The sequence below is a fragment of the Squalius cephalus genome, assembly GCF_949319135.1.
Source record: "Squalius cephalus genome assembly, chromosome: 21".
NCBI classification, from domain to species: Eukaryota; Metazoa; Chordata; class Actinopteri; order Cypriniformes; family Leuciscidae; genus Squalius; species Squalius cephalus.
The window spans coordinates 2,641,065-2,713,153 of NC_137142.1; the positions used below are offsets into that span (position 1 = coordinate 2,641,065).

A 72,089-nucleotide genomic window follows, 5' to 3' on the forward strand; every position below is an offset into this window, starting at 1 on the left:
GTGTGCCCAGCCCGACAACGCCTGCAATTTTTTCAGCCCGAACCCGACCCGACCCGAGACCAACATCAATCACTTTTAAGCTCTCTCTGACGCGCGCGCTCTTTGCGCTCTCTCTCTCTCTGACGCGCACTCTCTGATGTGCGCTGTCTCTGCTACACACGCAAACACAAACACGTCACACGCTACTAAGAGGTAAACTTTTATTATAGGCCTGAAACAAACTGTCCATTACACAGAAGCATAAACATGAAGGGAGAATAATGCTACGGGATCAAACCGCAAAAATAAGTAAATAAACGGCCTACCTTTCTTTGCTTTTCAGTAACTGAACTGAAGAACAATGTTCAAAACAATGTCCAAAAATAACTCTTCGCCAACTGGCTAATGTTAAATAAAATTAATAAAATAAATAAAAATCCGTTGAACTGTGTGTGTAGGGTAGGCTGCTACATATGGTGGTCATCATTCAGTTTATTCACGAGTGCTGTGAAGAAAAAGAACAGCATCCACTGTTGAAGGCTTCAGAGATGTCCTCCTCTCCTCCAGCGTCCTCCCTGCTGTGCTGAAAACGCGTTCGCTGCTACTGCTGCTTGCAGGTATGCTCAACACATGACGGGCGAGTCTTGACAACAAAGGAATGGTCTTCGCGTGTTGACTTCACCAACCCAGCAAATCTCGATCGTCATATTCCTCCTTGTCCTTGCTAGGCTTAAGGTTGAGGTATATGTGGATCTCATCCTCAACAGCTGTGTCATCACCCCCCTTGGCGACATTCTCCCACTCCAATTCAAAGTCTGACAGGGCTCTCTTTTTTGCTGCAGGTGGCGGAGTATCTGACGTCACCTCTGTAGCTGGCGGCTCCTCCTCAGTCGCATTTCCACCGGTTGCTCGATAGTTTGCAATCCAATTCTTTGCATCTCGCAGGATAGCATTTCTCTCAGTTTCACAAAACATCCGCAGCTGGTTGTATTTTGGCCACAGGAATATTGCCAGTTTATGGAGTGACTGAATCTGGACTTTCCTACCAATCCATTCCAAGTGGCGCGCGCGAATTGTAGCTTGATAAGGCATGTCAGTGCTTACTGGCTGGCAATGACGCTTCAGCTTCTCGTGCCACAACACAACAAGGCTCAAAGTTGGATATTGATTACCTTCCAACTCCCGCTGGGCTTCGTAGAAGGGGTGGAGAAAACCGACCAGAAAATCCAGAACATCTGGGGACACATCAGCCATTCTTTGGACCTCTCCACGACTCTCCAGCTTTTCATGTAGTTCAGCATACACGTCTTTCATAGACTTGAGCGTGAGAAATACAGTGCTGTAACGTGTTTCACCCATCTGCAGAACGGTCTTGGATAACTGGCTTGCCAGACCGCTTTGTTTTATGAAGCGGACTACTTTCTTAACAGCCAGCAACGTTCCACCAACCTCTGGGACTGTTACTGACAGCTCATTGATGTCCAAGGCATGTCGGAGGACCGTGTTGTAGATGTGGTCCTGACAGTCCAAGCGCCGGTAAGGTCATAATGCAGCAACAATATTCGAACCTTGGTCTGTTACCCACACCACCTTACTCATTACAGAGGGATCAAACTTGAGAACTGACACAAGCTGCTTCTGCAATTCCTTGCGGATATTTTCAGCTGTTTTAGCATCATCGTGAGGGAACATGGCAGTGGTGAGTACATTACTCTTCAACTTGAAATCTCACGTTATGAAGTGACATGTGATCGCCATGTAACTGACCTTGCGATAATCATCAGTCCACATGTCTGTAGTCATCCCAACATTAACTGAACACATCACCTCTTTTATCTCAGCAACAATCACTTCTCTTTTTGTTGTTGCCTTTTCCTGGCATCTGCGAGAGATAGTCGTGGGGTCAGGCAGCAACTTTTCTGCAGACAGGCGACCATAGGCTGCTCCGACGTTTATTAGTTCCTGGGCTAACTTTATAAATCCCCCACAAGCCACCGTTTGTGTTACCGGTCTCAAACAGGGAAGGATGAGATATAGTAACTGTATAAAATGATGAGAAACACACATTAGTGTCTGCAGCGTTCTGGTGCTTTCTTTTAATGACTTTGCCCTTTTTTTTTTAACCTTTTCAGGTAACAGGTAAGTATAACTCATTCAGAACAGGTCATGCATACATAATTCAACTCACAGCATTTAAATGTATGTCCATTGAGTCAGCTAATGTAATATATTTGACCATTTCTCTTCTATATTAGACTTTTAAGCAACTTCAATAAACATCTGGATACCACTTTACATGTGTTTTGTCTTGTACCATCACACTGTGTTTCCACTCAACACTTTCAAGTTTTGCTTTATCTATTTTATATATATATTGAAGTTCTGAACAAAGAGAATTAGAATACATTCTATGAAACAAACAGAATAACTTCGATGGAATAACCAATCATTAATGATTAACAGTCTCACTTTATGTAAATATGTTTTTGTACACTTACTAGTGTACGTTTTTAAAGAAAACATAATTTTGAATTTCCCTTTTCCACATAAACAAAATGGTGTGACTAACTCAATATAGCACATTATACAGCTCAACCTGGAAAATCTATCAAGATTACACAGGAAATATAGTTGTTGTTGTATAATTGCTTCAATTCTCTTACTTACACATCACATTTTCTACGAGCATCGTGAATTTGGACTGTTTACTCAGCTGGAGATTGCATCGACGGAATCACACATAAAATAATCATCTGAACACTCACAATCAGTTAAACTGAACAAACAGAGTCTAAAAGCATTTATGAATGTCTCAGGTATCATTACTGGTCGATATTGATCCATACAAACATTTTACAAACCTGTATAAAATGATGAGAAACACACATTAGTGTCTGCAGCGTTCTGGCGCTTTCTTTTAATGACTTTGCCCTTTGACCAGAACGTCATTTCTCATCGCTCTAGTGCAATGCGCCACCTACAGGCCTATTTCAGAATAAACTTAAATCTACATAACATCAGAATAACTTTTTTAGACTCTTGTGAAAACTTAACTGAAGAAATAGAGAAAAAAATAATAATTTTGGGGTACCTATTTTAACTCAATACTCTTATCTTTCACTGTAATATTTTCAGTCCGTCACATTTGGAATGGCCGTATGTCTTCGCAGCAGAAATCCACACACTTATCAATAATTTGGGATCTGGCATTAGTTGGCACTGGCTTTGAAAAGAACTCTGACATTGATAACTATCTGCTTGTGCTAGCAGAGTTACTAGCTGCAGCGCAGCCGCGCTCGACATGCCGTTGTAGATGTGATGTCCCAGTTTTTTTGCTGTCATATGAAAGTATATGATTGCAGATTCTGCACTGCACATTACCAATTGGTTTATTCTCTCTCGTCATAATCAAATCGAAATTTTTCCAAAATGCAGCTTTTCCCGAGGTATTCTGAACTTTTATCAATTCCCCACGATCCAACCTCTCCTTGATGCCCTGCATGGTCAACTGTCAGTGTCTCCTGTTTAATGCACGTGAGTGACGCGCGTTGCGCGTGCGTGTAATGTATGCGTGTTGCGTTTGTGTTACTTTCTTAGGCGATGTATAATATTTATAATATAATCAATATAACAATATTTCATACACACTTTGTGACATGTGCTCTGCTGCACGTTAATTATATGCACGAAGAGGAGAGAAGCTAAAATAAGCCCGAGTCCGACCCGAGCCCGATCTGTAAAAAAAAAAAAAGGGCTTAACCCGACTGGGCTTGCAGGGCTCTACTTTGGAGGCCCTGCCCCCAAACGCTGTGTTCTTCATCAAGTCACCTATGTTCCTGCAGGCGACATTTGCAATGTTTGTGTGAATGGATATGTGACATATCCGGGTATGTTTAAGGGTAAGTAAGCGAATAACCTCAACTTTTGGTTCCAAAATGGAGGTTTGGAATTACAGTGTTTGTGTGATAGAGATCATTAAAGATACCATTAATATAAATCATATATATATAGCTGAATAGGAGTTTATGAGTTATGACTAGGCTGCTATATGAATAAACACAGACACCCATTAGGCATAATTGTCAGATATTAATTCATTAGTAAATGGTCAGTTATGCGTTTAACCTTCAGCAAAAAACTCATTTGTATTTCTAATAAAATGTTTATTTAAAAAATATATTATTAATACAGGGGTCCAAGCTGCACCGAAGGTCTTGGATTTTGCAGGCTATATGAACCAACCATAATCTACTTGTTTTTGTGTAAGTGTCACAGGTCGGGGTGGAGCGCCAGCGGGCCGCCCACCCCTCCGCTTGCGTGCCGCCCCTGAGGAGCTGACCGTGGACACGAAGGAGACGGACACAGAATTCAAAATAAATGTTCTTTATTAAATAAATAAGTTTCTTAAAAGTCTCTTCAGCATTCTCTTCTTTTGGAGGGCAGGTTCTTCACTGGACTCAGAAGCTGTGTCCCAATGTGAAGGCTGCATCCTTCGAAGGACTGAAGACTTCAAGGATGCAGCCTATTCCTCCTCCGAAGGACGCACCATGTAGCCTCCGTAGGATTTCCTAATTGCGCAGCCAGGTGTTCCCGATTACCGCTCCAGGCGTCAAGCAACGGTGCGAGAGTATGCTGCCATCCTGACAATTCATTTGATATGCTATGGAGCCAGAACTGGCTATTGTCATTTTTATGTTTTATATTTTACTGGAGGAAATGGTATTAAAGATGTTTCAGGTCATACTTTCGGCTTAGCCAAAGATTCAAATGTTTATTTATATCTTACCTTGATGCGATTTTGTAGGCTAGTGTATTCTTTTTATTATGCACATAAATGGACCATGGTAAATATATTTAAACATATTTTTAACCCCATTTGAATATAAAACCCATTTGAATATAAACAGTTGAGTGCGGATGTTACTCCCGCTCTTCATCGGCAGCTGTCAGTCACTGTTGCTAGGCGACAAGAACAATCCTCCGTAGGCTAGACCGGTCCGAGCGCTTCAGATGCGCCCTTTGAAATGGGACGGAGCTGTAGTTAGCATTTGTTAATATTGTGACAATAGGCCTACATTTTGTTACTTTAATTTTCAAAATAACCAGTGGTGGCATGTAAGGAACTACATACTTCGTTAATACTCGAAGTAATTTTCCCACACGGGACAGCAACACTATAAAACTGTTATTTTACAATATGATGCATTGTTTTACATTAAACTACACAAAAGTATATAGTTTAAATGTATCAACCTTGAAAATATTCTGAAGTAAAATGCAACATGCAGTAATAGAAATGCAGAATTCCTTTACTTTTACTCTTGATGCCTTAAGTACATTAGAGTATGCAAGATAATGAAAAAATATTGCTTAACTAAGGTTTAAAATATATGACTTGTAGTTTTTCGCCAATTTGGTATTAGTGGTTATTAAAAGTACTTTAGTGTAATAAAGTATCTCAATATTTATTCCATGAGTCAGCCCAGCAAACCTGTTGGTAGACAACTTAGTGGATAGTGTAAATATGCAGTCAAACACTCTGGAGCCCATCCCAGATGATGTCCCACCAGCCTCCTTACCAGGGTCTCTATTGTGGAGCCCATCTCGGTCCAGCAGCACCAGGGTCTCCCACTCAGCTGAATAAAAGTCTACATCATTTTTCTTATTTTATGTACTGTAAATTTAAATGTTTATGTTGAATTTGATATGTTTAACGTATGTTGTAAATAGTTGGGGGGAAAAAAGGTATAGAAGAATTTGTTTCATGTAGAAATTATGACTATCATTACAAAAATAAACAATGTCCAGAGCAATGAATTCTCTTTTATTTACACATTTAAAGTTGCATAAAAATAAATGTACAGATTTTTTTTTCCTTTTAAAAAATATAGGTGAAAATAAAGTTAAACAAGAATATATTTCTCAATCATTCTTTCAAGAAGAGAAAACAGCCTGTCCATCCTCTCCCTACTCTCCAGTGCTCTCCTCGCCTCTGCAGTCCCATGTCTTCTCTAATCAAGTCCAAAAACTCGTCCTCTCCGTCTCGCCTTCTTCATGGTGCTGGTGCGGGTGCTGGTGCGGGTGGTGCTGGTGCTGCCCCTGGCTCCTCCTCTTCTTGTCACACACTGCTGAACTCGGCCCTGGTGTGTCCTCAGGGATTGAGGCCATGAGGACAGCGGGGTTGGTGCAATGCCTCTGTCCCAACACCTCATCCATGAGGACAAACCAGGGCCAAGTTTCAGCAGTGGGTTTCCCACTCACACCCTCTCCTGTCCCAGGACACGTGCAATCTAAGGCAGAGCAAATTAACCACGGCTTGTTAACAACAACAGCACAATACAACAGCACAATAGATTTCAGCAAAGATGTGTGTATTAATTTTCTTATATATATAAAACTATATACCCATATAAAAATGGGTCTGGGGAATGTAACTCCCATACAGGCACAAAATAATATATATATATATTATTTTGTGCCTGTATGGGAGTTAGATTCCCCAGACCCATTTTTCACTGAACTGTTCTAAAAAAGCAGAAAAGTGTACTTAACACAGGGGTGCAATCTTAAGTGCATTGTTAACACTGCAAATTATGACACATCAATACCAATTTAGACCAACAGTAAAAAACAAATTTGGGGGTTGGTTGTTTTAGGCTTTATAGGGTGAGTGATATTTCTTATAATACACAAGTGAGATAGACTAGTGCAAATATTACAAATAGGTCGTTAACTTTATTACCACAAGTTTTGCCTAAAACTACCTGACAAATGAAGCCATGCAATGATGACGAAGGAGTTAAGATGAAGTTTATAATAAACTTTAACTGTGGTTTCGCTAGCTATTTGAGTAAATGAAAACATAATACTTACATTTAAATGTGAATTTGCTGTCCACCACCGATCTCTAGTCTCGGCCGCCGGCCTGTCGTCAACGGCGCGCAATGACTTATGGGGTAGAATAGGCCGCTAAGTGTCCATTTATGTATCCTTCTTTTCACGGGGAAACGAAGGGCGCATTTGGCGTCGCTTTTGAATCAGGGTAGCCTTCGTCGCGGCGCGATGACGCAACCGTCCTTCGAATACGGCCTTCGCAGGAATTGGGACAGCCTTCATCGAGCCGCGGTGACGCAATCGGCCTTCAAATGCGACCTTCCAAGGATGCAGCCTTTGAATTGGGACGTCCTTCGTCGCGCCGCTGTGACGTTTTGTCTCGCCGCGGTGACGCAATCGGCCTTCAAATACGGCCATCCGGCCTTCAAATACGGCCTTCGAAGGACGCAGCCTTCACTTTGGGACACAGCTAGAGAGTGGAGGAAACGCATAACTCACAGCATTAGCAGGCTCTTCACTAGCCTCAGACAGAGAGTGGAGAATACGTATAACTCACAGCATTAGCAGGCTCTTCACTAGCATTAGCAGGCCCTTCCAGCATTAGCAGGCTCTTCACTAGCCTCAGACAGAGAGTGGAGAATACGTATAACTCACAGCATTAGCAGGCTCTTCACTAGCATTAGCAGGCCCTTCCAGCATTAGCAGGCTCTTCACTAGCCTCAGACAGAGAGTGGAGAATACGTATAACTCACAGCATTAGCAGGCTCTTCACTAGCATTAGCATGCCCTTCCAGCATTAGCAGGCTCTTCACTAGCCTCAGACAGAGAGAGGAGAATACGTATAACTCACAGCATTAGCAGGCTCTTCACTAGCATTAGCAGGCCCTTCCAGCATTAGCAGGCTCTTCACTAGCCTCAGACAGAGAGTGGAGAATACGTATAACTCACAGCATTAGCAGGCTCTTCACTAGCATTAGCAGGCCCTTCCAGCATTAGCAGGCTCTTCACTAGCCTCAGACAGAGAGAGGAGAATACGTATAACTCACAGCATTAGCAGGCTCTTCACTAGCATTAGCAGGCCCTTCCAGCATTAGCAGGCTCTTCACTAGCCTCAGACAGAGAGTGGAGAATACGTATAACTCACAGCATTAGCAGGCTCTTCACTAGCATTAGCAGGCCCTTCCAGCATTAGCAGGCTCTTCCAGCATTAGCAGGCTCTTCACTGGACTCAGGCAGAGAGAGGGAAGGATAAGGGTAACTCACAGCATTAGCAGGTTCTTCACTGGACTCAGGCAGAGAGAGGGATGGATACGGGTAACTCACAGCGTTAGCAGGTTCTTCGCTGGACCCAGGCAGAGAGAAGGATGGATACGGGTAACTCACAGCGTTAGCAGGTTCTTCGCTGGACCCAGGCAGAGAGAGGAATGGACAGCTGTGACTGCGAGTGAACAGCAGAAATAATTCCCACACTCACATTTCCACCACACACTGTAAGGTTTCACTCGTGCTCATTTCCACAATAAAACTGCAATTCAGCAGACTCACAGTGTAACCAAGGCTTCCGCCCGCAATCCAGCCGAAGTTTTCTCTGTCTCTCTCGTCTGTCTCTCTCGTCTGTCTCTCTCGTCTGTCTCTCTCGTCTGTCTCTCTCGTTCTCTCTCTCTCGCGGCCGCGGCCGCTCACGTGCTGCGTGCCTCACATCTCGAACTGTGCTCGACCTCTCGTGCCTCGTACTCCCTGCCTTTTATCCTCCCCCAATGGCAACGCGCTTCACAGTGCACAGCTGGCGGCAATCTCGGCTAACCATCCCGTTCACAGGGATCCCGCACCCGCCCGGAACTAAGCCGGTGTTCTCTTATTTTGGGTCCAGCGGGAAGCAAAACCCGGCGGACATTAGATCCGCCTTGACTCGTCCTAGAATTTTCGTCACCCCGTGACATAAGCCTACACCAGAAAGTAGTTATGTCCATTTCAACAAATAGTCCAGGTAATATGTGCAAAATTTGAGGTGAAATGTTCACTTTTTCATAAAAGCATTAAACTTGGTACACTTGTACAGTTTGGTGCCCTGAACATTTTCAGAAATGGAGCCAAAAACGCCTCGTTGCGGCTCTCCGTTGCGGAGATCATATCTGCTGAACCAAACATGATAACATGTCAAATGTGATGTCTATCCCTATGTTCTGATGGTCAAGGATTACAACGAAACCATATACAACATCATAAACTATTCAGGAGAATAGTTAATGGTTAATTCAGTGACACGAGAAGCCAATCGCAGTATTTGAGAACCTAGGCTAGACTTTAAAATATCATGTTTGTTGCATGCATGTTGTGTAGAGTTTAAAATCTTAATACATTTGTTCATTAACCCTGAAAATACAGTGACTGTAAAGAGTAGAATATTCAATATGACCTAGCAACATAGCTTAAAAAGAATGTGTCAAACACAAATATTTTTTGTTTTGGTTGAACCTATTCTTTACTGTCTCCTTCACAGTCTCCTCCACATTAACACAGTTGTGTGATGTTTAAGGACGCTTTTTTTGCATTTGCATTTGCATTTGCAATGCCCTCGGCAGCCTTTCTTGCAGCCACAACTTCAGAGTTCAAGGATGGACTGGCTTGTCTGTGAAAGAGTTGACCATAATGGTCTCCAATCGCTTGGGTCCATCCAACCCTGGTCTGTTGGAGATGGCATATTTGGTGCCACCTCAAGTGCTTGTCCCCAACAGTGTCCTCCTTGGTACACTGCTCTTTTGAGGTGCTGCACCAGTGCGTCCTTATTTCATCTTCCTTTCTTTATGAACAACTCAAGATGAGCTTGATCAGTGTTGAGTTGGCTGCTGGTGTGATCGTAGAGAATTGTGAAGCTCCACACTGTTGCCATGTCATCTGGATTCCAGGTATCCCATGCCCCTGGTTGCAAATGCAGATACTGTGTCACAGCCAGTGAAGGTATCGAACACAGGATGGGCCTTTGACTTGTCAGGACCCAGAGACTTGGCAATCTCATGGGCAGGTATGTATCTAAAGTTCTTGCCAGTCCGAAATGCCACGCGCAACTCCTCATCGTCCAGCATCGTCTTTGCAATGGCTAGGACGCCCAACATCTGTGTCCACAGTGCGCAGGGTAATCTTTTTAAATCCTTTTTTGCAGCGTCCGCCACATGGAGTAGCATCAACCGCAAGTTGAACCAACTTTGAACCAGCACCAGTTCCGAACCAGTTCTTTTTTGGTGGAAAAGGGGTAATCGATATTATGTATGAAGTTCTTGCTGGAAAAGTCATTGAAAGTTTTAGCTATGCCTTGTTTCAGCATGTTGATGACCGCTGACCCATCTAGTATTTGGACCTCACTGTCTGGGGCACTGTTTCGTGAGGCACCAGGGCTCCAGACGTTGACTAAAACGGTCGCATTTGCAACCAAAAATATTAATTTGCGAGAGATATTTTTGCTGAGATCTCCACTGGCAACAATATAAATTTACATGTTATGATTAAAAATTCCGTGCCTTTTATACCTGCATGTTCTGTGATGAGTAGCCCATCAAATCTTTTGTTGTGTTGACGAAAATAAAATGTGACAACACGCAGAAAAGTTACAGTGGAAAAAGACCTCACTCAGTTCGAGCGCCAAAATATGCACAGGGACAGCGAGGATCAGCTTTCCGCGTCAGAAACGCATGTCAAAGGCTTTTTCAAAGCCCTCATCTCTATCAACAACGCTGACGGCTGTGCCAGCATGAGAAAGATAGAAAACAACGGAGACGTGTCAATGAATGAACATGCAAGTACTGTAAAAGTGCTTGAAGGCAGTGTCTATTTCGTGTACACAACGTGGATAAACTACAACAGGTAAATATGTCAGCTGTGTGGACGTGAAATAAGTAAGGTTTAATGCCCGACGAGTTGTCCTTGTCAGGTATTAATGGACGACGGCGAGGCGTGAACGCGCGTCGGACGGTTGCCTCCGCCGAAGTCCATTAATACCTGACAATGGACACCTCGAAGGGCATTAACCCGCTTATACCATGGTCACTTGCCAAATAACACATTTTTAAAACATTAGTTTATATTTTAATTAGTTTTACAATCGAATTCTAAAGTTTTTACAAACAATAACTTGGTTTCCCTGGTTACGCCTGACGGTTTATTTACTAGGTGTCCTCTATCACTTTTTAATGGACACCCTGCAGCCAATCAGAATCGAGTATTCACCCAGACCATGGTATAATTGTTAACAATTCTCGTTTTTAAGTGATACTGATTTGGATTCTTATTCTCAATCGTTTAATCTTTGCTGTTTTCTGTTATTGCCTGAACTTCACGTTATTTGTAGCGCATCTCCTCATTTTGTTTTAGTCTCCTACAACAGGTTTACACGAATCAAAGGTCAAAAAACACTTTAATTTTCTCATAATATTCATTGCACATCCCCACATTTTTCAATGATTCCCAAATGACTCATCAGATTAATCAGTCTCTCTTAAATCCCTCGTTTCCATGAGCTTACTCTGCTCTGATTGGCCAGATGGCTCAGTCTGTGGTGATTGGTCTACTGCGTACCGTGTGTGTCGGAAGCTATATGCCCATTGCCATACAGTAGCTGAATTATAGCTCTGTCCGGAGGCTTCCTAAAGCTCAGCGATTGTACACACTGTAAAGACCATAGAGATGACATCCATTTTACCATATAAGTCTGAGCGCAAGTCCGATGATGATACATTGGAGGAACGAGTTATTCAACCCGAACCTCCACTGCAAGGACAACTTGAGCAGGACGTTTCTCAGTTATGGAACATTATGAGATGTTGCAGCTGTAATTCCTCACCATCAAAATTAACAAGTGTATGTCCATCAACAAACCCATGTTTATATTTCTAATTTATTGCAGTGCATATGCAGGAACAGTATCAATAACGGTGCCCAGCACTAATGTGAATCTTGAATCCGGTAGAAAATATATACATCAATAATTATTCATACTTACAGGTTGTGATTCTGAAGAGCAAGCTGGTCCAAATAAACTTGGTACTGACCCATATTTCAAGAGCAAGCGTTTTGCAAATCCCGTGTCAAAATCAGTAAAGTGAAGTTTGAGGGCTGGTCAAGTTGTTCGTGGCCGGACAACATACAACATAGGTGGGAATTATGCAAATGTTTTTTTCTAGTGACATACTGTAGAACCGTAAAGCAGTAGGATTCGAAATACAAACAACTTGTTTAGTCGGTTCAGAGTCGATTCTTTTTTTTGGGGAGACAACTTTATTTATCGTGCACTTTCGACTTTACAACTTTGCAGAATGTTTACATTCACAAACAGCAACACACTGCATGAAGGGGAATATTTAAAAAACCATAATAGGGACACTTTAAAAAAAAATTCCCTTATAGGAGCCAATGGCCCCTTAATTGATTTTTTTTTTTTTTTTTTGTCTGGAGCCCTAGGCACTGCTTACACTGTTTTCTAGGCAACTTAACAGATCAGCCTTGTTTCCAGAGCGTAGTCCACCATGAGAGAGTGATGGAAGGTAGGCCTGATTTTCGTGTTTAAAGAAGTTTTCTAGGTTCCCATCACAGGTCTGACAGGTGATGTAGAGTGTGGAAAAGTCATTTTTCAGTGAGTTTTGTCTTGGACTGTCCTCTTATTGGAGCTGTTTTAATAAGAGAGCTTGTTCCTTTTCAAAGGGGTGGTGATGGGTTTCGTGCCCTGCATCTCTGTAACAAAGAGTTTGTACTGCTCTTGGCCCATCCTCTCTGCAACCCGAACAGCATCCACAACAGCTTGGTCTGCTAATTCTCTTGAGTCCAGCTTCAGAAGGTTGTTGTCTTCTGTGAAGGGGTTCCCATTTCCTCAATCACGTCAACCAATTTTTGGCCTATTCATGAGAGTGTACAAAGATTCATTTATGACAGTGAACATCAGTTCCACATCTCCTGGACTAAAACACAAATGTACCATTTTGATCTGATATAGGCTATTTATTAAAAGGTGTGGTTGTAGTTTCACTTCTAAAAACATTAGTTTAAACAGTTTATGCAAATGCAAAGTTTTAAAGGTTAGAATGACACATCATACATAAAGTGGCGTAGTTATGGACTTTAGCTGCAAATAATGACACTTGAAATTGAAACCATGACTGTAGCTGAAGATTCAGAATGCGTGTGTCAGTGTGACGTCACAGAGATTGAGCTTCATCTCGTCATAACGGAAATAACTGGTACAACATCTAAAAGCCCTGTCCTACACTATACATGTGACATTCAACAAAGAGTAACATGGTATTACCATGGGTTTTGGACTTGAGCCAGAATACCATGTAAAGATCATGGTGAAGTCCAGCATCATAATGCATATTTTATAAGACCAAAAACAAAGAGCCCTGGATGAAATCCAAATTTGCTTACAAACCAATGAAGGAAACAAATGTCTTCTAGTGTGTCAATGAAGCTGCCATGTGCGCTTAAACCACTTCCCTGATATCATTAAATGCCAGTCTACCAACCATATCCTCAAACCATGCAATATATATTTGATTGCCCACAATGCACATGCTTTAATTCAATGCTTTTATTAATTTGAGGAGTGTTTCAGAGAAAATATTAAGAGATTGAATTTCAGAACAACATTTGTGATAAGATCAGAAAGAGTGAGTGTAGTACAAAGTAAATGTGGAGCAGGATGACCAATTATGATCTCACGCGTCCGAAACACAAATATAGTTCATTGAGGTTGAACAGGGTGCATCGTTCCAGCAACGGTTAGCTGTAGGGTGGAATAATGAAATCAGTTACTCTTGATCATTATAGCGGTAATCAGTGGTGTTCAATTTAAGGCAATTGGTGAAATCCAAATGGGTAATTTAATGTTACCGTATGATATGAAATTATAGGATTGCAAATTAGTTTTAAAAAAGCGCACTCACAGGTCCAGTTGATCTCCAAACAGTTCTCAGGAACACCAGCATTGTTAGGTTCTCCAGAGCACCAGTTGGTATAGTCATACACAGTTCCATCACTCCAAAACCACTCTCCGTCCTAATAAGTGAAGAGAATGAATACAAAAAGTGCACTACTGTAGTCAGACTTAAGCCAATTAAGTTCAGCTTTGAAATCAAACCATCTTCATTAGAAACTTTGCCTTTGATTAAAGCAGAAATTTCACTTTAGACAAACAAATAGGTTTCTATAGGGCACACAATTTAACTTACTTGTTCACCATCATGAGCACCAACCCAAGTTCTTGTGGAAAACGGCAACAGACTCCGCAGGAAATCATTCTCTGCTTGATCATGCACAGATGCGAGATTCGCACCAAGAGTTTGACAGTTTCTCTGAAGAGACAGATTTGTCATTACAAAATCTAAACTTTTTAGCAGAAAGCATAAATGACTTTAAACAACATTTTAGTCACTTGCAAACAAAGAAACATTCCCACTTATATTAAGAGTATTTAATCTGTACTAATATTTAAATTAAAAATAAGCTTACAGAATCAAATATTTTTACATTGTACTACTAATTTATTTTTAAATGCAAGCAATTAATACAGCTGTAATTAGATCCAGGATAACTTTGTTGACCCGGTGTTAACCCACCCTTAAACCTAACCATACCATCAAACCTGTCCCTAACCTTACCCAAATCCCACCTCAATAGCAGCAAAAGTGTTTTATATTAACACAAATACATTGTACCAAACTATTTAGATGTAGTTAAAGACATCTAATAAAATAAAAAAAACTTTGTTGTATAATCAACCCGGTCACACTAAATGTGTCTCTATAGCCTACGACACATTGGGTTTATCGTGCAATATATACGCCAAAATGAGTTTACGTGCATAAGATACGCATGGGTAGGTTTAGTAGTGGTGTAGGGTACGTGCATACGCATGGGTAGGTTTAGTAGTGGTGTAGGGTACGTGCATACGCATGGGTAGGTTTAGTAGTGGTGTAGGGTACGTGCATACGCATGGGTAGGATTAGTCATATGGGGTGCGTGTGTATTACACGCAATAACGTGCGTATCAAATCATATGCACGTAAAATATCATTTTCGCGTATAAATTGCACGATAAACAATGCGTGCAATAGAAACGCATGTTCATGAAATCAGGCGGACACATTACCTCTGCTGTGGTCCATTGAACCGATTGAAAGAAGTACTTGTAGCACCGGAGACCAAAATCTTTCCATCCACGTGGACAGCTTCCTAAACCAAAAGTGTATCCAGTACCTAACATTTAGGATTTTGTAATATTCATAGCAAAAAAACGTTGCTAACAAATAGGTGTCCTTTGACACTGAAAATCCTTCATTAATCATACTAATATCAGTAAATTGAATCTTATTCGTTCCCAAAACGGATTTAAACTAGCAAGGGTTTTTACAATTAAATGTTTTGTTACCATCTGCATTCCCCATGGAGATCACAAAAAGCAGCAGAAGACTTCTCAGCATTGCCATGATGAACCAGAAATTAACCTAAAAATGAATAAGCAGGTAAAGTGATGTCTGCACTCAAAGCTGCACACTGTGGAATCTCAGTGTATTTTAAAGACAAAGCAAATGTTATTCAATAGGTTTCTGTTCCAAAAACTCACCTAGCTTTTCAGACTGTTGTCTTCAGAATCTCAGAGAAAGTGTTTGTTAAGTTCCAGAAAGAGCCCTGTTTTTATTGCCTACTTTACTAATTGGGCCTCGTTTATCAATCTAACGTAGATCCGAGCGCAGAAATCATCTTAGACAGGGTTCAGGTGTGATTCATGAAACATTCCAATACAGCCAATCCCATCGTACGAATGATCGGACGTTGATAAATGTGGCGGCAGAAAACAATCGTCATTTGAATATCATGGCCCTAAAAATTCACGGTTTAAAAACCGTAACTTCCTCATTATCTTCACCTGGGATGTCCCCATGACAACCCATGATGTCCATCAGCTGTTCTTAAAGGGGTGGTTGATTATGATTTCAATTTTTTAACTTTAGTTAGTGTGTAATGTTGCTGTTTGAGCATAAACAACATTTGTTGCAAGTTACAATGCTCAAAGTTCAAAGCAAAGGGAGATATTTTCTTTTAAAGAAATTGCTTTTTAAGGATTCCTCCAGGGTTAGTGACATCACAAACCCTAAAATGTACATGCGATTTATAGATTATCATGACAGAATATGCTAATGACTAGAAGATAACTACACATAAGCTACATAAATTCATCAACTAACCATTCAGAAATGTCCTGTTGCATTCTACATGTTGTTACTTCTTCTTGAGACTCTCCATCATTGTCTGACACCGGTTTGAACATAAAAGGCTAAAAGTTTTTGAAATTTTCAGTGCATGTCTGTGGCCCCGATCACACCTGACGCGTTTTTTGCAGTGAGAGGCGCCTTTTTTCAATTGGTTTCCTATGGCAGCCTTTTATGTTTTCGAACCTGCAAAGCACGCTAGGTGTGATCAGGGCCTGTGTGAGGTAAAAGGACACTTTGAAGCTCCGCCCCCTTTGCCAGGAGCAGCAGCTCATTTGCATTTAAAGGGACAGACATATTTTACATCTTGTGAAAAGGGCATTATACCACCCCTTTAAGACAGAAATGTCTTATTGCTGTTAACACAACTGTTGCAAATAAATATACATTTTATTTTTATATATAAAAAAGTTTTTCAAATGTGCATTATATATATATATGTGTGTGTGTGTGTGTGTGAGTGAGTGAATGCCTATTTCTATCTGCTCTCAACTTTAAAACTTGCAACAACATGAAGAAGATATGTGACATATGTGGCACATGTACATGATGGAGTTAAGTGCTCATGTTATTAACCCACGCTTTAACTTTCAGCGTTGTGACAAAGAGATACTGTGACGCTTGGTTTTTTTTTGGGTTCCCTTTCGAGAGCGGTAACTTCTACATTGCGTCAGCTGATGCTGCGGGAACTGCTCTTTTCTCCACTTTTGTTGAAATCTTATAGGCTAACGGCTATTAATAGGCTATTAATCATATTCCTAGGTATGTCCAGTCGGGCCGCCGCCAGGCTGCTTCGAGGAGGAGGACTCCGTTCTTCCACGACTTCCATGAGCACGTGGTTAAGTTGTGGCCTGCACCCCAATCGGCGCGTGTCCACGCTTCCTCCCAGGCCATCTTCTCCCACGTGGACGAGGCGGAAGCCCACGGCTCTGTGCGCATGCCCCCCTTCGAGGAGCCCGTCGCCGTGCATCTGTGCCCGTCCTTTCATCTCTGGGCGCGGATCTCAGCTTGCAGTCCAAGCCGTGCAAGTTCAGGGCTCATCTGGCTGAAAAAAAGAAAGGCTCCAATCACTCCCTCCGGCCTCTTTGGTGATGCCGTGGAGTCTCTGTTTCTCTGAGGTGCAGAAGCTTGAAGACTATGAGTCACGAATGTTGCCCAGTCGTTCGTTCCAACCCAGCCCGGTCGTTCTCCGGATCATCCAAATGGAGGGGAGAGTTCTTTGGAGGCCCTGCCCCCAAACGCTGTGTTCTGCATCAATGTCACCTATGTTCCTACAGGCGACATTTGCAATGTTTGTGTGAATGGATATGTGACATATCCGGGTATGTTTAAGGGTAAGTAAGCGAATAACCTCAACTTTTGGTTTCAAAATGGAGGTTTGGAATTACAGTGTTTGTGTGATAGAGATCATTAAATATACCATTAATATAAATCATATATAGCTGAATAGGAGTTTACAGACACCCATTAGGCATAATTGTCAGATATTAATTCATTAGTAAATGGTCAGTTATGCGTTTAACCTTCAGCAAAAAACTCATTTGTATTTCTAATAAAATGTTTATTTAAAAAATATATTATTAATACAGGGGTCCAAGCTGCGCCGAAGGTCTTGGATTTTGCAGGCTATATGAACCAACCATAATCTACTTGTTTTTGTGTAAGCCTACACCAGAAAGTAGTTATGTCCATTTCAACAAATAGTCCAGGTAATATGTGCAAAATTTGAGGTGAAATGTTCACTTTTTCATAAAAGCATTAAACTTGGTACACTTGTACAGTTTGGTGCCCTGAACATTTTCAGAAATGGAGCCATCGCAAAAACGCCTCGTTTGCGGAGGCGCAAAAACGCCTCTCCATTGCGGAGATCATATCTGCTGAACCAAACATGATAACATGTAAAATGTGATGTCTATGTGATGTCTATCCCTATGTTCTGATGGTCAAGGATTACAACGAAACCATATACAACATCATAAACTATTCAGGAGAATAGTTAATGGTTAATTCAGTGATGCGAGAAGCCTATCGCAGTATTTGAGAACCTAGGCTAGACTTTAAAATATCATGTTTGTTGCATGCATGTTGTGTAGAGTTTAAAATCTTAAAACATTTGTTCATTAACCCTGACAATACAGTGACTGTAAAGAGTAGAATATTCAATATGACCTAGCAACATAGCTTAAAAAGAATGTGTCAAACACAAATATTTTTTGTTTTGGTTGAACCTATTCTTTACTGTCTCCTTCACAGTCTCCTCCACATTAACACAGCTGTGTGATGTTTAAGGACGCTTTTTTTTTTTTGCATTTGCATTTGCAATGCCCTCGGCAGCCTTTCTTGCAGCCACAACTTCAGAGTTCAAGGATGGACTGGCTTGTCTGTGAAAGAGTTGACCATAATGGTCTCCAATCGCTTGGGTCCATCCAACCCTGGTCTGTTGGAGATGGCATATTTGGTGCCACCTCAAGTGCTTGTCCCCAACAGTGTCCTCCTTGGTACACTGCTCTTTTAAGGTGCTGCACCAGTGCGTCCTTAGTTCCTCTTCCTTTCTTTATGAACAACTCAAGATGAGCTTGATCAATGTTGAGTTGGCTGCTGGTGTGATCGTAGAGAATTGTGAAGCTCCACACTGTTGCCATGTCATCTGGATTCCAGGTATCCCATGCTGTTTTCCTGCCCCTGGTTGCAAATGCAGATACTGTGTCACAGCCAGTGAAGGTATCGAACACAGGATGGGCCTTTGACTTGTCAGGACCCAGAGACTTGGCAATCTCATGGGCAGGTATGTATCTAAAGTTCTTGCCAGTCCAAAATGCCACACGCAACTCCTCATCGTCCAGCTCTGACACATTTGCAATGGCTAGGACGCCCAACATCTGTGTCCACAGTGCGCAGGGTAATCTTTTTAAATCCTTTTTTTGCAGCGTCCGCCACATGGAGTAGCATCAACCGCAAGTTGAACCAACTTTGAACCAGCACCAGTTCCGAACCAGTTCTTTTTTGGTGGAAAAGGGGTAATCGATATTATGTATGAAGTTCTTGCTGGAAAAGTCATTGAAAGATTTAGCTACGCCTTGTTTCATCATGTTGATGACCGCTGACCCATCTAGTATTTGGACCTCACTGTCTGGGGCACTGTTTCGTGAGGCACCAGGGCTCCAGACGTCGACTAAAACGGTCGCATTTGCAACCAAAAATATTAATTTGCGAGTGATATTTTTGCTGAGATCTCCACTGGCAACAATATAAATTTACATGTTATGATTAAAAATTCCGTGCCTTTTATACCTGCATGTTCTGTGATGAGTAGCCCATCAAATCTTTTGTTGTGTTGACGAAAATAAAATGTGACAACACGCAGAAAAGTTACAGTGGAAAAAGACCTCACTCAGTTCGAGTGCCAAAATATGCACAGGGACAGTGAGGATCAGCTTTCCACGTCAGAAACGCATGTCAAAGGCTTTTTCAAAGCCCTCATCTCTATCAACAACGCTGACGGCTGTGCCAGCATGAGAAAGATAGAAAACAACGGAGACGTGTCAATGAATGAACATGCAAGTACTGTAAATGTGCAGGAAGGAAGTGTCTATTTCGTGTACACAACGTGGATAAACTACAACAGGTAAATATGTCAGCTGTGTGGACGTGAAATAAGTAAGGGTTAATGCCCGACGAGGTGTCCTTGTCAGGTATTAATGGACGACGGCGAGGCGTGAACGCGTGTCGGACGGTTGCCTCTGCCGAAGTCCATTAATACCTGACAATGGACACCTCGAAGGGCATTAACCCGCTTATACCATGGTCACTTGCCAAATAACACATTTTTAAAACATTAGTTTATATTTTAATTAGTTTTACAATCGAATTCTAAAGTTTTTACAAACAATAACTTGGTTTCCCTGGTTACGCCTGACGGTTTATTTACTAGGTGTCCTCTATCACTTTTTAATGGACACCCTGCAGCCAATCAGAATCGAGTATTCACCCAGACCATGGTATAATTGTTAACAATTCTCGTTTTTAAGTGATACTGATTTGGATTCTTATTCTCAATCTTTTAATCTTTGCTGTTTTCTGTTATTGCCTGAACTTCACGTTATTTGTAGCGCATCTCCTCATTTTGTTTTAGTCTCCTACAACAGGTTTACACGAATCAAAGGTCAAAAAACACTTTAATTTTCTCATAATGTTCATTGCACATCCCCACATTTTTCAATGATTCCCAAACGACTCATCAGATTAATCAGTCTCTCTTAAATCCCTCGTTTCCATGAGCTTACTCTGCTCTGATTGGCCAGATGGCTCAGTCTAAGGTGATTGGTCTACTGCGTACAGCGTGTGTCGGAAGCTAAATGCCCATTGCCATACAGTAGCTGAATTATAGCTCTGTCCGGAGGCTTCCTAAAGCTCAGCGATTGTACACACTGTAAAGACCGAGATGACGTCCATTTTACCATATCAGTCCGAGCGCAAGTCCGATGATGATACATTGGAGGAACGAGTTATTCAACCCGAACCTCCACTGCAAGGACAACTTGAGCAGGACGTTTCTCAGTGATACGCTGATCAGTTATGGAACATTATGAGATGTTGCAGCAGTAATTCCTCACCATCAAAATTAACAAGTGTATGTCCATCAACAAACCCATATTTATATTTCTAATTTATTGCAGTGCATATGCAGGAACAGTATCAATAACGGTGCCCAGCACTAATGTGAATCTTGCTACATCTTTACTCAAAGGAGTAAGAACGACAGACAATCTGCATTAAAGGAGAACTCCGGTCAATTTTAACATTGAGCTCATTTTTTTGTCAATTTGGAGTGCTGTCAATACAGAGAACAACGACAAAAATCGGTGTTGCCTACACCGTGTTATCCTCTTTTTAAAATTTGCACCCTGTTGACTTCAATGGGGCAATATTTAAACCTGCTTTTAGCCTCTTAACATCCTTGATGTGTCATTACAAGTGCCCAGGTCATGTGAGTGATTCCTTCAGAGTGAACACGAGTGAATCTGACTGCAGTAGATGTGAAAGAAATGGATAAAAATGATGTTATTTAAGCCAGCGCAAATACCTGTATTTACATCCTGTTTTCGGTTGAAGTCCAAAGTAGTCGATTGCCGAGTTCACACGCGTGATCATAGGTAACTAAACCATAATAAAAACCACAATAGGGACACTTTAAAAACAAAATTCCCTTATAGGAGCCAATGGCCCCTTAATTGATTTTTTTTTTGTCTGGAGCCCTAGGCACTGCTTACACTGTTTTCTAGGCAACTTAACAGATCAGCCTTGTTTCCAGAGCGTAGTCCACCATGAGAGAGTGATGGAAGGTAGGCCTGATTTCCGTATTTGAAGAAGTTTTCTAGGTTCCCATCACGGGTCTGACAGGTGATGTAGAGTGTGGAAAACAATCATTTTTCAGTGAGTTTTGTCTTGGACTGTCCTCTTATTGGAGCTGTTTTAATAAGAGAGCTTGTTCCTTTTCAAAGGGGTGGTGATGGGTTTCGTGCCCTGCATCTCTGTAACAAAGAGTTTGTACTGCTCTTGGCCCATCCTCTCTGCAACCCGAACAGCATCCACAACAGCTTGGTCTGCTAATTCTCTTGAGTCCAGCTTCAGAAGGTTGTTGTTGTCTTCTGTGAAGGGGTTCCCATTTCCTCAATCACGTCAACCAATTTTTGGCCTATTCATGAGAGTGTACAAAGATTCATTTATGACAGTGAACATCATTTCCACATCTCCTGGACTAAAACACAAATGTACCATTTTGATCTGATATAGGCTATTTATTAAAAGGTGTGGTTGTGGTTTTACTTCTAAAAACATTAGTTTAAACAGTTTATGCAAATGCAAAGTTTTAAAGGTTAGAATGACACATCATACATAAAGTGGCGTAGTTATGGACTTTAGCTGCAAATAATGACACTTGAAATTGAAACCATGACTGTAGCTGAAGATTCAGAACGCGTGTGTCAGTGTGACGTCACAGAGATTGAGCTTCATCTCGTCATAAGGGAAATAACTGGTACAACATCTAAAAGCCCTGTCCTACACTATACATGTGACATTCAACAGAGTAACATGGTATTACCATGGGTTTTGGACTTGAGCCAGAATACCTCCGAAGATTTCAAGATGGCGGCGGTGTGAATGTGACGGCAGACAGCTCTTTCCAGCTCACTCTACTTCAAACTTTATCCACTAATTGCACTCATTATACCCAAGAGTCAAGATACATGTATTGAACGAACTTTATTGCCAAAATGCCCAAACCATCGAAAAAACTGAGCAAGGACTACGACGCTTCCGAAGTTTGCAGTGCTCTAAATCAGGCTAGTAACCGTGCTACTTTTAGCACTGATAGCGCTAATGCTAGTCCTGAATCAACCTCAGTCTCTATGACCGAGGCTCTGTTAAAAAGTATCTCAGCGGCGGTTGCAGATGAGGGACAACGCATTTTAACATCTGTAAATGAAACAATCGGGAAGCTTGAAATCAAGATGGACAATTTGGTAAAGCGCATTGATGACGCGGTAGCCACCACAGCGGCACTTGTTGCTCGCCAGGCTGAGGTTGAAATACGCGTCTCTCACTTGGAGGATGAAATAGTTCCGATAATAAAGCGACTGGATGACCTGGAAAAAACAAATAAGGAGTTAAAAGAGAAAGTTACGGATCTAGAATGTCGACAGAGACGGAAAAATATCAGGCTGCTTAACCTAAAGGAGTCAATGGAAGGGAATGACCCGAATGGGTTCTTCGAGGGGTTTATACCCAAACTACTACAGCTACCTGTTCCGTCTGTACCCATTGACCGGGCCCATCGGGGGTTCGGAGCACCTGGAGATGGTCGTCCGCGCCCAGTTATCGTGAAACTTCAGCGCTTTAGAGACGTCTCGGTAATTTTGGAGGCTGTCAAACGCCTCGGGAATCTTCAGCGTGAGGGACGTCCTTTGCGGATTGTCCGGGACATCCCACCTGATGTTCGGGCTGCGAGACGAGCTTTCAACTCGGTATGCGCGGAGCTTATCAAAAAGAACATACGCTTCAGGATGGCTTATCCAGCTATTTTGTCCTTCAAGGTAAATGGCATTTTTAAGACATTTAAAGATCCAAATGAGGCTGAAGCCTTTCTTTCAGTTGTTCCGTGATGATCGGCGATGACGGTGAGTGCTTATTGTCCCGTATGTTTGAACTATCGAAATCTGATTTACATTGTGGCATATGGGACTCTTATTTCCGTCTTATTTTTTGTTTGGTATTTTTATTTTATTTTCTTATTTTTTTTTTTTTTTATGTATATACTGTATGGAGAGCTGGAAATTGATAAGCTTGAGTAACTTTAAATTGTTTATGGTTTGTCTAATGTTATGTTTATTTTTTTATTATTTAAACTCACCGGGTGCTTTAATTATTAATAACAGTAGGATCCAGGGTCTCATATATAGAATGCATACCAAAAATCTGAATAAAATGTTAATGAAATTATGGGTATAATTGACAACAATTGCAGTGATGACTTGGAGAAATTTGAACGTTTCCTTCGTACCTCCATAAATAGAACCTGTGACTACTATAACCCGGAAGATTTAAAACAAAAGGATGATTTTTCATTCTCTTTAATGCATCTAAATATCAGAAGTCTCATAAATCACCATGATGAGCTGGTTTCATTACTTGCAAGCACAGGCAATAGTTTTGATATTATAGCTTGTAGTGAAACTTGGATGAATGAACAAACATTTTCAGACATCTACAATTTAGAGGGCTACTCATTATATTTTAAAAATAGACTTCACAAAAATGGAGGAGGGGTATGTCTATATGTAAGATCAAATTATTTAGTTAAGGAGCTAAACGAGATGATTATAGATGATGATTGTTCTGATTCATTATTCCTTGAATTAAAAACAGCAAATGGGATGAGTTTAGTCATTGGAGTAATTTACCGACCACCTGACTCTGATTATGAAACATTTAAAGATCGTTTTGAAAATCTTTTACTTGACATAAATCAGATGGATAAGAAGAGTATCATCATGGGTGATTTTAATATCGATATATCAAAAGGAGACAAAATAGGAACTGATTTTCTAAATACCCTTTATTCCTCATGTTTTTATCCAACTATCGATAAATATACACGGGTTACAGAGAAAAGCAAGTCAGTTATTGACAATATAATAACAAATGTACTGAGTACGGGGAGCAAATCAGGTGTTGTATATTCCGATATCTCAGATCATTACCCAATTATATTTTTTACAAAATGGATCCAAAGAGTACCCAAACCATGTATAAGGAGAAAAATAAAAATTCTAAATAACAAAACCCTTACAAACTTAACTCAACATCTCCTAACTAAAAACTGGAATGAACTCTATAGCACTACTGATCCCAATAAGGCATACAACAACTTAATCCATGAAATAACTAAATCAATTAATGAAACTATACCAGAACGGACAATAAAACAAAATGGTAAAATAAAATCTATGGATTACAAAAGGAATTCTGAAGTCTATTCAAAAGAAAAATAAACTTTACAACCAATATCAGAAAAACCCAAATAGCATAAATGAAGTTACATACAAAATATATAAAAAATAAATTAACTAGTTTAATACGAGCAAGTAAACAGAACTATTACACTGACCAATTTAAAAAAGCATCTGGGAATCAAAAAAAATCATGGAATGTGTTAAATGAGATACTTGGCCGGAATACGAAGTCGTCTGTTACCCCAGACACCGCAGTGCAGACCACAGTAAATAATATGTCAAAGAGCGTTGAGCTTCCAGATAAGTTCAATAGTTTCTTTGCATCTATTGGTAAAAATTTGTCTCAACATATAAATTCATCAGGGGCTGAAAATTATAGTTTCTTTCTTAAAAATAGTTATCCCAGCTCATGCTTTTTTAAACCTACCTGTAAAATGGAAGTAACTAATATCATAAATAAAATGAAATGTTCCTATACAGCCGGTGCTGATGGAATCTGCAGTAAGATTCTCAAAGCCATAGTAGATGTAATAGCCGAGCCACTTGCCTATATAATAAATAAATCTCTACAGTATGGCATTGTACCAAAATTGACTAAAGTCGCAAAAATAATACCAATATATAAGTCTGGGGATAAAAATAATGTTCAAAATTAGCGACCTATATCGATTTTACCAACCTTGTCTAAAGTTCTTGAAAGAGTGGTCTGTTCAAGATTGATGGAATATCTGGAAAAGCACAATATTTTGGTACCTTCACAATATGGCTTTCGGAAAAACAGTAGTACATATATGGCCATTTTAGATCTGGTCGAAAAAATTTATGATGCTTTTGATAGAGGAGAATTTAGTATTGGAGTATTTCTTGATCTCTCAAAGGCTTTTGACACAATCGATCATAAAATTTTACTTGGTAAGTTATGTCATTATGGCGTCAGGGGCATAGCACTTCATTGGTTCAAGGACTATGTTTATGGTAGACAACAATATGTGAACATAAATGGGTCAAACTCAGGAATTACAAATATAGACTTTGGGGTCCCTCAGGGATCAATTTTGGGCCCTCTTTTGTTTCTTGTGTATATTAATGATTTTGTGAATTGTTCAAGTGACATTCATAAGATACTTTTTGCTGATGACACAAGTTTGTTTTTTTCACATAAACGTATGGATCAGCTTGAAAAGCTTTTAAATGAACAACTATCTAAAGTCAATTCTTGGTTTATATGTAACAAATTGTCCTTGAATATTACCAAAACCTGCTATATTGTCTTCTGTACAAATAGACATTTATGCAATGACCGTAATATAAACATAACCATAGATGGCAGATCAATCAATAGAGTTGATTACACTAAATTCCTGGGAATCTACATTGATAAATCTATGAATTTTAGGAAGCATATTGATGAGTTGACAAAAAAATTATCTAAACTAGTGGGTCTATTTTTTAAATTAAGACATGTGCTTCCACTAGAAGCATTGTTATCATTATATAGATCACTGTTTGAGCCTCATTTGTGCTACTGTAACATTATCTGGAATAATACATATCCTACTTATACTGAAAAATTATTTACATTACAAAAGAAAGCTATAAGAGCGATTTCTTGGTCTAAGCAAATTTCTCCCTCAAATCCTCTCTTTCACAGATATGGTTTGCTAAAGCTCCCTGAATATATTTTTCAAAATGCATGTGTTATGTATCAGGTTGTTTACAAGTTAAATACCCACTTATGTGAACTCATTCCATTATATTCATCCTCTCACCAACAAAACACGAGGAATAAATTGCTTCTAAAAGGAAAGTACAGGAAATTAAAATGTACTCGTTTTAGCATAGGTTTTAGAGGACCACAAATATGGAATGAGTTGGAAAACAACATGAAACTATTACGTTGTCTATATTTAAAAGAAATTTAAAGCACTATTTACTGGGGAGTTATGTGTCCGATGGTTTAGAGGTTTGACATTTAAGGTTGAAACTTTTTACCTTTATAATAGGGAGATGATGGGTATATGTATTGTTTATTATATTAAATGTTGTATTGTATTTGCTGAATTGAAGGATTTATGAACCATGACTGAGAGACGGAATTTTTGTTTTGCGCATGTAAACAGGGTTTTCTCCTTGTTTATGGATTAGAGGGAGGTCATGAGTATATATATCATTGTATCAAATTTGTTATTGAAGGTTCTATGGACTGTGAATGTGAGATGGGATCTTACTTTAGGTTTGCATAAATATAGCATTGTGTTAAGTCATGCTTTATGACGGGTGGTGGTGTCTAGGATCCCTTTTTTATAAGCTTGTAGCTTCATAGGGAGTCCTTTTTTCACAATGTATTATTGTTATTATTTCTGGTAAATGACATCTCAGTCTGTATGTAAAATTGTGAAAATAAAAATCAAACCAAACCATGTAAAGATCATGGTGAAGTCCAGCATCATAATGCATATTTTATAAGACCAAAAACAAAGAGCCCTGGATGAAATCCAAATTTGCTTACAAACCAATGAAGGAAACAAATGTCTTCTAGTGTGTCAATGAAGCTACCGTGTGCGCTCAAACCACTTCCCTGATATCATTAAATGCCAGTCTACCAAGCATATCCTCAAACCTTGCCATGCAATATAGATTTGATTGCCCACAATGCACATGCTTTAATTCAATGCTTTTATTAATTTGAGGAGTGTTTCAGAGAAAATATTAAGAGATTGAATTTCAGAACAACATTTGTGATAAGATCAGAAAGAGTGAGTGTAGTACAAAGTAAATGTGGAGCAGGATGACCAATTATGATCTCACGCGTCCGAAACACAAATATAGTTCATTGAGGTTGAACAGGGTGCATCGTTCCAGCAACGGTTAGCTGTAGGGTGGAATAATGAAGTCAGTTACTCTTGATCATTATAGTGGTAATCAGTGGTGTTCAATTTAAGGCAATTGGTGAAATCCAAATGGGTAATTTAATGTTACCGTATGATATGAAATTATAGGATTGCAAATTAGTTTTAAAAAAGCGCACTCACAGGTCCAGTTGATCTCCAAACAGTTCTCAGGAACACCAGCATTGTTAGGTTCTCCAGAGCACCAGTTGGTATAGTCATACACAGTTCCATCACTCCAAAACCACTCTCCGTCCTAATAAGTGAAGAGAATGAATACAAAAAGTGCACTACTGTAGTCAGACTTAAGCCAATTAAGTTCAGCTTTGAAGTCAAACCATCTTCATTAGAAACTTTGCCTTTGATTAAAGCAGAAATTTCAGTTTAGACAAACAAATAGGTTTCTATAGGGCACACAATTTAACTTACTTGTTCACCATCATGAGCACCAACCCAAGTTCTTGTGGAAAACGGCAACAGACTCAGCAGGAAATCATTCTCTGGTTGATCATGCACAGATGCGAGATTCGCACCAAGAGTTTGACAGTTTCTCTGAAGAGACAGATTTGTCATTACAAAATCTAAACTTTTTAGCAGAAAGCATAAATGACTTTAAACAACATTTTAGTCACTTGCAAACAAAGAAACATTCCCACTTATATTAAGAGTATTTAATCTGTACTAATATTTAAATTAAAAATAAGCTTACAGAATCAAATATTTTTACATTGTACTACTAATTTATTTTTAAATGCAAGCAATTAATACAGCTGTAATTAGATCCAGGATAACTTTGTTGACCCGGTGTTAACCCACCCTTAAACCTAACCATACCATCAAACCTGTCCCTAACCTTACCCAAATCCCACCTCAATAGCAGCAAAAGTGTTTTATATTAACACATACATTGTACCAAACTATTTAGATGTAGTTAAAGACATCTAATAAAAAAAAAAAAAAACTTTGTTGTATAATCAACCCGGTCACACTAAATGCGTCTCTATAGCCTACGACACATTGGGTTTATCGTGCAATTTATACGCCAAAATGAGTTTACGTGCATAAGATACGCATGGGTAGGTTTAGTAGTGGTGTAGGGTACGTGCATACGCATGGGTAGGTTTAGTAGTGGTGTAGTAGGGTACGTGCATACGCATGGGTAGGATTAGTCGTATGGGGTGCGTGTGTATTACACGCAATAACGTGCGTATCAAATCATATGCACGTAAAATATCATTTTCGCGTATAAATTGCACGATAAACAATGCGTGCAATAGAAACGCATGTTCATGAGATCAGGCGGACACATTACCTCTGCTGTGGTCCATTGAACCGATTGAGAGAAGTACTTGTAGCACCGGAGACCAAAATCTTTCCATCCACGTGGACAGCTTCCTAAACCAAAAGTGTATCCAGTACCTAACATTTAGGATTTTGTAATATTTATAGCAAAAAAACGTTGCTAACAAATATGTGTCCTTTGACACTGAAAATCCTTCATTAATCATACTAATATCAGTAAATTTAATCTTATTCGTTCCCAAAACGGATTTAAACTAGCAAGGGTTTTTACAATTAAATGTTTTGTTACCATCTGCATTCCCCATGGAGATCACAAAAAGCAGCAGAAGACTTCTCAGCATTGCCATGATGAACCTGAAATTAACCTAAAAATGAATAAGCAGGTAAAGTTATGTCTGCACTCAAAGCTGCACACTGTGGAATCTCAGTGTATTTTAAAGACAAAGCAAATGTTATTCAGTAGGTTTCTGTTCCAAAAACTCACCTTGCTTTTCAGACTGTTGTCTTCAGAATCTCAGAGGAAGTGTTTGTTAAGTTCCAGAAAGAGCCCTGTTTTTATTGCCTACTAATTGGGCCTCATTTATCAATCTAACGTAGATCCGAGCGCAGAAATCATCTTAGACAGGGTTCAGGTGTGATTCATGAAACATTCCAATACAGCCAATCCCATCATACGAATGATCGGACGTTGATAAATGTGGCGGCAGAAAACAATCGTCATTTGAATATCATGGCCCTAAAAATTCACGGTTTAGAAACCGTAACTTCCTCATTATCTTCACCTGGGATGTTCCCATGACAACGCAGCACGGTTTCCATCAGCTGTTCTTAAAGGGGTGGTTGATTATGATTTCAATTTTTATAACTTTAGTTAGTGTGTAATGTTGCTGTTTGAGCATAAACAACATCTGCAAAGTTACAACGCTCAAAGTTCAAAGCAAAGGGAGATATTTTCTTTTAAAGAAATTGCTTTTTAAGGATTCCTCCAGGGTTCGTGACATCACAAACCCTAAAATGTACATGCGATTTATAGATTATCATGACAGAATATGCTAATGACTAGAAGATAACTACACATAAGCTACATAAATTCATCAACTAACCATTCAGAAATGTCCTGTTGCATTCTACATGTTGTTACTTCTTCTTGAGACTCTCCATCATTGTCTGACACCGGTTTGAACATAAAAGGCTAAAAGTTTTTTACATTTTCAGTGCATGTCTGTGGCCCCGATCACACCTGACGCGTTTTTTGCAGTGAGAGGCGTCTTTTTTCAATTGGTTTCCTATGGTAGCCTTTTATGTTTTCGAACCTGCAAAGCACGCTAGGTGTGATCAGGGCCTGTGTGAGGTAAAAGGACACTTTGAAGCTCCGCCCCCTTTGCCAGGAGCAGCAGCTCATTTGCATTTAAAGGGACAGACATATTTTACATCTTGTGAAAAGGGCATTATACCACCCCTTTAAGACAGAAATGTCTTATTGCTGTTAACACAACTGTTGCAAATAAATATACATTTTATTTTTATATATAAAAAAGTTTTTCAAATGTGCATTATATATATATATGTGTGTGCCCAGCCCGACAACGCCTGCAATTTTTTCAGCCCGAACCCGACCCGACCCGAGACCAACATCAATCACTTTTAAGCTCTCTCTGACGCGCGCGCTCTTTGCGCTCTCTCTCTCTCTGACGCGCACTCTCTGATGTGCGCTGTCTCTGCTACACACGCAAACACAAACACGTCACACGCTACTAAGAGGTAAACTTTTATTATAGGCCTGAAACAAACTGTCCATTACACAGAAGCATAAACATGAAGGGAGAATAATGCTACGGGATCAAACCGCAAAAATAAGTAAATAAACGGCCTACCTTTCTTTGCTTTTCAGTAACTGAACTGAAGAACAATGTTCAAAACAATGTCCAAAAATAACTCTTCGCCAACTGGCTAATGTTAAATAAAATTAATAAAATAAATAAAAATCCGTTGAACTGTGTGTGTAGGGTAGGCTGCTACATATGGTGGTCATCATTCAGTTTATTCACGAGTGCTGTGAAGAAAAAGAACAGCATCCACTGTTGAAGGCTTCAGAGATGTCCTCCTCTCCTCCAGCGTCCTCCCTGCTGTGCTGAAAACGCGTTCGCTGCTACTGCTGCTTGCAGGTATGCTCAACACATGACGGGCGAGTCTTGACAACAAAGGAATGGTCTTCGCGTGTTGACTTCACCAACCCAGCAAATCTCGATCGTCATATTCCTCCTTGTCCTTGCTAGGCTTAAGGTTGAGGTATATGTGGATCTCATCCTCAACAGCTGTGTCATCACCCCCCTTGGCGACATTCTCCCACTCCAATTCAAAGTCTGACAGGGCTCTCTTTTTTGCTGCAGGTGGCGGAGTATCTGACGTCACCTCTGTAGCTGGCGGCTCCTCCTCAGTCGCATTTCCACTGGTTGCTCGATAGTTTGCAATCCAATTCTTTGCATCTCGCAGGATAGCATTTCTCTCAGTTTCACAAAACATCCGCAGCTGGTTGTATTTTGGCCACAGGAATATTGCCAGTTTATGGAGTGACTGAATCTGGACTTTCCTACCAATCCATTCCAAGTGGCGCGCGCGAATTGTGGCTTGATAAGGCATGTCAGTGCTTACTGGCTGGCAATGACGCTTCAGCTTCTCGTGCCACAACACAACAAGGCTCAAAGTTGGATATTGATTACCTTCCAACTCCCGCTGGGCTTCGTAGAAGGGGTGGAGAAAACCGACCAGAAAATCCAGAACATCTGGGGACACATCAGCCATTCTTTGGACCTCTCCACGACTCTCCAGCTTTTCATGTAGTTCAGCATACACGTCTTTCATAGACTTGAGCGTGAGAAATACAGTGCTGTAACGTGTTTCACCCATCTGCAGAACGGTCTTGGATAACTGGCTTGCCAGACCGCTTTGTTTTATGAAGCGGACTACTTTCTTAACAGCCAGCAACGTTCCACCAACCTCTGGGACTGTTACTGACAGCTCATTGATGTCCAAGGCATGTCGGAGGACCGTGTTGTAGATGTGGTCCTGACAGTCCAAGCGCCGGTAAGGTCATAATGCAGCAACAATATTCGAACCTTGGTCTGTTACCCACACCACCTTACTCATTACAGAGGGATCAAACTTGAGAACTGACACAAGCTGCTTCTGCAATTCCTTGCGGATATTTTCAGCTGTTTTAGCATCATCGTGAGGGAACATGGCAGTGGTGAGTACATTACTCTTCAACTTGAAATCTCACGTTATGAAGTGACATGTGATCGCCATGTAACTGACCTTGCGATAATCATCAGTCCACATGTCTGTAGTCATCCCAACATTAACTGAACACATCACCTCTTTTATCTCAGCAACAATCACTTCTCTTTTTGTTGTTGCCTTTTCCTGGCATCTGCGAGAGATAGTCGTGGGGTCAGGCAGCAACTTTTCTGCAGACAGGCGACCATAGGCTGCTCCGACGTTTATTAGTTCCTGGGCTAACTTTATAAATCCCCCGCAAGCCACCGTTTGGAATGGCCGTATGTCTTCGCAGCAGAAATCCACACACTTATCAATAATTTGGGATCTGGCATTAGTTGGCACTGGCTTTGAAAAGAACTCTGACATTGATAACTATCTGCTTGTGCTAGCAGAGTTACTAGCTGCAGCGCAGCCGCGCTCGACATGCCGTTGTAGATGTGATGTCCCAGTTTTTTTGCTGTCATATGAAAGTATATGATTGCAGATTCTGCACTGCACATTACCAATTGGTTTATTCTCTCTCGTCATAATCAAATCGAAATTTTTCCAAAATGCAGCTTTTCCCGAGGTATTCTGAACTTTTATCAATTCCCCACGATCCAACCTCTCCTTGATGCCCTGCATGGTCAACTGTCAGTGTCTCCTGTTTAATGCACGTGAGTGACGCGCGTTGCGCGTGCGTGTAATGTATGCGTGTTGCGTTTGTGTTACTTTCTTAGGCGATGTATAATATTTATAATATAATCAATATAACAATATTTCATACACACTTTGTGACATGTGCTCTGCTGCACGTTAATTATATGCACGAAGAGGAGAGAAGCTAAAATAAGCCCGAGTCCGACCCGAGCCCGATCTGTAAAAAAAAAAAAAAGGGCTTAACCCGACTGGGCTTGCAGGGCTCTACTTTGGAGGCCCTGCCCCCAAACGCTGTGTTCTTCATCAAGTCACCTATGTTCCTGCAGGCGACATTTGCAATGTTTGTGTGAATGGATATGTGACATATCCGGGTATGTTTAAGGGTAAGTAAGCGAATAACCTCAACTTTTGGTTCCAAAATGGAGGTTTGGAATTACAGTGTTTGTGTGATAGAGATCATTAAAGATACCATTAATATAAATCATATATATATAGCTGAATAGGAGTTTATGAGTTATGACTAGGCTGCTATATGAATAAACACAGACACCCATTAGGCATAATTGTCAGATATTAATTCATTAGTAAATGGTCAGTTATGCGTTTAACCTTCAGCAAAAAACTCATTTGTATTTCTAATAAAATGTTTATTTAAAAAATATATTATTAATACAGGGGTCCAAGCTGCACCGAAGGTCTTGGATTTTGCAGGCTATATGAACCAACCATAATCTACTTGTTTTTGTGTAAGTGTCACAGGTCGGGGTGGAGCGCCAGCGGGCCGCCCACCCCTCCGCTTGCGTGCCGCCCCTGAGGAGCTGACCGTGGACACGAAGGAGACGGACACAGAATTCAAAATAAATGTTCTTTATTAAATAAATAAGTTTCTTAAAAGTCTCTTCAGCATTCTCTTCTTTTGGAGGGCAGGTTCTTCACTGGACTCAGAGAGTGGAGGAAACGCATAACTCACAGCATTAGCAGGCTCTTCACTAGCCTCAGACAGAGAGTGGAGAATACGTATAACTCACAGCATTAGCAGGCTCTTCACTAGCATTAGCAGGCCCTTCCAGCATTAGCAGGCTCTTCACTAGCCTCAGACAGAGAGTGGAGAATACGTATAACTCACAGCATTAGCAGGCTCTTCACTAGCATTAGCAGGCCCTTCCAGCATTAGCAGGCTCTTCACTAGCCTCAGACAGAGAGTGGAGAATACGTATAACTCACAGCATTAGCAGGCTCTTCACTAGCATTAGCATGCCCTTCCAGCATTAGCAGGCTCTTCACTAGCCTCAGACAGAGAGAGGAGAATACGTATAACTCACAGCATTAGCAGGCTCTTCACTAGCATTAGCAGGCCCTTCCAGCATTAGCAGGCTCTTCACTAGCCTCAGACAGAGAGTGGAGAATACGTATAACTCACAGCATTAGCAGGCTCTTCACTAGCATTAGCAGGCCCTTCCAGCATTAGCAGGCTCTTCACTAGCCTCAGACAGAGAGAGGAGAATACGTATAACTCACAGCATTAGCAGGCTCTTCACTAGCATTAGCAGGCCCTTCCAGCATTAGCAGGCTCTTCACTAGCCTCAGACAGAGAGTGGAGAATACGTATAACTCACAGCATTAGCAGGCTCTTCACTAGCATTAGCAGGCCCTTCCAGCATTAGCAGGCTCTTCCAGCATTAGCAGGCTCTTCACTGGACTCAGGCAGAGAGAGGGAAGGATACGGGTAACTCACAGCGTTAGCAGGTTCTTCGCTGGACCCAGGCAGAGAGAAGGATGGATACGGGTAACTCACAGCGTTAGCAGGTTCTTCGCTGGACCCAGGCAGAGAGAGGAATGGACAGCTGTGACTGCGAGTGAACAGCAGAAATAATTCCCACACTCACATTTCCACCACACACTGTAAGGTTTCACTCGTGCTCATTTCCACAATAAAACTGCAATTCAGCAGACTCACAGTGTAACCAAGGCTTCCGCCCGCAATCCAGCCGAAGTTTTCTCTGTCTCTCTCGTCTGTCTCTCTCGTCTGTCTCTCTCGTCTGTCTCTCTCGTCTGTCTCTCTCGTTCTCTCTCTCTCGCGGCCGCGGCCGCTCACGTGCTGCGTGCCTCACATCTCGAACTGTGCTCGACCTCTCGTGCCTCGTACTCCCTGCCTTTTATCCTCCCCCAATGGCAACGCGCTTCACAGTGCACAGCTGGCGGCAATCTCGGCTAACCATCCCGTTCACAGGGATCCCGCACCCGCCCGGAACTAAGCCGGTGTTCTCTTATTTTGGGTCCAGCGGGAAGCAAAACCCGGCGGACATTAGATCCGCCTTGACTCGTCCTAGAATTTTCGTCACCCCGTGACATAAGCCTACACCAGAAAGTAGTTATGTCCATTTCAACAAATAGTCCAGGTAATATGTGCAAAATTTGAGGTGAAATGTTCACTTTTTCATAAAAGCATTAAACTTGGTACACTTGTACAGTTTGGTGCCCTGAACATTTTCAGAAATGGAGCCAAAAACGCCTCGTTGCGGCTCTCCGTTGCGGAGATCATATCTGCTGAACCAAACATGATAACATGTAAAATGTGATGTCTATCCCTATGTTCTGATGGTCAAGGATTACAACGAAACCATATACAACATCATAAACTATTCAGGAGAATAGTTAATGGTTAATTCAGTGACACGAGAAGCCAATCGCAGTATTTGAGAACCTAGGCTAGACTTTAAAATATCATGTTTGTTGCATGCATGTTGTGTAGAGTTTAAAATCTTAATACATTTGTTCATTAACCCTGAAAATACAGTGACTGTAAAGAGTAGAATATTCAATATGACCTAGCAACATAGCTTAAAAAGAATGTGTCAAACACAAATATTTTTTGTTTTGGTTGAACCTATTCTTTACTGTCTCCTTCACAGTCTCCTCCACATTAACACAGCTGTGTGATGTTTAAGGACGCTTTTTTTGCATTTGCATTTGCATTTGCAATGCCCTCGGCAGCCTTTCTTGCAGCCACAACTTCAGAGTTCAAGGATGGACTGGCTTGTCTGTGAAAGAGTTGACCATAATGGTCTCCAATCGCTTGGGTCCATCCAACCCTGGTCTGTTGGAGATGGCATATTTGGTGCCACCTCAAGTGCTTGTCCCCAACAGTGTCCTCCTTGGTACACTGCTCTTTTGAGGTGCTGCACCAGTGCGTCCTTATTTCATCTTCCTTTCTTTATGAACAACTCAAGATGAGCTTGATCAGTGTTGAGTTGGCTGCTGGTGTGATCGTAGAGAATTGTGAAGCTCCACACTGTTGCCATGTCATCTGGATTCCAGGTATCCCATGCCCCTGGTTGCAAATGCAGATACTGTGTCACAGCCAGTGAAGGTATCGAACACAGGATGGGCCTTTGACTTGTCAGGACCCAGAGACTTGGCAATCTCATGGGCAGGTATGTATCTAAAGTTCTTGCCAGTCCGAAATGCCACGCGCAACTCCTCATCGTCCAGCATCGTCCTTGCAATGGCTAGGACGCCCAACATCTGTGTCCACAGTGCGCAGGGTAATCTTTTTAAATCCTTTTTTGCAGCGTCCGCCACATGGAGTAGCATCAACCACAAGTTGAACCAACTTTGAACCAGCACCAGTTCCGAACCAGTTCTTTTTTGTTGGAAAAGGGGTAATCGATATTATGTATGAAGTTCTTGCTGGAAAAGTCATTGAAAGTTTTAGCTACGCCTTGTTTCAGCATGTTGATGACCGCTGACCCATCTAGTATTTGGACCTCACTGTCTGGGGCACTGTTTCGTGAGGCACCAGGGCTCCAGACGTTGACTAAAACGGTCGCATTTGCAACCAAAAATATTAATTTGCGAGAGATATTTTTGCTGAGATCTCCACTGGCAACAATATAAATTTACATGTTATGATTAAAAATTCCGTGCCTTTTATACCTGCATGTTCTGTGATGAGTAGCCCATCAAATCTTTTGTTGTGTTGACGAAAATAAAATGTGACAACACGCAGAAAAGTTACAGTGGAAAAAGACCTCACTCAGTTCGAGCGCCAAAATATGCACAGGGACAGCGAGGATCAGCTTTCCGCGTCAGAAACGCATGTCAAAGGCTTTTTCAAAGCCCTCATCTCTATCAACAACGCTGACGGCTGTGCCAGCATGAGAAAGATAGAAAACAACGGAGACGTGTCAATGAATGAACATGCAAGTACTGTAAAAGTGCTTGAAGGCAGTGTCTATTTCGTGTACACAACGTGGATAAACTACAACAGGTAAATATGTCAGCTGTGTGGACGTGAAATAAGTAAGGTTTAATGCCCGACGAGTTGTCCTTGTCAGGTATTAATGGACGACGGCGAGGCGTGAACGCGCGTCGGACGGTTGCCTCCGCCGAAGTCCATTAATACCTGACAATGGACACCTCGAAGGGCATTAACCCGCTTATACCATGGTCACTTGCCAAATAACACATTTTTAAAACATTAGTTTATATTTTAATTAGTTTTACAATCGAATTCTAAAGTTTTTACAAACAATAACTTGGTTTCCCTGGTTACGCCTGACGGTTTATTTACTAGGTGTCCTCTATCACTTTTTAATGGACACCCTGCAGCCAATCAGAATCGAGTATTCACCCAGACCATGGTATAATTGTTAACAATTCTCGTTTTTAAGTGATACTGATTTGGATTCTTATTCTCAATCGTTTAATCTTTGCTGTTTTCTGTTATTGCCTGAACTTCACGTTATTTGTAGCGCATCTCCTCATTTTGTTTTAGTCTCCTACAACAGGTTTACACGAATCAAAGGTCAAAAAACACTTTAATTTTCTCATAATATTCATTGCACATCCCCACATTTTTCAATGATTCCCAAATGACTCATCAGATTAATCAGTCTCTCTTAAATCCCTCGTTTCCATGAGCTTACTCTGCTCTGATTGGCCAGATGGCTCAGTCTGTGGTGATTGGTCTACTGCGTACCGTGTGTGTCGGAAGCTATATGCCCATTGCCATACAGTAGCTGAATTATAGCTCTGTCCGGAGGCTTCCTAAAGCTCAGCGATTGTACACACTGTAAAGACCATAGAGATGACATCCATTTTACCATATAAGTCTGAGCGCAAGTCCGATGATGATACATTGGAGGAACGAGTTATTCAACCCGAACCTCCACTGCAAGGACAACTTGAGCAGGACGTTTCTCAGTTATGGAACATTATGAGATGTTGCAGCTGTAATTCCTCACCATCAAAATTAACAAGTGTATGTCCATCAACAAACCCATGTTTATATTTCTAATTTATTGCAGTGCATATGCAGGAACAGTATCAATAACGGTGCCCAGCACTAATGTGAATCTTGAATCCGGTAGAAAATATATACATCAATAATTATTCATACTTACAGGTTGTGATTCTGAAGAGCAAGCTGGTCCAAATAAACTTGGTACTGACCCATATTTCAAGAGCAAGCGTTTTGCAAATCCCGTGTCAAAATCAGTAAAGTGAAGTTTGAGGGCTGGTCAAGTTGTTCGTGGCCGGACAACATACAACATAGGCGGGAATTATGCAAATGTTTTTTCTAGTGACATACTGTAGAACCGTAAAGCAGTAGGATTCGAAATACAAACAACTTGTTTAGTCGGTTCAGAGTCGATTCTTTTTTTTGGGGAGACAACTTTATTTATCGTGCACTTTCGACTTTACGACTTTACAGAATGTTTACATTCACAAACAGCAACACACTGCATGAAGGGGAATATTTAAAAAACCATAATAGGGACACTTTAAAAAGAAATTCCCTTATAGGAGCCAATGGCCCCTTAATTGATTTTTTTTTTTTTTTTGTCTGGAGCCCTAGGCACTGCTTACACTGTTTTCTAGGCAACTTAACAGATCAGCCTTGTTTCCAGAGCGTAGTCCACCATGAGAGAGTGATGGAAGGTAGGCCTGATTTTCGTGTTTAAAGAAGTTTTCTAGGTTCCCATCACGGGTCTGACAGGTGATGTAGAGTGTGGAAAAGTCATTTTTCAGTGAGTTTTGTCTTGGACTGTCCTCTTATTGGAGCTGTTTTAATAAGAGAGCTTGTTCCTTTTCAAAGGGGTGGTGATGGGTTTCGTGCCCTGCATCTCTGTAACAAAGAGTTTGTACTGCTCTTGGCCCATCCTCTCTGCAACCCGAACAGCATCCACAACAGCTTGGTCTGCTAATTCTCTTGAGTCCAGCTTCAGAAGGTTGTTGTTGTCTTCTGTGAAGGGGTTCCCATTTCCTCAATCACGTCAACCAATTTTTGGCCTATTCATGAGAGTGTACAAAGATTCATTTATGACAGTGAACATCAGTTCCACATCTCCTGGACTAAAACACAAATGTTCCATTTTGATCTGATATAGGCTATTTATTAAAAGGTGTGGTTGTAGTTTCACTTCTAAAAACATTAGTTTAAACAGTTTATGCAAATGCAAAGTTTTAAAGGTTAGAATGACACATCATACATAAAGTGGCGTAGTTATGGACTTTAGCTGCAAATAATGACACTTGAAATTGAAACCATGACTGTAGCTGAAGATTCAGAACGCGTGTGTCAGTGTGACGTCACAGAGATTGAGCTTCATCTCGTCATAACGGAAATAACTGGTACAACATCTAAAAGCCCTGTCCTACACTATACATGTGACATTCAACAAAGAGTAACATGGTATTACCATGGGTTTTGGACTTGAGCCAGAATACCATGTAAAGATCATGGTGAAGTCCAGCATCATAATGCATATTTTATAAGACCAAAAACAAAGAGCCCTGGATGAAATCCAAATTTGCTTACAAACCAATGAAGGAAACAAATGTCTTCTAGTGTGTCAATGAAGCTGCCATGTGCGCTTAAACCACTTCCCTGATATCATTAAATGCCAGTCTACCAACCATATCCTCAAACCATGCAATATATATTTGATTGCCCACAATGCACATGCTTTAATTCAATGCTTTTATTAATTTGAGGAGTGTTTCAGAGAAAATATTAAGAGATTGAATTTCAGAACAACATTTGTGATAAGATCAGAAAGAGTGAGTGTAGTACAAAGTAAATGTGGAGCAGGATGACCAATTATGATCTCACGCGTCCGAAACACAAATATAGTTCATTGAGGTTGAACAGGGTGCATCGTTCCAGCAACGGTTAGCTGTAGGGTGGAATAATGAAATCAGTTACTCTTGATCATTATAGCGGTAATCAGTGGTGTTCAATTTAAGGCAATTGGTGAAATCCAAATGGGTAATTTAATGTTACCGTATGATATGAAATTATAGGATTGCAAATTAGTTTTAAAAAAGCGCACTCACAGGTCCAGTTGATCTCCAAACAGTTCTCAGGAACACCAGCATTGTTAGGTTCTCCAGAGCACCAGTTGGTATAGTCATACACAGTTCCATCACTCCAAAACCACTCTCCGTCCTAATAAGTGAAGAGAATGAATACAAAAAGTGCACTACTGTAGTCAGACTTAAGCCAATTAAGTTCAGCTTTGAAATCAAACCATCTTCATTAGAAACTTTGCCTTTGATTAAAGCAGAAATTTCACTTTAGACAAACAAATAGGTTTCTATAGGGCACACAATTTAACTTACTTGTTCACCATCATGAGCACCAACCCAAGTTCTTGTGGAAAACGGCAACAGACTCCGCAGGAAATCATTCTCTGCTTGATCATGCACAGATGCGAGATTCGCACCAAGAGTTTGACAGTTTCTCTGAAGAGACAGATTTGTCATTACAAAATCTAAACTTTTTAGCAGAAAGCATAAATGACTTTAAACAACATTTTAGTCACTTGCAAACAAAGAAACATTCCCACTTATATTAAGAGTATTTAATCTGTACTAATATTTAAATTAAAAATAAGCTTACAGAATCAAATATTTTTACATTGTACTACTAATTTATTTTTAAATGCAAGCAATTAATACAGCTGTAATTAGATCCAGGATAACTTTGTTGACCCGGTGTTAACCCACCCTTAAACCTAACCATACCATCAAACCTGTCCCTAACCTTACCCAAATCCCACCTCAATAGCAGCAAAAGTGTTTTATATTAACACAAATACATTGTACCAAACTATTTAGATGTAGTTAAAGACATCTAATAAAATAAAAAAACTTTGTTGTATAATCAACCCGGTCACACTAAATGCGTCTCTATAGCCTACGACACATTGGGTTTATCGTGCAATATATACGCCAAAATGAGTTTACGTGCATAAGATACGCATGGGTAGGTTTAGTAGTGGTGTAGGGTACGTGCATACGCATGGGTAGGTTTAGTAGTGGTGTAGGGTACGTGCATACGCATGGGTAGGATTAGTCATATGGGGTGCGTGTGTATTACACGCAATAACGTGCGTATCAAATCATATGCACGTAAAATATCATTTTCGCGTATAAATTGCACGATAAACAATGCGTGCAATAGAAACGCATGTTCATGAAATCAGGCGGACACATTACCTCTGCTGTGGTCCATTGAACCGATTGAAAGAAGTACTTGTAGCACCGGAGACCAAAATCTTTCCATCCACGTGGACAGCTTCCTAAACCAAAAGTGTATCCAGTACCTAACATTTAGGATTTTGTAATATTCATAGCAAAAAAACGTTGCTAACAAATATGTGTCCTTTGACACTGAAAATCCTTCATTAATCATACTAATATCAGTAAATTGAATCTTATTCGTTCCCAAAACGGATTTAAACTAGCAAGGGTTTTTACAATTAAATGTTTTGTTACCATCTGCATTCCCCATGGAGATCACAAAAAGCAGCAGAAGACTTCTCAGCATTGCCATGATGAACCAGAAATTAACCTAAAAATGAATAAGCAGGTAAAGTGATGTCTGCACTCAAAGCTGCACACTGTGGAATCTCAGTGTATTTTAAAGACAAAGCAAATGTTATTCAATAGGTTTCTGTTCCAAAAACTCACCTAGCTTTTCAGACTGTTGTCTTCAGAATCTCAGAGAAAGTGTTTGTTAAGTTCCAGAAAGAGCCCTGTTTTTATTGCCTACTTTACTAATTGGGCCTCGTTTATCAATCTAACGTAGATCCGAGCGCAGAAATCATCTTAGACAGGGTTCAGGTGTGATTCATGAAACATTCCAATACAGCCAATCCCATCGTACGAATGATCGGACGTTGATAAATGTGGCGGCAGAAAACAATCGTCATTTGAATATCATGGCCCTAAAAATTCACGGTTTAAAAACCGTAACTTCCTCATTATCTTCACCTGGGATGTCCCCATGACAACCCATGATGTCCATCAGCTGTTCTTAAAGGGGTGGTTGATTATGATTTCAATTTTTTAACTTTAGTTAGTGTGTAATGTTGCTGTTTGAGCATAAACAACATTTGTTGCAAGTTACAATGCTCAAAGTTCAAAGCAAAGGGAGATATTTTCTTTTAAAGAAATTGCTTTTTAAGGATTCCTCCAGGGTTAGTGACATCACAAACCCTAAAATGTACATGCGATTTATAGATTATCATGACAGAATATGCTAATGACTAGAAGATAACTACACATAAGCTACATAAATTCATCAACTAACCATTCAGAAATGTCCTGTTGCATTCTACATGTTGTTACTTCTTCTTGAGACTCTCCATCATTGTCTGACACCGGTTTGAACATAAAAGGCTAAAAGTTTTTGAAATTTTCAGTGCATGTCTGTGGCCCCGATCACACCTGACGCGTTTTTTGCAGTGAGAGGCGCCTTTTTTCAATTGGTTTCCTATGGCAGCCTTTTATGTTTTCGAACCTGCAAAGCACGCTAGGTGTGATCAGGGCCTGTGTGAGGTAAAAGGACACTTTGAAGCTCCGCCCCCTTTGCCAGGAGCAGCAGCTCATTTGCATTTAAAGGGACAGACATATTTTACATCTTGTGAAAAGGGCATTATACCACCCCTTTAAGACAGAAATGTCTTATTGCTGTTAACACAACTGTTGCAAATAAATATACATTTTATTTTTATATATAAAAAAGTTTTTCAAATGTGCATTATATATATATATGTGTGTGTGTGTGTGTGTGAGTGAGTGAATGCCTATTTCTATCTGCTCTCAACTTTAAAACTTGCAACAACATGAAGAAGATATGTGACATATGTGGCACATGTACATGATGGAGTTAAGTGCTCATGTTATTAACCCACGCTTTAACTTTCAGCGTTGTGACAAAGAGATACTGTGACGCTTGGTTTTTTTTTGGGTTCCCTTTCGAGAGCGGTAACTTCTACATTGCGTCAGCTGATGCTGCGGGAACTGCTCTTTTCTCCACTTTTGTTGAAATCTTATAGGCTAACGGCTATTAATAGGCTATTAATCATATTCCTAGGTATGTCCAGTCGGGCCGCCGCCAGGCTGCTTCGAGGAGGAGGACTCCGTTCTTCCACGACTTCCATGAGCACGTGGTTAAGTTGTGGCCTGCACCCCAATCGGCGCGTGTCCACGCTTCCTCCCAGGCCATCTTCTCCCACGTGGACGAGGCGGAAGCCCACGGCTCTGTGCGCATGCCCCCCTTCGAGGAGCCCGTCGCCGTGCATCTGTGCCCGTCCTTTCATCTCTGGGCGCGGATCTCAGCTTGCAGTCCAAGCCGTGCAAGTTCAGGGCTCATCTGGCTGAAAAAAAGAAAGGCTCCAATCACTCCCTCCGGCCTCTTTGGTGATGCCGTGGAGTCTCTGTTTCTCTGAGGTGCAGAAGCTTGAAGACTATGAGTCACGAATGTTGCCCAGTCGTTCGTTCCAACCCAGCCCGGTCGTTCTCCGGATCATCCAAATGGAGGGGAGAGTTCTTTGGAGGCCCTGCCCCCAAAGCTGTGTTCTGCATCAAGTCACCTATGTTCCTACAGGCGACATTTGCAATGTTTGTGTGAATGGATATGTGACATATCCGGGTATGTTTAAGGGTAAGTAAGCGAATAACCTCAACTTTTGGTTTCAAAATGGAGGTTTGGAATTACAGTGTTTGTGTGATAGAGATCATTAAATATACCATTAATATAAATCATATATAGCTGAATAGGAGTTTACAGACACCCATTAGGCATAATTGTCAGATATTAATTCATTAGTAAATGGTCAGTTATGCGTTTAACCTTCAGCAAAAAACTCATTTGTATTTCTAATAAAATGTTTATTTAAAAAATATATTATTAATACAGGGGTCCAAGCTGCGCCGAAGGTCTTGGATTTTGCAGGCTATATGAACCAACCATAATCTACTTGTTTTTGTGTAAGCCTACACCAGAAAGTAGTTATGTCCATTTCAACAAATAGTCCAGGTAATATGTGCAAAATTTGAGGTGAAATGTTCACTTTTTCATAAAAGCATTAAACTTGGTACACTTGTACAGTTTGGTGCCCTGAACATTTTCAGAAATGGAGCCATCGCAAAAACGCCTCGTTGCGGCTCTCCGTTGCGGAGATCATATCTGCTGAACCAAACATGATAACATGTAAAATGTGATGTCTATGTGATGTCTATCCCTATGTTCTGATGGTCAAGGATTACAACGAAACCATATACAACATCATAAACTATTCAGGAGAATAGTTAATGGTTAATTCAGTGATGCGAGAAGCCTATCGCAGTATTTGAGAACCTAGGCTAGACTTTAAAATATCATGTTTGTTGCATGCATGTTGTGTAGAGTTTAAAATCTTAAAACATTTGTTCATTAACCCTGACAATACAGTGACTGTAAAGAGTAGAATATTCAATATGACCTAGCAACATAGCTTAAAAAGAATGTGTCAAACACAAATATTTTTTGTTTTGGTTGAACCTATTCTTTACTGTCTCCTTCACAGTCTCCTCCACATTAACACAGCTGTGTGATGTTTAAGGACGCTTTTTTTTTTTTGCATTTGCATTTGCAATGCCCTCGGCAGCCTTTCTTGCAGCCACAACTTCAGAGTTCAAGGATGGACTGGCTTGTCTGTGAAAGAGTTGACCATAATGGTCTCCAATCGCTTGGGTCCATCTAACCCTGGTCTGTTGGAGATGGCATATTTGGTGCCACCTCAAGTGCTTGTCCCCAACAGTGTCCTCCTTGGTACACTGCTCTTTTGAGGTGCTGCACCAGTGCGTCCTTAGTTCCTCTTCCTTTCTTTATGAACAACTCAAGATGAGCTTGATCAGTGTTGAGTTGGCTGCTGGTGTGATCGTAGAGGAGAATTGTGAAGCTCCACACTGTTGCCATGTCATCTGGATTCCAGGTATCCCATGCTGTTTTCCTGCCCCTGGTTGCAAATGCAGATACTGTGTCACAGCCAGTGAAGGTATCAAACACAGGATGGGCCTTTGACTTGTCAGGACCCAGAGACTTGGCAATCTCATGGGCAGGTATGTATGTATCACTCGCAAATTAATATTTTTGGTTGCAAATGCGACCCATCTAGTATTTGGACCTCACTGTCTGGGGCACTGTTTCGTGAGGCACCAGGGCTCCAGACGTCGACTAAAACGGTCGCATTTGCAACCAAAAATATTAATTTGCGAGTGATATTTTTGCTGAGATCTCCACTGGCAACAATATAAATTTACATGTTATGATTAAAAATTCCGTGCCTTTTATACCTGCATGTTCTGTGATGAGTAGCCCATCAAATCTTTTGTTGTGTTGACGAAAATAAAATGTGACAACACGCAGAAAAGTTACAGTGGAAAAAGACCTCACTCAGTTCGAGTGCCAAAATATGCACAGGGACAGTGAGGATCAGCTTTCCACGTCAGAAACGCATGTCAAAGGCTTTTTCAAAGCCCTCATCTCTATCAACAACGCTGACGGCTGTGCCAGCATGAGAAAGATAGAAAACAACGGAGACGTGTCAATGAATGAACATGCAAGTACTGTAAAAGTGCTTGAAGGCAGTGTCTATTTCGTGTACACAACGTGGATAAACTACAACAGGTAAATATGTCAGCTGTGTGGACGTGAAATAAGAAAGGGTTAATGCCCAACGAGTTGTCCTTGTCAGGTATTAATGGACGATGGCGAGGCGTGAACGCACGTCGGACGGTTGCCTCCGCCGAAGTCCATTAATACCTGACAATGGACACCTCGAAGGGCATTAACCCGCCTATACCATGGTCACTTGCCAAATAACACATTTTTAAAACATTAGTTTATATTTTAATTAGTTTTACAATCGAATTCTAAAGTTTTTACAAACAATAACTTGGTTTCCCTGGTTACGCCTGACAGTTTATTTACTAGGTGTCCTCTATCACTTTTTAATGGACACCCTGCAGCCAATCAGAATCGAGTATTCACCCAGACCATGGTATAATTGTTAACAATTCTCGTTTTTAAGTGATACTGATTTGGATTCTTATTCTCAATCGTTTAATCTTTGCTGTTTTCTGTTATTGCCTGAACTTCACGTTATTTGTAGCGCATCTCCTCATTTTGTTTTAGTCTCCTACAACAGGTTTACACGAATCAAAGGTCAAAAAACACTTTAATTTTCTCATAATATTCATTGCACATCCCCACATTTTTCAATGATTCCCAAATGACTCATCAGATTAATCAGTCTCTCTTAAATCCCTCGTTTCCATGAGCTTACTCTGCTCTGATTGGCCAGATAGCTCAGTCTGTGGTGATTGGTCTACTGCGTACCGTGTGTGACGGAAGCTATATGCCCATTGCCATACAGTAGCTGAATTATAGCTCTGTCCGGAGGCTTCCTAAAGCTCAGCGATTGTACACACTGTAAAGACCATAGAGATGACATCCATTTTACCATATAAGTCTGAGCGCAAGTCCGATGATGATACATTGGAGGAACGAGTTATTCAACCCGAACCTCCACTGCAAGGACAACTTGAGCAGGACGTTTCTCAGTGATACGCTGCTCAGTTATGGAACATTATGAGATGTTGCAGCTGTAATTCCTCACCATCAAAATTAACAAGTGTATGTCCATCAACAAACCCATGTTTATATTTCTAATTTATTGCAGTGCATATGCAGGAACAGTATCAATAACGGTGCCCAGCACTAATGTGAATCTTGCTCCATCTTTACTCAAAGGAGTAAGAACGACAGACAATCTGCATTAATAGACACAGTTTTAGGTAATTGTGATACCTAATCACAACTGATTAGCAGAAGCATTTCAGTAAGACAGTAATAACGTGAGTTAGCCTGTTAGCCAGAAACTTACACAATATAAAACACAAAACTACGTATTTTGAACATCCGGTAGAAAATATATACATCAATAATTATTCATACTTACAGGTTGTGATTCTGAAGAGCAAGCTGGTCCAAATAAACTTGGTACTGACCCATATTTCAAGAGCAAGCGTTTTGCAAATCCCGTGTCAAAATCAGTAAAGTGAAGTTTGAGGGCTGGTCAAGTTGTTTGTGGCCGGACAACATACAACATAGGTGGGAATTATGCAAATGTTTTTTCTAGTGACATACTGTAGAACCGTAAAGCAGTAGGATTCGAAATACAAACAACTTGTTTAGTCGGTTCAGAGTCGATTCTTTTTTTGGGGGAGACAACTTTATTTATCGTGCACTTTCGACTTTACAACTTTGCAGAATGTTTACATTCACAAACAGCTACACACTGCATGAAGGGGAGTATTTAAAAAACCATAATAGGGACACTTTAAAAAAAAAATCCCTTATAGGAGCCAATGGCCCCTTAATTGATTTTTTTTGTCTGGAGCCCTAGGCACTGCTTACACTGTTTTCTAGGCAACTTAACAGATCAGCCTTGTTTCCAGAGCGTAGTCCACCATGAGAGAGTGATGGAAGGTAGGCCTGATTTTCGTGTTTGAAGAAGTTTTCTAGGTTCCCATCACGGGTCTGACAGGTGATGTAGAGTGTGGAAAACAGTCATTTTTCAGTGAATTTTTCAAAGGGGTGGTGATGGGTTTCGTGCCCTGCATCTCTGTAACAGAGTTTGTACTGCTCTTGGCCCATCCTCTCTGCAACCCGAACAGCATCCACAACAGCTTGGTCTGCTAATTCTCTTGAGTCCAGCTTCAGAAGGTTGTTGTTGTCTTCTGTGAAGGGGTTCCCATTTCCTCAATCACGTCAACCAATTTTTGGCCTATTCATGAGAGTGTACAAAGATTCATTTATGACAGTGAACATCAGTTCCACATCTCCTGGACTAAAACACAAATGTACCATTTTGATCTGATATAGGCTATTTATTAAAAGGTGTGGTTGTAGTTTCACTTCTAAAAACATTAGTTTAAACAGTTTATGCAAATGCAAAGTTTTAAAGGTTAGAATGACACATCATACATAAAGTGGCGTAGTTATGGACTTTAGCTGCAAATAATGACACTTGAAATTGAAACCATGACTGTAGCTGAAGATTCAGAATGCGTGTGTCAGTGTGACATCACAGAGATTGAGCTTCATCTCGTCATAAGGGAAATAATTGGTACAACATCTAAAAAGCCCTGTCCTACACTATACATGTGACATTCAACAAAGAGTAACATGGTATTACCATGGGTTTTGGACTTGAGCCAGAATACCATGTAAAGATCATGGTGAAGTCCAGCATCATAATGAATATTTTATAAGACCAAAAACAAAGAGCTCTGGATGAAATCCAAATTTGCTTACAAACCAATGAAGGAAACAAATGTCTTCTAGTGTGTCAATGAAGCTGCCGTGTGCGCTTAAACCACTTCCCTGATATCATTAAATGCCAGTCTACCAACCATATCCTCAAACCTTGCCATGCAATATAGATTTGATTGCCCACAATGCACATGCTTTAATTCAATGTTTTTATTAATTTGAGGAGTGTTTCAGAGAAAATATTAAGAGATTGAATTTCAGAACAACATTTGTGATAAGATCAGAAAGAGTGAGTGTAGTACAAAGTAAATGTGGAGCAGGATGACCAATTATGATCTCACGTGTCCGAAACACAAATATAGTTCATTGAGGTTGAACAGGGTGCATCGTTCCAGCAACGGTTAGCTGTAGGGTGGAATAATGAAATCAGTTACTCTTGATCATTATAGCGGTAATCAGTGGTGTTCAATTTAAGGCAATTGGTGAAATCCAAATGGGTAATTTAATGTTACCGTATGATATGAAATTATAGGATTGCAAATTAGTTTAAAAAAAAAAAAAAAGCGCACTCACAGGTCCAGTTGATCTCCAAACAGTTCTCAGGAACACCAGCATTGTTAGGTTCTCCAGAGCACCAGTTGGTATAGTCATACACAGTTCCATCACTCCAAAACCACTCTCCGTCCTAATAAGTGAAGAGAATGAATACAAAAAGTGCACTACTGCAGTCAGACTTAAGCCAATTAAGTTCAGCTTTGAAGTCAAACATCTTCATTAGAAACTTTGCCTTTGATTAAAGCAGAAATTTCAGTTTAGACAAACAAATAGGTTTCTATAGGGCACACAATTTAACTTACTTGTTCACCATCATGAGCACCAACCCAAGTTCTTGTGGAAGACGGCAACAGACTCAGCAGGAAATCATTCTCTGCTTGATCATGCACAGATGCGAGATTCGCACCAAAAGATTGACAGTTTCTCTGAAGAGACAGATTTGTCATTACAAAATCTAAACTTTTTAGCAGAAAGCATAAATGACTTTAAACAACATTTTAGTCACTTGCAAACAAAGAAACATTCCCACTTATATTAAGAGTATTTAATCTGTACTAATATTTAAATTAAAAATAAGCTTACAGAATCAAATATTTTTACATTGTACTACTAATTTATTTTTAAATGCAAGCAATTAATACAGCTGTAATTAGATCCAGGATAACTGTTGACCCGGTGTTAACCCACCCTTAAACCTAACCATACCATCAAACCTGTCCCTAACCTTACCCAAATCCCACCTCAATAGCAGCAAAAGTGTTTTATATTAACACAAATACATTGTACCAAACTATTTAGATGTAGTTAAAGACATCTAATAAAACAAAAAAAACTTTGTTGTATAATCAACCCGGTCACACTAAATGCGTCTCTATAGCCTACGACACATTGGGTTTATCGTGCAATTTATACGCCAAAATGAGTTTACGTGCATAAGATACGCATGGGTAGGTTTAGTAGTGGTGTAGTAGGGTACGTGCATACGCATGGGTAGGTTTAGTAGTGGTGTAGGGTACGTGCATACGCATGGGTAGGATTAGTCGTATGGGGTGCGTGTGTATTACACGCAATAACGTGCGTATCAAATCATATGCACGTAAAATATCTTTTTCGCGTATAAATTGCACGATACACAATGCGTGCAATAGAAACGCATGTTCATGAGATCAGGCTGACACATTACCTCTGCTGTGGTCCATTGAACCGATTGAAAGAAGTACTTGTAGCACCGGAGACCAAAATCTTTCCATCCACGTGGACAGCTTCCTAAACCAAAAGTGTAGTACCTAACGTTTAGGATTTGGTAATATTTATAGCAAAAAAACATTGCTAACAAATATGTGTCCTTTGACACTGAAAATCCTTCATTAATCATACTAATATCAGTAAATTGAATCTTATTCGTTCCCAAAACGGATTTAAACTAGCAAGGGTTTTTACAATTAAATGTTTTGTTACCATCTGCATTCCCCATGGAGATCACAAAAAGCAGCAGAAGACTTCTCAGCATTGCCATAATGAACCAGAAATTAACCTAAAAATGAATAAGCAGGTAAAGTTATGTCTGCACTCAAAGCTGCACACTGTGGAATCTCAGTGTATTTTAAAGACAAAGCAAATGTTATTCAGTAGGTTTCTGTTCCAAAAACTCACCTTGCTTTTCAGACTGTTGTCTTCAGAATCTCAGAGGAAGTGTTTGTTAAGTTCCAGAAAGAGCCCTGTTTTTATTGCCTACTAATTGGGCCTCGTTTATCAATCTAACGTAGATCCGAGCGCAGAAATCATCTTAGACAGGGTTCAGGTGTGATTCATGAAACATTCCAATACAGCCAATCCCATCGTACGAATGATCGGACGTTGATAAATGTGGCGGCAGAAAACAATCGTCATTTGAATATCATGGCCCTAAAAATTCACGGTTTAGAAACCGTAACTTTCTCATTATCTTCACCTGGGATGTTCCCATGACAACGCAGCACGGTGTCCATCAGCTGTTCTTAAAGGGGTGGTTGATTATGATTTCAATTTTTTAACTTTAGTTAGTGTGTAATGTTGCTGTTTGAGCATAAACAACATCTGCAAAGTTACAACGCTCAAAGTAAAAAAGCAAAGGGAGATATTTTCTTTTAAAGAAATTGCTTTTTAAGGATTCCTCCAGGGTTAGTGACATCACAAACCCTAAAATGTACATGCGATTTATAGATTATCATGACAGAATATGCTAATGACTAGAAGATAACTACACATAAGCTACATAAATTCATCAACTAACCATTCAGAAATGTCCTGTTGCATTCTACATGTTGTTACTTCTTCTTGAGACTCTCCATCATTGTCTGACACCGGTTTGAACATAAAAGGCTAAAAGTTTTTTAAATTTTCAGTGCATGTCTGTGGCCCCGATCACACCTGACGCGTTTGCAGTGAGAGGCGCCTTTTTACAATTGGTTTCCTATGGTAGCCTTTTATGTTTTCGAACCTGCCAATCACGCTAGGTGTGATCAGGGCCTGTGTGAGGTAAAAGGACACTTTGAAGCTCCGCCCCCTTTGCCAGGAGCAGCAGCTCATTTGCATTTAAAGGGACAGACATATTTTACATCTTGTGAAAAGGGCATTATACCACCCCTTTAAGACAGAAATGTCTTATTGCTGTTAACACAACTGTTGCAAATAAATATACATTTTATTTTTATATATAAAAAAGTTTTTCAAATGTGCATTATATATATATATATGTGTGTGCCCAGCCCGACAACGCCTGCAATTTTTTCAGCCCGAACCCGACCCGACCCGAGACCAACATCAATCACTTTTAAGCTCTCTCTGACGCGCGCGCTCTTTGCGCTCTCTCTCTCTCTGACGCGCACTCTCTGATGTGCGCTGTCTCTGCTACACACGCAAACACAAACACGTCACACGCTACTAAGAGGTAAACTTTTATTATAGGCCTGAAACAAACTGTCCATTACACAGAAGCATAAACATGAAGGGAGAATAATGCTACGGGATCAAACCGCAAAAATAAGTAAATAAACGGCCTACCTTTCTTTGCTTTTCAGTAACTGAACTGAAGAACAATGTTCAAAACAATGTCCAAAAATAACTCTTCGCCAACTGGCTAATGTTAAATAAAATTAATAAAATAAATAAAAATCCGTTGAACTGTGTGTGTAGGGTAGGCTGCTACATATGGTGGTCATCATTCAGTTTATTCACGAGTGCTGTGAAGAAAAAGAACAGCATCCACTGTTGAAGGCTTCAGAGATGTCCTCCTCTCCTCCAGCGTCCTCCCTGCTGTGCTGAAAACGCGTTCGCTGCTACTGCTGCTTGCAGGTATGCTCAACACATGACGGGCGAGTCTTGACAACAAAGGAATGGTCTTCGCGTGTTGACTTCACCAACCCAGCAAATCTCGATCGTCATATTCCTCCTTGTCCTTGCTAGGCTTAAGGTTGAGGTATATGTGGATCTCATCCTCAACAGCTGTGTCATCACCCCCCTTGGCGACATTCTCCCACTCCAATTCAAAGTCTGACAGGGCTCTCTTTTTTGCTGCAGGTGGCGGAGTATCTGACGTCACCTCTGTAGCTGGCGGCTCCTCCTCAGTCGCATTTCCACCGGTTGCTCGATAGTTTGCAATCCAATTCTTTGCATCTCGCAGGATAGCATTTCTCTCAGTTTCACAAAACATCCGCAGCTGGTTGTATTTTGGCCACAGGAATATTGCCAGTTTATGGAGTGACTGAATCTGGACTTTCCTACCAATCCATTCCAAGTGGCGCGCGCGAATTGTGGCTTGATAAGGCATGTCAGTGCTTACTGGCTGGCAATGACGCTTCAGCTTCTCGTGCCACAACACAACAAGGCTCAAAGTTGGATATTGATTACCTTCCAACTCCCGCTGGGCTTCGTAGAAGGGGTGGAGAAAACCGACCAGAAAATCCAGAACATCTGGGGACACATCAGCCATTCTTTGGACCTCTCCACGACTCTCCAGCTTTTCATGTAGTTCAGCATACACGTCTTTCATAGACTTGAGCGTGAGAAATACAGTGCTGTAATGTGTTTCACCCATCTGCAGAACGGTCTTGGATAACTGGCTTGCCAGACCGCTTTGTTTTATGAAGCGGACTACTTTCTTAACAGCCAGCAACGTTCCACCAACCTCTGGGACTGTTACTGACAGCTCATTGATGTCCAAGGCATGTCGGAGGACCGTGTTGTAGATGTGGTCCTGACAGTCCAAGCGCCGGTAAGGTCATAATGCAGCAACAATATTCGAACCTTGGTCTGTTACCCACACCACCTTACTCATTACAGAGGGATCAAACTTGAGAACTGACACAAGCTGCTTCTGCAATTCCTTGCGGATATTTTCAGCTGTTTTAGCATCATCGTGAGGGAACATGGCAGTGGTGAGTACATTACTCTTCAACTTGAAATCTCACGTTATGAAGTGACATGTGATCGCCATGTAACTGACCTTGCGATAATCATCAGTCCACATGTCTGTAGTCATCCCAACATTAACTGAACACATCACCTCTTTTATCTCAGCAACAATCACTTCTCTTTTTGTTGTTGCCTTTTCCTGGCATCTGCGAGAGATAGTCGTGGGGTCAGGCAGCAACTTTTCTGCAGACAGGCGACCATAGGCTGCTCCGACGTTTATTAGTTCCTGGGCTAACTTTATAAATCCCCCACAAGCCACCGTTTGTGTTACCGGTCTCAAACAGGGAAGGATGAGATATAGTAACTGTATAAAATGATGAGAAACACACATTAGTGTCTGCAGCGTTCTGGTGCTTTCTTTTAATGACTTTGCCCTTTTTTTTTTAACCTTTTCAGGTAACAGGTAAGTATAACTCATTCAGAACAGGTCATGCATACATAATTCAACTCACAGCATTTAAATGTATGTCCATTGAGTCAGCTAATGTAATATATTTGACCATTTCTCTTCTATATTAGACTTTTAAGCAACTTCAATAAACATCTGGATACCACTTTACATGTGTTTTGTCTTGTACCATCACACTGTGTTTCCACTCAACACTTTCAAGTTTTGCTTTATCTATTTTATATATATATTGAAGTTCTGAACAAAGAGAATTAGAATACATTCTATGAAACAAACAGAATAACTTCGATGGAATAACCAATCATTAATGATTAACAGTCTCACTTTATGTAAATATGTTTTTGTACACTTACTAGTGTACGTTTTTAAAGAAAACATAATTTTGAATTTCCCTTTTCCACATAAACAAAATGGTGTGACTAACTCAATATAGCACATTATACAGCTCAACCTGGAAAATCTATCAAGATTACACAGGAAATATAGTTGTTGTTGTATAATTGCTTCAATTCTCTTACTTACACATCACATTTTCTACGAGCATCGTGAATTTGGACTGTTTACTCAGCTGGAGATTGCATCGACGGAATCACACATAAAATAATCATCTGAACACTCACAATCAGTTAAACTGAACAAACAGAGTCTAAAAGCATTTATGAATGTCTCAGGTATCATTACTGGTCGATATTGATCCATACAAACATTTTACAAACCTGTATAAAATGATGAGAAACACACATTAGTGTCTGCAGCGTTCTGGCGCTTTCTTTTAATGACTTTGCCCTTTGACCAGAACGTCATTTCTCATCGCTCTAGTGCAATGCGCCACCTACAGGCCTATTTCAGAATAAACTTAAATCTACATAACATCAGAATAACTTTTTTAGACTCTTGTGAAAACTTAACTGAAGAAATAGAGAAAAAAATAATAATTTTGGGGTACCTATTTTAACTCAATACTCTTATCTTTCACTGTAATATTTTCAGTCCGTCACATTTGGAATGGCCGTATGTCTTCGCAGCAGAAATCCACACACTTATCAATAATTTGGGATCTGGCATTAGTTGGCACTGGCTTTGAAAAGAACTCTGACATTGATAACTATCTGCTTGTGCTAGCAGAGTTACTAGCTGCAGCGCAGCCGCGCTCGACATGCCGTTGTAGATGTGATGTCCCAGTTTTTTTGCTGTCATATGAAAGTATATGATTGCAGATTCTGCACTGCACATTACCAATTGGTTTATTCTCTCTCGTCATAATCAAATCGAAATTTTTCCAAAATGCAGCTTTTCCCGAGGTATTCTGAACTTTTATCAATTCCCCACGATCCAACCTCTCCTTGATGCCCTGCATGGTCAACTGTCAGTGTCTCCTGTTTAATGCACGTGAGTGACGCGCGTTGCGCGTGCGTGTAATGTATGCGTGTTGCGTTTGTGTTACTTTCTTAGGCGATGTATAATATTTATAATATAATCAATATAACAATATTTCATACACACTTTGTGACATGTGCTCTGCTGCACGTTAATTATATGCACGAAGAGGAGAGAAGCTAAAATAAGCCCGAGTCCGACCCGAGCCCGATCTGTAAAAAAAAAAAAAGGGCTTAACCCGACTGGGCTTGCAGGGCTCTACTTTGGAGGCCCTGCCCCCAAACACTGTGTTCTTCATCAAGTCACCTATGTTCCTGCAGGCGACATTTGCAATGTTTGTGTGAATGGATATGTGACATATCCGGGTATGTTTAAGGGTAAGTAAGCGAATAACCTCAACTTTTGGTTCCAAAATGGAGGTTTGGAATTACAGTGTTTGTGTGATAGAGATCATTAAAGATACCATTAATATAAATCATATATATATAGCTGAATAGGAGTTTATGAGTTATGACTAGGCTGCTATATGAATAAACACAGACACCCATTAGGCATAATTGTCAGATATTAATTCATTAGTAAATGGTCAGTTATGCGTTTAACCTTCAGCAAAAAACTCATTTGTATTTCTAATAAAATGTTTATTTAAAAAATATATTATTAATACAGGGGTCCAAGCTGCGCCGAAGGTCTTGGATTTTGCAGGCTATATGAACCAACCATAATCTACTTGTTTTTGTGTAAGTGTCACAGGTCGGGGTGGAGCGCCAGCGGGCCGCCCACCCCTCCGCTTGCGTGCCGCCCCTGAGGAGCTGACCGTGGACACGAAGGAGACGGACACAGAATTCAAAATAAATGTTCTTTATTAAATAAATAAGTTTCTTAAAAGTCTCTTCAGCATTCTCTTCTTTTGGAGGGCAGGTTCTTCACTGGACTCAGAGAGTGGAGGAAACGCATAACTCACAGCATTAGCAGGCTCTTCACTAGCCTCAGACAGAGAGTGGAGAATACGTATAACTCACAGCATTAGCAGGCTCTTCACTAGCATTAGCAGGCCCTTCCAGCATTAGCAGGCTCTTCACTAGCCTCAGACAGAGAGTGGAGAATACGTATAACTCACAGCATTAGCAGGCTCTTCACTAGCATTAGCAGGCCCTTCCAGCATTAGCAGGCTCTTCACTAGCCTCAGACAGAGAGTGGAGAATACGTATAACTCACAGCATTAGCAGGCTCTTCACTAGCATTAGCATGCCCTTCCAGCATTAGCAGGCTCTTCACTAGCCTCAGACAGAGAGAGGAGAATACGTATAACTCACAGCATTAGCAGGCTCTTCACTAGCATTAGCAGGCCCTTCCAGCATTAGCAGGCTCTTCACTAGCCTCAGACAGAGAGTGGAGAATACGTATAACTCACAGCATTAGCAGGCTCTTCACTAGCATTAGCAGGCCCTTCCAGCATTAGCAGGCTCTTCACTAGCCTCAGACAGAGAGAGGAGAATACGTATAACTCACAGCATTAGCAGGCTCTTCACTAGCATTAGCAGGCCCTTCCAGCATTAGCAGGCTCTTCCAGCATTAGCAGGCTCTTCACTGGACTCAGGCAGAGAGAGGGAAGGATACGGGTAACTCACAGCATTAGCAGGTTCTTCACTGGACTCAGGCAGAGAGAGGGATGGATACGGGTAACTCACAGCGTTAGCAGGTTCTTCACTGGACTCAGGCAGAGAGAGGGATGGATACGGGTAACTCACAGCGTTAGCAGGTTCTTCGCTGGACCCAGGCAGAGAGAAGGATGGATACGGGTAACTCACAGCGTTAGCAGGTTCTTCGCTGGACCCAGGCAGAGAGAGGAATGGACAGCTGTGACTGCGAGTGAACAGCAGAAATAATTCCCACACTCACATTTCCACCACACACTGTAAGGTTTCACTCGTGCTCATTTCCACAATAAAACTGCAATTCAGCAGACTCACAGTGTAACCAAGGCTTCCGCCCGCAATCCAGCCGAAGTTTTCTCTGTCTCTCTCGTCTGTCTCTCTCGTCTGTCTCTCTCGTCTGTCTCTCTCGTCTGTCTCTCTCGTTCTCTCTCTCTCGCGGCCGCGGCCGCTCACGTGCTGCGTGCCTCACATCTCGAACTGTGCTCGACCTCTCGTGCCTCGTACTCCCTGCCTTTTATCCTCCCCCAATGGCAACGCGCTTCACAGTGCACAGCTGGCGGCAATCTCGGCTAACCATCCCGTTCACAGGGATCCCGCACCCGCCCGGAACTAAGCCGGTGTTCTCTTATTTTGGGTCCAGCGGGAAGCAAAACCCGGCGGACATTAGATCCGCCTTGACTCGTCCTAGAATTTTCGTCACCCCGTGACATAAGCCTACACCAGAAAGTAGTTATGTCCATTTCAACAAATAGTCCAGGTAATATGTGCAAAATTTGAGGTGAAATGTTCACTTTTTCATAAAAGCATTAAACTTGGTACACTTGTACAGTTTGGTGCCCTGAACATTTTCAGAAATGGAGCCAAAAACGCCTCGTTGCGGCTCTCCGTTGCGGAGATCATATCTGCTGAACCAAACATGATAACATGTAAAATGTGATGTCTATCCCTATGTTCTGATGGTCAAGGATTACAACGAAACCATATACAACATCATAAACTATTCAGGAGAATAGTTAATGGTTAATTCAGTGACACGAGAAGCCAATCGCAGTATTTGAGAACCTAGGCTAGACTTTAAAATATCATGTTTGTTGCATGCATGTTGTGTAGAGTTTAAAATCTTAATACATTTGTTCATTAACCCTGAAAATACAGTGACTGTAAAGAGTAGAATATTCAATATGACCTAGCAACATAGCTTAAAAAGAATGTGTCAAACACAAATATTTTTTGTTTTGGTTGAACCTATTCTTTACTGTCTCCTTCACAGTCTCCTCCACATTAACACAGTTGTGTGATGTTTAAGGACGCTTTTTTTGCATTTGCATTTGCATTTGCAATGCCCTCGGCAGCCTTTCTTGCAGCCACAACTTCAGAGTTCAAGGATGGACTGGCTTGTCTGTGAAAGAGTTGACCATAATGGTCTCCAATCGCTTGGGTCCATCCAACCCTGGTCTGTTGGAGATGGCATATTTGGTGCCACCTCAAGTGCTTGTCCCCAACAGTGTCCTCCTTGGTACACTGCTCTTTTGAGGTGCTGCACCAGTGCGTCCTTAGTTCCTCTTCCTTTCTTTATGAACAACTCAAGATGAGCTTGATCAGTGTTGAGTTGGCTGCTGGTGTGATCGTAGAGAATTGTGAAGCTCCACACTGTTGCCATGTCATCTGGATTCCAGGTATCCCATGCCCCTGGTTGCAAATGCAGATACTGTGTCACAGCCAGTGAAGGTATCGAACACAGGATGGGCCTTTGACTTGTCAGGACCCAGAGACTTGGCAATCTCATGGGCAGGTATGTATCTAAAGTTCTTGCCAGTCCGAAATGCCACGCGCAACTCCTCATCGTCCAGCATCGTCCTTGCAATGGCTAGGACGCCCAACATCTGTGTCCACAGTGCGCAGGGTAATCTTTTTAAATCCTTTTTTGCAGCGTCCGCCACATGGAGTAGCATCAACCGCAAGTTGAACCAACTTTGAACCAGCACCAGTTCCGAACCAGTTCTTTTTTGGTGGAAAAGGGGTAATCGATATTATGTATGAAGTTCTTGCTGGAAAAGTCATTGAAAGTTTTAGCTACGCCTTGTTTCAGCATGTTGATGACCGCTGACCCATCTAGTATTTGGACCTCACTGTCTGGGGCACTGTTTCGTGAGGCACCAGGGCTCCAGACGTTGACTAAAACGGTCGCATTTGCAACCAAAAATATTAATTTGCGAGAGATATTTTTGCTGAGATCTCCACTGGCAACAATATAAATTTACATGTTATGATTAAAAATTCCGTGCCTTTTATACCTGCATGTTCTGTGATGAGTAGCCCATCAAATCTTTTGTTGTGTTGACGAAAATAAAATGTGACAACACGCAGAAAAGTTACAGTGGAAAAAGACCTCACTCAGTTCGAGCGCCAAAATATGCACAGGGACAGCGAGGATCAGCTTTCCGCGTCAGAAACGCATGTCAAAGGCTTTTTCAAAGCCCTCATCTCTATCAACAACGCTGACGGCTGTGCCAGCATGAGAAAGATAGAAAACAACGGAGACGTGTCAATGAATGAACATGCAAGTACTGTAAAAGTGCTTGAAGGCAGTGTCTATTTCGTGTACACAACGTGGATAAACTACAACAGGTAAATATGTCAGCTGTGTGGACGTGAAATAAGTAAGGTTTAATGCCCGACGAGTTGTCCTTGTCAGGTATTAATGGACGACGGCGAGGCGTGAACGCGCGTCGGACGGTTGCCTCCGCCGAAGTCCATTAATACCTGACAATGGACACCTCGAAGGGCATTAACCCGCTTATACCATGGTCACTTGCCAAATAACACATTTTTAAAACATTAGTTTATATTTTAATTAGTTTTACAATCGAATTCTAAAGTTTTTACAAACAATAACTTGGTTTCCCTGGTTACGCCTGACGGTTTATTTACTAGGTGTCCTCTATCACTTTTTAATGGACACCCTGCAGCCAATCAGAATCGAGTATTCACCCAGACCATGGTATAATTGTTAACAATTCTCGTTTTTAAGTGATACTGATTTGGATTCTTATTCTCAATCGTTTAATCTTTGCTGTTTTCTGTTATTGCCTGAACTTCACGTTATTTGTAGCGCATCTCCTCATTTTGTTTTAGTCTCCTACAACAGGTTTACACGAATCAAAGGTCAAAAAACACTTTAATTTTCTCATAATATTCATTGCACATCCCCACATTTTTCAATGATTCCCAAATGACTCATCAGATTAATCAGTCTCTCTTAAATCCCTCGTTTCCATGAGCTTACTCTGCTCTGATTGGCCAGATGGCTCAGTCTGTGGTGATTGGTCTACTGCGTACCGTGTGTGTCGGAAGCTATATGCCCATTGCCATACAGTAGCTGAATTATAGCTCTGTCCGGAGGCTTCCTAAAGCTCAGCGATTGTACACACTGTAAAGACCATAGAGATGACATCCATTTTACCATATAAGTCTGAGCGCAAGTCCGATGATGATACATTGGAGGAACGAGTTATTCAACCCGAACCTCCACTGCAAGGACAACTTGAGCAGGACGTTTCTCAGTGATACGCTGCTCAGTTATGGAACATTATGAGATGTTGCAGCTGTAATTCCTCACCATCAAAATTAACAAGTGTATGTCCATCAACAAACCCATGTTTATATTTCTAATTTATTGCAGTGCATATGCAGGAACAGTATCAATAACGGTGCCCAGCACTAATGTGAATCTTGAATCCGGTAGAAAATATATACATCAATAATTATTCATACTTACAGGTTGTGATTCTGAAGAGCAAGCTGGTCCAAATAAACTTGGTACTGACCCATATTTCAAGAGCAAGCGTTTTGCAAATCCCGTGTCAAAATCAGTAAAGTGAAGTTTGAGGGCTGGTCAAGTTGTTCGTGGCCGGACAACATACAACATAGGTGGGAATTATGCAAATGTTTTTTTCTAGTGACATACTGTAGAACCGTAAAGCAGTAGGATTCGAAATACAAACAACTTGTTTAGTCGGTTCAGAGTCGATTCTTTTTTTTGGGGAGACAACTTTATTTATCGTGCACTTTCGACTTTACAACTTTGCAGAATGTTTACATTCACAAACAGCAACACACTGCATGAAGGGGAATATTTAAAAAACCATAATAGGGACACTTTAAAAAAAAATTCCCTTATAGGAGCCAATGGCCCCTTAATTGATTTTTTTTTTTTTTTTTGTCTGGAGCCCTAGGCACTGCTTACACTGTTTTCTAGGCAACTTAACAGATCAGCCTTGTTTCCAGAGCGTAGTCCACCATGAGAGAGTGATGGAAGGTAGGCCTGATTTTCGTGTTTAAAGAAGTTTTCTAGGTTCCCATCACGGGTCTGACAGGTGATGTAGAGTGTGGAAAAGTCATTTTTCAGTGAGTTTTGTCTTGGACTGTCCTCTTATTGGAGCTGTTTTAATAAGAGAGCTTGTTCCTTTTCAAAGGGGTGGTGATGGGTTTCGTGCCCTGCATCTCTGTAACAAAGAGTTTGTACTGCTCTTGGCCCATCCTCTCTGCAACCCGAACAGCATCCACAACAGCTTGGTCTGCTAATTCTCTTGAGTCCAGCTTCAGAAGGTTGTTGTCTTCTGTGAAGGGGTTCCCATTTCCTCAATCACGTCAACCAATTTTTGGCCTATTCATGAGAGTGTACAAAGATTCATTTATGACAGTGAACATCAGTTCCACATCTCCTGGACTAAAACACAAATGTACCATTTTGATCTGATATAGGCTATTTATTAAAAGGTGTGGTTGTAGTTTCACTTCTAAAAACATTAGTTTAAACAGTTTATGCAAATGCAAAGTTTTAAAGGTTAGAATGACACATCATACATAAAGTGGCGTAGTTATGGACTTTAGCTGCAAATAATGACACTTGAAATTGAAACCATGACTGTAGCTGAAGATTCAGAATGCGTGTGTCAGTGTGACGTCACAGAGATTGAGCTTCATCTCGTCATAACGGAAATAACTGGTACAACATCTAAAAGCCCTGTCCTACACTATACATGTGACATTCAACAAAGAGTAACATGGTATTACCATGGGTTTTGGACTTGAGCCAGAATACCATGTAAAGATCATGGTGAAGTCCAGCATCATAATGCATATTTTATAAGACCAAAAACAAAGAGCCCTGGATGAAATCCAAATTTGCTTACAAACCAATGAAGGAAACAAATGTCTTCTAGTGTGTCAATGAAGCTGCCATGTGCGCTTAAACCACTTCCCTGATATCATTAAATGCCAGTCTACCAACCATATCCTCAAACCATGCAATATATATTTGATTGCCCACAATGCACATGCTTTAATTCAATGCTTTTATTAATTTGAGGAGTGTTTCAGAGAAAATATTAAGAGATTGAATTTCAGAACAACATTTGTGATAAGATCAGAAAGAGTGAGTGTAGTACAAAGTAAATGTGGAGCAGGATGACCAATTATGATCTCACGCGTCCGAAACACAAATATAGTTCATTGAGGTTGAACAGGGTGCATCGTTCCAGCAACGGTTAGCTGTAGGGTGGAATAATGAAATCAGTTACTCTTGATCATTATAGCGGTAATCAGTGGTGTTCAATTTAAGGCAATTGGTGAAATCCAAATGGGTAATTTAATGTTACCGTATGATATGAAATTATAGGATTGCAAATTAGTTTTAAAAAAGCGCACTCACAGGTCCAGTTGATCTCCAAACAGTTCTCAGGAACACCAGCATTGTTAGGTTCTCCAGAGCACCAGTTGGTATAGTCATACACAGTTCCATCACTCCAAAACCACTCTCCGTCCTAATAAGTGAAGAGAATGAATACAAAAAGTGCACTACTGTAGTCAGACTTAAGCCAATTAAGTTCAGCTTTGAAATCAAACCATCTTCATTAGAAACTTTGCCTTTGATTAAAGCAGAAATTTCACTTTAGACAAACAAATAGGTTTCTATAGGGCACACAATTTAACTTACTTGTTCACCATCATGAGCACCAACCCAAGTTCTTGTGGAAAACGGCAACAGACTCCGCAGGAAATCATTCTCTGCTTGATCATGCACAGATGCGAGATTCGCACCAAGAGTTTGACAGTTTCTCTGAAGAGACAGATTTGTCATTACAAAATCTAAACTTTTTAGCAGAAAGCATAAATGACTTTAAACAACATTTTAGTCACTTGCAAACAAAGAAACATTCCCACTTATATTAAGAGTATTTAATCTGTACTAATATTTAAATTAAAAATAAGCTTACAGAATCAAATATTTTTACATTGTACTACTAATTTATTTTTAAATGCAAGCAATTAATACAGCTGTAATTAGATCCAGGATAACTTTGTTGACCCGGTGTTAACCCACCCTTAAACCTAACCATACCATCAAACCTGTCCCTAACCTTACCCAAATCCCACCTCAATAGCAGCAAAAGTGTTTTATATTAACACAAATACATTGTACCAAACTATTTAGATGTAGTTAAAGACATCTAATAAAATAAAAAAAACTTTGTTGTATAATCAACCCGGTCACACTAAATGCGTCTCTATAGCCTACGACACATTGGGTTTATCGTGCAATATATACGCCAAAATGAGTTTACGTGCATAAGATACGCATGGGTAGGTTTAGTAGTGGTGTAGGGTACGTGCATACGCATGGGTAGGTTTAGTAGTGGTGTAGGGTACGTGCATACGCATGGGTAGGATTAGTCATATGGGGTGCGTGTGTATTACACGCAATAACGTGCGTATCAAATCATATGCACGTAAAATATCATTTTCGCGTATAAATTGCACGATAAACAATGCGTGCAATAGAAACGCATGTTCATGAAATCAGGCGGACACATTACCTCTGCTGTGGTCCATTGAACCGATTGAAAGAAGTACTTGTAGCACCGGAGACCAAAATCTTTCCATCCACGTGGACAGCTTCCTAAACCAAAAGTGTATCCAGTACCTAACATTTAGGATTTTGTAATATTCATAGCAAAAAAACGTTGCTAACAAATATGTGTCCTTTGACACTGAAAATCCTTCATTAATCATACTAATATCAGTAAATTGAATCTTATTCGTTCCCAAAACGGATTTAAACTAGCAAGGGTTTTTACAATTAAATGTTTTGTTACCATCTGCATTCCCCATGGAGATCACAAAAAGCAGCAGAAGACTTCTCAGCATTGCCATGATGAACCAGAAATTAACCTAAAAATGAATAAGCAGGTAAAGTGATGTCTGCACTCAAAGCTGCACACTGTGGAATCTCAGTGTATTTTAAAGACAAAGCAAATATTATTCAATAGGTTTCTGTTCCAAAAACTCACCTAGCTTTTCAGACTGTTGTCTTCAGAATCTCAGAGAAAGTGTTTGTTAAGTTCCAGAAAGAGCCCTGTTTTTATTGCCTACTTTACTAATTGGGCCTCGTTTATCAATCTAACGTAGATCCGAGCGCAGAAATCATCTTAGACAGGGTTCAGGTGTGATTCATGAAACATTCCAATACAGCCAATCCCATCGTACGAATGATCGGACGTTGATAAATGTGGCGGCAGAAAACAATCATCATTTGAATATCATGGCCCTAAAAATTCACGGTTTAAAAACCGTAACTTCCTCATTATCTTCACCTGGGATGTCCCCATGACAACCCATGATGTCCATCAGCTGTTCTTAAAGGGGTGGTTGATTATGATTTCAATTTTTTAACTTTAGTTAGTGTGTAATGTTGCTGTTTGAGCATAAACAACATTTGTTGCAAGTTACAATGCTCAAAGTTCAAAGCAAAGGGAGATATTTTCTTTTAAAGAAATTGCTTTTTAAGGATTCCTCCAGGGTTAGTGACATCACAAACCCTAAAATGTACATGCGATTTATAGATTATCATGACAGAATATGCTAATGACTAGAAGATAACTACACATAAGCTACATAAATTCATCAACTAACCATTCAGAAATGTCCTGTTGCATTCTACATGTTGTTACTTCTTCTTGAGACTCTCCATCATTGTCTGACACCGGTTTGAACATAAAAGGCTAAAAGTTTTTGAAATTTTCAGTGCATGTCTGTGGCCCCGATCACACCTGACGCGTTTTTTGCAGTGAGAGGCGCCTTTTTTCAATTGGTTTCCTATGGCAGCCTTTTATGTTTTCGAACCTGCAAAGCACGCTAGGTGTGATCAGGGCCTGTGTGAGGTAAAAGGACACTTTGAAGCTCCGCCCCCTTTGCCAGGAGCAGCAGCTCATTTGCATTTAAAGGGACAGACATATTTTACATCTTGTGAAAAGGGCATTATACCACCCCTTTAAGACAGAAATGTCTTATTGCTGTTAACACAACTGTTGCAAATAAATATACATTTTATTTTTATATATAAAAAAGTTTTTCAAATGTGCATTATATATATATATGTGTGTGTGTGTGTGTGTGTGTGAGTGAGTGAATGCCTATTTCTATCTGCTCTCAACTTTAAAACTTGCAACAACATGAAGAAGATATGTGACATATGTGGCACATGTACATGATGGAGTTAAGTGCTCATGTTATTAACCCACGCTTTAACTTTCAGCGTTGTGACAAAGAGATACTGTGACGCTTGGTTTTTTTTGGGGTTCCCTTTCGAGAGCGGTAACTTCTACATTGCGTCAGCTGATGCTGCGGGAACTGCTCTTTTCTCCACTTTTGTTGAAATCTTATAGGCTAACGGCTATTAATAGGCTATTAATCATATTCCTAGGTATGTCCAGTCGGGCCGCCGCCAGGCTGCTTCGAGGAGGAGGACTCCGTTCTTCCACGACTTCCATGAGCACGTGGTTAAGTTGTGGCCTGCACCCCAATCGGCGCGTGTCCACGCTTCCTCCCAGGCCATCTTCTCCCACGTGGACGAGGCGGAAGCCCACGGCTCTGTGCGCATGCCCCCCTTCGAGGAGCCCGTCGCCGTGCATCTGTGCCCGTCCTTTCATCTCTGGGCGCGGATCTCAGCTTGCAGTCCAAGCCGTGCAAGTTCAGGGCTCATCTGGCTGAAAAAAAGAAAGGCTCCAATCACTCCCTCCGGCCTCTTTGGTGATGCCGTGGAGTCTCTGTTTCTCTGAGGTGCAGAAGCTTGAAGACTATGAGTCACGAATGTTGCCCAGTCGTTCGTTCCAACCCAGCCCGGTCGTTCTCCGGATCATCCAAATGGAGGGGAGAGTTCTTTGGAGGCCCTGCCCCCAAACGCTGTGTTCTGCATCAAGTCACCTATGTTCCTACAGGCGACATTTGCAATGTTTGTGTGAATGGATATGTGACATATCCGGGTATGTTTAAGGGTAAGTAAGCGAATAACCTCAACTTTTGGTTTCAAAATGGAGGTTTGGAATTACAGTGTTTGTGTGATAGAGATCATTAAATATACCATTAATATAAATCATATATAGCTGAATAGGAGTTTACAGACACCCATTAGGCATAATTGTCAGATATTAATTCATTAGTAAATGGTCAGTTATGCGTTTAACCTTCAGCAAAAAACTCATTTGTATTTCTAATAAAATGTTTATTTAAAAAATATATTATTAATACAGGGGTCCAAGCTGCGCCGAAGGTCTTGGATTTTGCAGGCTATATGAACCAACCATAATCTACTTGTTTTTGTGTAAGCCTACACCAGAAAGTAGTTATGTCCATTTCAACAAATAGTCCAGGTAATATGTGCAAAATTTGAGGTGAAATGTTCACTTTTTCATAAAAGCATTAAACTTGGTACACTTGTACAGTTTGGTGCCCTGAACATTTTCAGAAATGGAGCCATCGCAAAAACGCCTCGTTTGCGGAGGCGCAAAAACGCCTCTCCATTGCGGAGATCATATCTGCTGAACCAAACATGATAACATGTAAAATGTGATGTCTATGTGATGTCTATCCCTATGTTCTGATGGTCAAGGATTACAACGAAACCATATACAACATCATAAACTATTCAGGAGAATAGTTAATGGTTAATTCAGTGATGCGAGAAGCCTATCGCAGTATTTGAGAACCTAGGCTAGACTTTAAAATATCATGTTTGTTGCATGCATGTTGTGTAGAGTTTAAAATCTTAAAACATTTGTTCATTAACCCTGACAATACAGTGACTGTAAAGAGTAGAATATTCAATATGACCTAGCAACATAGCTTAAAAAGAATGTGTCAAACACAAATATTTTTTGTTTTGGTTGAACCTATTCTTTACTGTCTCCTTCACAGTCTCCTCCACATTAACACAGCTGTGTGATGTTTAAGGACGCTTTTTTTTTTTTGCATTTGCATTTGCAATGCCCTCGGCAGCCTTTCTTGCAGCCACAACTTCAGAGTTCAAGGATGGACTGGCTTGTCTGTGAAAGAGTTGACCATAATGGTCTCCAATCGCTTGGGTCCATCCAACCCTGGTCTGTTGGAGATGGCATATTTGGTGCCACCTCAAGTGCTTGTCCCCAACAGTGTCCTCCTTGGTACACTGCTCTTTTGAGGTGCTGCACCAGTGCGTCCTTAGTTCCTCTTCCTTTCTTTATGAACAACTCAAGATGAGCTTGATCAGTGTTGAGTTGGCTGCTGGTGTGATCGTAGAGGAGAATTGTGAAGCTCCACACTGTTGCCATGTCATCTGGATTCCAGGTATCCCATGCTGTTTTCCTGCCCCTGGTTGCAAATGCAGATACTGTGTCACAGCCAGTGAAGGTATCGAACACAGGATGGGCCTTTGACTTGTCAGGACCCAGAGACTTGGCAATCTCATGGGCAGGTATGTATCTAAAGTTCTTGCCAGTCCAAAATGCCACGCGCAACTCCTCATCGTCCAGCTCTGACACATTTGCAATGGCTAGGACTCCCAACATCTGTGTCCACAGTGCGCAGGGTAATCTTTTTAAATCCTTTTTTTGCAGCATCCGCCACATGGAGTAGCATCAACCGCAAGTTGAACCAACTTTGAACCAGCACCAGTTCCGAACCAGTTCTTTTTTGTTGGAAAAGGGGTAATCGATATTATGTATGAAGTTCTTGCTGGAAAAGTCATTGAAAGTTTTAGCTACGCCTTGTTTCAGCATGTTGATGACCGCTGACCCATCTAGTATTTGGACCTCACTGTCTGGGGCACTGTTTCGTGAGGCACCAGGGCTCCAGACGTCGACTAAAACGGTCGCATTTGCAACCAAAAATATTAATTTGCGAGAGATATTTTTGCTGAGATCTCCACTGGCAACAATATAAATTTACATGTTATGATTAAAAATTCCGTGCCTTTTATACCTGCATGTTCTGTGATGAGTAGCCCATCAAATCTTTTGTTGTGTTGACGAAAATAAAATGTGACAACACACAGAAAAGTTACAGTGGAAAAAGACCTCACTCAGTTCGAGCGCCAAAATATGCACAGGGACAGCGAGGATCAGCTTTCCGCGTCAGAAACGCATGTCAAAGGCTTTTTCAAAGCCCTCATCTCTATCAACAACGCTGACGGCTGTGCCAGCATGAGAAAGATAGAAAACAACGGAGACGTGTCAATGAATGAACATGCAAGTACTGTAAAAGTGCAGGAAGGCAGTGTCTATTTCGTGTACACAACGTGGATAAACTACAACAGGTAAATATGTCAGCTGTGTGGACGTGAAATAAGTAAGGTTTAATGCCCGACGAGTTGTCCTTGTCAGGTATTAATGGACGATGGCGAGGCGTGAACGAAGTCCATTAATACCTGACAATGGACACCTCGAAGGGCATTAACCCGCTTATACCCTGGTCACTTGCCAAATAACACATTTTTAAAGCATTAGTTTATATTTTAATTAGTTTTACAATCGAATTCTAAAGTTTTTACAAACAATAACTTGGTTTCCCTGGTTACGCCTGACGGTTTATTTACTAGGTGTCCTCTATCACTTTTTAATGGACACCCTGCAGCCAATCAGAATCGAGTATTCACCCAGACCATGGTATAATTGTTAACAGTTCTCGTTTTTAAGTGATACTGATTTGGATTCTTATTCTCAATCTTTTAATCTTTGCTGTTTTCTGTTATTGCCTGAACTTCACGTTATTTGTAGCGCATCTCCTCATTTTGTTTTAGTCTCCTACAACAGGTTTACACGAATCAAAGGTCAAAAAAACACTTTAATTTTCTCATAATATTCATTGCACATCCCCACATTTTTCAATGATTCCCAAACGACTCATCAGATTAATCAGTCTCTCTTAAGTGAGCTATAAATATATTTACACACCTGCATTTTCAGCAGTACCCCATGATCTTTCAGAAATAATTCAAATAGGCTGATTTTGTGTTCAAGAAACATTTCTTATTATTTTCAATGTTGAAAATAGTTTTGTGGAAAATGTGATTCACTTCCATTCAAAAGTTTCGAGAAATTAAGCTAAAAAACTGAGTATTGCAGTATACATGTATGTCTTTAAATATATGCTATTACTAAACTTTAACAAAATGTTTTACTTGACAGGAATGTTGAAGCCAAATGTTTCTGTACTGGACACATTTAGTTTAATCTTTCATTCTGTGTGGTTTGATCCTTGAAAGGCTCTCCGTTAGTTTGTAAGAGCTTTCAGTCAAGGTTATATCAATGTTCCCTGTACACTGGTGTGACATGCATAATGACTTCTTTGACATCTTAAGGGCGTCTCCTATGATACAATTACATTTACCCACACACTTGGTCACTGGCCAATGTAAGGTTTGCAAAAGCACTGACTAACCTACAGTACTCCTTTGCAATACATTAAGAAAACTTTCTTCATATGTTCTATAGTGATAAACACTGTGGTAACATCAATAAAACTAACAGCAGAAAGGGCCTTGCATGCAACACTCCAACACACATTGCAGTTGCACTTGGTGTTATGTGAGTTCAGAGATCCGATCCTTTCCAAGGCTGTAACCATGTCTTTAACATTAGGGGAGCCTTTTATTTGTTTATGCAGTATGAGCTGCTTGATCTATGCCACTAGGTTCCTCATCGATGCGGTTCACTCATATTGCGGGCTAGAGATGCTATGGGAAAACTCCTTTTTCCTCCAAAATACTGAAGCCTGAGTGAATCATGCAGTGAAACTGCACCAGCCTATGGCACTGCAGCCTGCCAAAATGGACAGAGCTTCCCTACACACTTCCCTACGCGCTTCCCCACACGCTTCCCCACACGCTACCCCACACGCTTCCCCACACTACCCCACACGCTTCCCCACACGCTACCCCACACGCTACCCCACACGCTTCCCCACACGCTTCCCCACACTACCCCACACGCTACCCCACACGCTACCCCACACGCCTCCCCACGCTACCCCATACGCTTCCCCACACGCTACCCTACACGCTTCCCCACGCTACCCCACACGCTTCCCCACACGCTACCCCACACTACCCCACACGCTTCCCCATACGCTACCCCACACGCTACCCCACACGCTTCCCCACGCTACCCCACACGCTTCCCCACACGCTACCCAACACGCTTCCCCACACGCTTCCCCACACTACCCCACACGCTACCCCACATGCTACCCCACACGCTTCCCCATGCTACCCCACACGCTTCCCCACACGCTACCCCACACGCTTCCCCACGCTACCCCACACGCTTCCCCACATGCTACCCCACACGCTTCCCCACGCTACCCCACACGCTTCCCCACGCTACCCCACACGCTTCCCCACATGCTACCCCACACGCTTCCCCACACTACCCCACACTACCCCACACGCTTCCCCACACGCTTCCCCACACGCTACCCCACACGCTTCCCCACACGCTTCCCCACACGCTACCCCACACGCTTCCCCACACGCTTCCCCACATGCTACCCCACACGCTTCCCCACACGCTACCCTACACGCTTCCCCACGCGCTTCCCTACACTCTTCCCACACGATTCCATCTACACCTGGTCACATAAATGTGTTTTCGCAAAACGGATATAAATCCGATCTTCAATTCTCGCGCTATATGCAGATTTAATGGAGTTCATGTCACCCGAAAGCAACAGATATGAGCTGTATTTTATTGATCATCAGCTAAAATTTAAAAATCAAAGACCGCAATAAGAGAGAGCGCCAACAGCCCTGCTAAGATAATTTCGTTTCTTTACTTTTAATGAAGATGATTGTGAGTTAAGCATCTGCGACTTACTTTCACTTTGATTAGCGATAGTTTGCTTGATGAATAGATGCTCAGATGCTCAGCTGCTCATCTGTGGTGATGTGTGCCGCAGTAGCGCTGTCATATCTGGCTATAACATGACATATAGCCTATAACACGCTCTCACACGTTTATTTTTTAGCATTGTTGGGAGGAATAAAATGTACATATATGATTTCAAAAACCAGATGCATTTACACTTCTCCAGTTTCGTCTGGAATGCGGCCCAGACCTCCTCCTGAAGTGGTTTGAGAGATCGGATTCAAATCCGTCTCGAATGCATTTCGGAGGGCATTTACACCTGGGGCCCTATCTTGCACCCAGCGCAATTGACTTTGTACACCGACGCATGTATCAATCCTATTTTGCACCCACGCACAGCGGACTTTTCCCTCCACAGACACACGTCGGTAAATTAGGAAATGAACTTGCGCACCCAGGGGCGGTTCAGCGAAAAGAGGAGGCGTGTTCCGGCGCAAACGTTCCCTGATGCTATTTTTCAGGTTTAGAAAATAATTCGTTGCGCATGTTATTCATATGCTATTTTAAGGGCACATGCTTGGCCATAATCAATGTAGCGTGTGCACAACGCGCATACACTTAAAAAAATATTAACACATGAGGGAAATCATTGTTGTGTCCATGAAGATGTGAAAAATAGGCATAAATCTAGCTTACACATTTACCCAAATTATCATGCGCCTGTTTAACCGAAGCTAATTTGGGTGTGTTTCTCCTTCCCCAATGTCACTTCTCTGTGTTTTACGGCCCTGACTGGAACGTCGGTCTCGTCGGCTGTGAACCGCTCCTGGCAAATCCGCCCTTATAATAGCAATCCGCCATGGAACAAGCGCGCCTGCTCTTAAAGGGAATGTGAGATGTCGCTCTGATTGGTTTATTTCACGTTACGCCCAAACCACACCTATGAGTAATGAAGCTACTTCAGACCAACCCATTTTAGATTTGCGTCGGGCGCAAGAGTCATTTATTGCGCCGGTATAATAGCAACAGGGCTCAAGATCCGCCCACAAAGTTACTTGTGTTTCGCGCTTGATACTTGCGTTTCAGATCGTTAAAATAGGGACCATGGTCTTTTCACGATCAGATAGCTATCCGATCACAGAAAACGCATGAAGTGGCCA

At 41.0% G+C, this 72,089-nt stretch overlaps 1 protein-coding gene and 4 long non-coding RNA genes across 5 annotated transcripts; all 5 read right to left on the bottom strand.

Moving 5' to 3' along the window:
- Positions 1 to 13,369: 13,369 nt before the first annotated feature.
- Positions 13,370 to 14,079, bottom strand: LOC307149497. The gene is made up of 3 exons (XR_013819570.1): positions 14,028 to 14,079; positions 13,743 to 13,854; positions 13,370 to 13,582 (listed from the first exon to the last, which is right to left on the bottom strand). It is a non-coding gene; the product is annotated as an uncharacterized lncRNA (long non-coding RNA).
- A 13,160-nt stretch (positions 14,080 to 27,239) lies between these two features.
- Positions 27,240 to 27,986, bottom strand: LOC307149672. The gene is made up of 3 exons (XR_013819601.1): positions 27,898 to 27,986; positions 27,613 to 27,724; positions 27,240 to 27,452 (listed from the first exon to the last, which is right to left on the bottom strand). It is a non-coding gene; the product is annotated as an uncharacterized lncRNA (long non-coding RNA).
- An 11,670-nt stretch (positions 27,987 to 39,656) lies between these two features.
- Positions 39,657 to 40,366, bottom strand: LOC307149388. The gene is made up of 3 exons (XR_013819552.1): positions 40,315 to 40,366; positions 40,030 to 40,141; positions 39,657 to 39,869 (listed from the first exon to the last, which is right to left on the bottom strand). It is a non-coding gene; the product is annotated as an uncharacterized lncRNA (long non-coding RNA).
- An 8,159-nt stretch (positions 40,367 to 48,525) lies between these two features.
- On the bottom strand, positions 48,526 to 50,349 carry LOC307149405 (ladderlectin-like). Its single transcript, XM_079855705.1, has 5 exons — positions 50,315 to 50,349; positions 50,040 to 50,122; positions 49,159 to 49,281; positions 48,875 to 48,986; positions 48,526 to 48,706 (listed from the first exon to the last, which is right to left on the bottom strand). Exons 1-5 carry the CDS (start codon positions 50,328 to 50,330, stop codon positions 48,639 to 48,641), a joined length of 402 nt encoding a protein of 133 aa, XP_079711831.1. The 5' UTR covers positions 50,331 to 50,349; the 3' UTR covers positions 48,526 to 48,638.
- Positions 50,350 to 62,092: 11,743 nt separating this feature from the next.
- Positions 62,093 to 62,802, bottom strand: LOC307149689. The gene is made up of 3 exons (XR_013819607.1): positions 62,751 to 62,802; positions 62,466 to 62,577; positions 62,093 to 62,305 (listed from the first exon to the last, which is right to left on the bottom strand). It is a non-coding gene; the product is annotated as an uncharacterized lncRNA (long non-coding RNA).
- Positions 62,803 to 72,089: the final 9,287 nt, after the last annotated feature.

What these genes read in the sequence shown, in the direction of transcription:
- LOC307149405 (XM_079855705.1), bottom strand. An exon ending in GTGCTCATGATGGTGAACAA is followed by an intron (nt 48,987 to 49,158) that starts GTAAGTTAAATT and finishes TTCACTTATTAG; the next exon opens with GACGGAGAGTGGTTTTGGAG. An exon ending in TTTGGAGATCAACTGGACCT is followed by an intron (nt 48,707 to 48,874) that starts GTGAGTGCGCTT and finishes TCCACCCTACAG; the next exon opens with CTAACCGTTGCTGGAACGAT.